Here is a 72,089-nt window from a genome sequence, read left to right as displayed (position 1 = left end):
TCATCTCATCTAAGATTACGTGCAGTATCCTTGATCAGACTCCTGTGATTTTTGGCTCGGTCAAGGAGGGTATTATGGAGCTTCTTGATGAGAGATTGAGTGCTTTTTGCGCTAAGATTGTGTATTTTATTAGGATGCACTCTCTGACCTTCAAGGAGTTTCGAGCTTGTGGAGCGCAAGACTATCATAGGGCTAGTGACCCCATTGCAAGCCGCAGGTAGTTGGCAGATGTTGTCAACGCCTTTCGTACCAGTCATTGTCCTGAGGGGGAAAAGGTCAGACTAGCATCCTGTCTCCTGAAGTACAGGGCTTGTGATTGGTGGGAGGAGGTAGGGCATGCTGTGGGAGGTGATGCTATTGATTCGATGACTTGGAGTGATTTTTTGACCATGTTTCGAGTTGAGTTTGCACCGGTGATCGAGGTGCAACAGGTGGCACGAGAGTTTCAGGATCTCTGTTAGACTATCGAGATAGTGACTGAGATCATCGCTATGTTCAAGGAGAGGGCACCTTTGGTTCCGCAGTATGTGGCAGACGAGGAGATGAAGAAGGCCCAGTACCACTTGATGTTGAGGAGCGATATCCAACCGTTTGTGAGTCGATCCAACTACAAGACGTCGGAAGACATGATAGCAATGGCTAGAGAGAGGGAGATTGATTTAGAGATGGAGAGGAAGAGGAAGCTAGATTCTGGTGTGAGTGTTGAGGATTCGGGCAAGAGGCCCAAGGTATCTGATTCGAGACATAGAGGCCAGCAGGATCACATAATATATATTAACAAAACATCTCTTTCTCTTTCTCTCTCTCTCTCTCTCTCTCTCTTTCTCTCTCTTTTTTTTTCTCTCTCTCTCTCTGTCTCTCTCCTAATTTCATTTCTAGCTATTTCTGGTTATGAGACAACCCAAAAGGACTTTGCTTTTATTTTCAAGTTTATACCAATTTAGTTGTAAGCTTAGACACCTTAATACAACAGGTTCAACCATACAAGGTTAAACTTATTTTTTGTATGTGCACTTATATATATAATCTCTAGAGCTAGCTCTTGACATGTTATTTCTCTTCTGTTATGGATATTTGCTCCTATTGATTTATCAAGAAGACTTGTGGAAGCCGATATGGAAATAGCACTAGAAAAAAGTCAAGGTTTCATCAGAAACAACCTGGTTTCTATTCCACGCCATTTGAAGAGCTTCAAGTAAGAAATTTGTTATATTTTCGGTCAATACCCTTAATGAATCTATATCTTTTTTCTTGGCTTTTGAAAGAAAAATTAGCATTGCTTGAAATAAGCATTATTGACTTACAGAAGCAGTTTCAAGAAAGTTAACTTTTTACATATGATTAAACAAGAAATTCTCTGTCATCTATACCCCTTTATGACATGCAATGCGTGTCATAAATGCACATCTTAAGGTTACGACACGCAAATACACGTCGTAAGGTTACGACCTTCCTTTATGACAATGGCTTTAATGACACGTATTTACGTGTCATTTGTACCCTTTTATGATACGCGACGCGTATCAATAAATGCCAGTTTTCTTGTAGTGTTGTTTGCTTTTCATGCTTATTTGTTAGCAGATTGAGCAACGGTGGCGTGCGATAATGTAAAATGGCATCAAATTTTTTATGGTGTCTAATTTTATCATTTGAAAGAGAGAGAGAGGCATATGGTGTAATCCTCATAAGAATGAGTGAGTTGGGATTTATTCTGTATTTTCGACTTATTAAGTATTTAGTAAATATTAAAGATAATGTTAATGTTAAATGATAAGAGCAAAAGAGTCATTAAATTTTCGACACAAAATCTATCACTTTTTCAAGCTTTTAACCTTGACCATATAACATGACAAACAATATGGACCGTTTTTGCAATTTTATCTAGAAATTAGAGTAAATTAAACAATTCATCCCTGGTGTAAGTGTCAAAATGCGTGTTTGGTCCATATTTTCAAAAATTAACTGAAAGTGTGCCTTATATCGCTAAAAGTTGTACGCTTAATCTCTACCATACGTGAAATGAATAAATTTACCTTTCCTATTTATTTTCCAATTGTTAATTATATTGAGTTTTTTATTGGAAAAGAAATAGAAGTGGGCCCCACCCCCCTTTTTATGTCTTACCTTCTTTAAATTATTTCCTGTAAAAGTGTCAAACGAAAGAAGTGTTGGGTTATTATTCAAAAATTAGTTTCAACAACATAAGATTTAGCATCGGAAGACTTTAAAACTAGAATAAACATAAACCAAGTTTATACCCACCAAGGATCTTCTTGAAAAGTTTGGAAAGAAAACAAGAACCAAAGAGGAAGAAGTGTTTAACAACCTTGAAGAATTTGAATCCCCAATGGGAGGCTTCGAAGTTGATCGAGAGTGTGGAACCTTTGAGACACCAAAAAGTTCTCAACTTGATTTAAGATTCTAGTTTTGTAAGAAAACTCTTAACTCTTAATCTTGAAGTTCATAACCAAAGTATGAACTTCAAGAGATTATAAAAGCAAGAAATATCTTCAAGATGATGAATAAAATGGAGAGAGTATGCATACTTTCTCCAAATCACAGTTTTGTGTCCAAAAGAAGAGCAAGAATGAAAGCCTTAGGAAGCTAGTATTTATAGCATGAAGAAAAAAAATCCATAAGTCCTTAACCATTTAGCACTTTAGACAGGCATGTCTCCCATGCTTGTAAGACTAGCCATGTTTTCATTTCTTTATATTAGACAATCATGAAAGCCATGCTTTTATTTAAATAATCAAAAGGCATGTCTTCTTTTTGCAATACTTTAATCCCATACTTCTAAAGTATGTTCCCTAGATTAAAATAAGCTACAAACCATACCTATCTTTCTTCTTCCTCAATTTCAAAATTAAGAAGTCAAAAGAGGACAAAAACTTTATATTTTATAAACAAAGTTTATAAAATATAAACTTTAACTTTTTGGTAAAATACAAAAGAATTTATCTAATCCAAAATGTTGTGCATGACTTATTAATTCATACCATATGAGTTATGTAATGTTACTTGCTAATGAAAATTATTATTACCTAGAAATAAATAATTTTCAATTTAATTATAAGAGTTTATTGAGTATTTATTAAAATCAGTTTCTAATAAATAATCAATTATATCAAGTTGTTAGTGTGACACATTAGTATCATATGTTAATTATAAATATCACTTTAATATGATTCTTGAGCATACTAGATCTTTCAATCTCCCACTTGAGCAAGATTCATATTAGACTGATATAGACAGTGGTGAACGTCTAGCAACATTTCACTGCCCTTATCAACATACAACTTTGTGCCATTAATCTATCAATACCTAATTCCCAAAAAGCTCCCAGCTATAATTGGTGTATAAGGTAAGTTTATCAGTTATCCCTTTGTCACAAACATCATGTTGAACATGAGATACGGATCGCAATCAATCTCATATGGTGTTCAACTTTTGGTAAGGCACCTTACATGTCTAACTCTCAACACATAAGAGGAACAAATCTCATCTTGACTACATAATCCTCTTTCATAGTTTATACCATACCTGAAAATGGTTTTTATAACTACCCGGTTAAGCATCAACATTTGACCATATCTAAGCACAATACTCCCTGCACTTAAGTCCCACTATGTATCTTGGGTGTTAAGGATATAAAGATAGTACCTTTTAATCAAGTATAATTCACGATAGCGATTCATGAGATGATCTTGATGCAGGTCAGTTTAGTACCAGTTCTCTGACAAGTACCTCTGAAACTTGGTTATAACCCATTGCCTACCTTCATCCAGTGAAAGTCAACCAATCAAATTCATATTAGTCTTATTTCATAATTGCTCTTACAATTATAACCGACTAAGAAATTTTGGAATAATAAGATTATTCGTAGATTAAACATATTAATATATAACACAACAAATATTGATGTTATGATCATATCTGAGTATATCAAAAACATTATATAATAGTTGTTACGACATCGTTATGAAAATTTTGGCGGTCGACATACGATCTTGATGGTGGTCCATATGTATCTTCAAGATGAGAGAGAGAGAGAGAGAGAGAGAGTAATAGAGTGTCTGAGAGAGAAAGAGTGTGTGAGACGTTTACATACCCAATAAATAAGGATTAATTAGTGGTCAATAATTATTCTCATTTGCTCTCAAATTAATAAATGTTCTCATTTGAATATATATATATATATATATATATATATATATATATATATATATATATATATATATGTGTGTGTGTGTGTGTGTGTGTGTGTTCAGGTTCATTTGAGACCATGTTAATTTTGTGAGACCGTGAGACTAAATCTAAAAATAATTTTAAAATGCAAAATAAAAGGAAAAATCCAAAAAAAACTTTTTTAAATTATTATTTTCAGAACTTTATTTAACTAAAAAATAAAAAATAAATAAATAAATTACCGTTTTTTTAAAAATACGTGAAATATTCTAATAGAATATTATACTATACATATTCTAATAGGATGTTTAGAATGTTTAGAATATTCTACTAGATTTTCCAGATATGTAGAATATTCTAAAAATTCTACTAAAAAATGTAAAAAAATACTTTTTTATTATTATTTTTTTATTTATTTTGGTATTTTTTTATTATTTTTTATTTTTTGGAAAATATATATTCCGAAAACAATATTGGAAAAAAAATTTCGAAAATTTTCAATTATTTTGCATTTTAATTTTTTTTTTATCTAATAAATGAATGGTTAGGATTGTGTCTCACAGTCTCACAAAATTAGGTTGTTTCATATAAAACCTCTCTCTCTCTCTCTCTCTCTCTCTCTCTCTCTCTCTCTCTATATATATATATATATATATATATATATATATATATATATATATATATATATATATATATATATATATATATATATATATATATATATATATATATATATAGGTGGAGATTATAGGTGGAGATACATGGAGGCCAGACTATAACAATAAAACATACTATATATTATGCGGATGTGTGCCACCACCAGCTGTGGATCATGTGGCTACTCCACTGAGATTTGTGGGTCTTCAGTCTTCTGCGTAAACAACATTGGTGTTCACTTTTCACCCAAAACCAAACTTGATCTACGGATATTGCCGACCCTAACATGAGACACAATTGAGTTTCCTTATTTTCTTAACTTTTGGAACTTCCATTAATCCACTTTGTTGCCTTAGTTAGTGCAAAACCTAACAAACAAACATGTGAGGAAACTTCCATTCATTAATATCTTTTGGCACTAATATTCGAAATTGGTGATGCTTACACATTCCATGTCAAAATCTTGCTATGTCATTGTTTTTATTTGCCACGTCAACATAGTGTGTGGATTGACTATTCAATTTGCAGGGTCATCTAGTGGCTCTAATAACAAGTAACATTAAACTAAGTTTCATATCTAGCAAAAAAAAATGGTTATCCAAGATTACATTCAAGTAATACTTTTTTGCTATACCAGTGTAAAGTTGCTGTAATATTCTAGAACAATCTGTATGATACTATCTAGGAATTTTTATTTTTCGTTGTTTTCTCATATGATTTGATATAAGGTCTGACAGTTAAGTAAATATCTAAACATTATTTTAATAAAAGCAAAAATAGAATTGCTAATTTCTGGAAATTGAACTGTAAAATAGAATAGTTTTAACAATTTAAAAAATTCTAGATCACAATAATGACGAAAATGAAAAAAAAATGTATAAAATAACATTTATTAAATCTTCTTATCAAAGTCAGAAAACAACATCCATTTCTTTTTTTCTTATGACAGTCATATATCATATATGCAAAAGCTAGTGACTACAGAATATGGTATCTAAAAGGCATCTGTTTTTTAACTACAAAGTTATATCCCCTTTATATAAAAATAATTATATGTGTTAACATATGTGAATAAACGAATGATATTGGATGTTGAATTAATACTTGGACCCATTTTAATCGTTTGACTTGAGTTATAGTGATGAATATATAAGACATAATGTCATTTTCTTTTATGCCGAACTATAGATGGATGCAGCAATATGTAGCAGTAGGTGCACAAAAAAAATCCGTTCAAATATAATAACATAAAAAATTACGAGTGCATCAAATATAACAAATTAGTATAGACAAACAACATTAAAAACAAATTAATCATTTCATGGGTATGTTTTTGGTATCGCAGGAGTTTGTTTGTTGTTGTACAAAGTTTTGAAGATATTATTACCAAATTTTCATTTCCCATGGTGATAAGAAAGTTTTCTATCATTTTTTAAAATTGAAATAAAATGTTATCTAATATCTCCACAAAATGAGTGAATCATCCAGAGAATGTGTGTATGAAAGATTACATGTATAATTATGATTTATATATATATATATATATATATATATATATATATATATATATATATATATATATATATATGGTAAATTAAAAGAAAAACTTAAAAATAAAACAAAAAACTGTTTAGGGCAAGGAATTAAACTCGAGCCCCTTTACAAACAAGAAACTTAACTTGCAAATAAATTTTGAAGTATAATAATAATAATATATTTGTTTTTTTAGGAGCACTCTAATAAAAAATTACATTAATACAAAAAAAAAAATTTAGTAGTTACACTTGCAATCCCGTGCACCACTACAAATCTGCTCATATCTATTGGTGAGGCTACATACATCAAAGGTGGGTCACTCGATCCATCTATTTTTTTTATATTTATAAAGGATTATATAAAAATATAATTGTTGAACTATCTTAAATATTTTAAATGAACCATTTTAATGCTTTTGGCAAAAATAAATATGTATAAATCAAGATTTCAAAGCCTATCTTTGCTTCTTTTTTTTTTCATTTAAATAGTGAACCATATGGTTTTACGTTCTAGATTCGTCCACCGCGACTATGTGATTTATCTTGATAAGTGGTTGCATGACAACGCTCAAATCATGGTTAAAATACATAAGGGGTGTTTGACTTAGTTTTTGAGAGGGCAAAAGACATTTTAGGAAAAGTTGCAAAAAATCAGGTTTACCTGATTTTTTCATAAAATTCATTTTTCTTATATCAAAAAGTAGCTTTTTACAAGATCTATTGCTTTTACCAAACATCTTTTAGTTTTTTTTATCTTTTCCTAAAAACTAAAAAATGTTTTAAAATATAAAACAAACACCCCCTTAGATGCTTTTCTTTAGCATCCGGGTTAAAAGTTAACTTACAAAAAAGTAAGTTAATCGGTGTTGGAGCAAAATTTCACGAAGTATAGGATTTGGCAGGGATGATCGATTGTCGATTCAGTTAGCTTTCTTGTATCTCCGCTTGCCCCATGGCTACAAACATGTCTTGGGTTGATGGTTGAAAGGATGTTTTTGAGTGTTTATTTACAAACCTTTCAAATTGGAAAGTTGGAATTCTTTCACGTATAGGGAGATTGACACTTGTTAAGTCAGTTTTGAAACTTATAAAAACTTACTATATTCCCTTTTTAGAGCTCTAGAAGTGGTAATTGAGACTTTGAAGAGTATCTTATTAGTTGGGTTTTTTTCTAGGGAATGTGAGGTGAAAATAAATTGTTTTTGATTAGTTGAAAAAAAAAGGTAATGTCCGCAAAGAATAAGGTGGAGTTGGAGTTGATAGCTTATTTGTTTTTAATAAAACAATAATTTTCAAATAGTGACAATGATTTTTTAAAAATAGACAAATTTTTAATGGTAGACAACTCTAATGTGAAGACTGTGAGATTCGAATTTGAGTCAAGAAGTCCATTCTTGAGGGTTTTATACCAAATGATCATTAGATCACATTGATAGCGATCTCTTGAAAATGAAGATGTTTTGTAGATTCGGTATCAAATCAATTTATGGAGAAAATTATCATTTTAATCAATCCCTTTCGCAAAGATGAAGTTGGAAGCACATTCTTGCCTATTTTTCTTGTCCAATATTGTTAAGAAATTCACATTTAGTCATAATTTCATGACTTTAAACCACAGTTAGTTTTTTTGTTTTTCAACCTTGGCTCCTAAAATTCACGAGCAAATACCGACAACAAAGTCCATAATATATTAATATGCATTTTGGAAAACATGTCTAATAGTCTTGTCAATAGAATTTGTCTTATTTGATATGATGGCTAAATTATCATATCCTAATGCATTCTCTCAACCTCCATTAAAAAAAAAGTTTAAAAAACCCTTACTCGTGATTCATCACTCTATGTTTTCCCCGATATTTAGTTGTTTTCGTCCATAAAACCCACTAGGAACAAGATTCTTAAGTATTCCCTTTTGAGGAGGGCATCTATTATTATCACCATTAGCCACAAACAATTTAGAAACGTTCGAATCTACAAATTATTAGATCATCTATCACATCACTTTAATCAAGATAAAACTCCAAACTAATGTTATATTCCAAATAAAGCCTACCACAACTGATGCCATTTGTCTTGATGTTGGTTACTGTTTTCAAAATCCGTTTTTTCAGATTGTAAAAGAGTTTTCTTTTATTCACTTAAAAGAAGTTATTTCTAACAAAATGAGTTGTATGGTGATGGTTTTAAGATAAATTTGTTAAAACCTTAACATGAAAACCCTACATATACAACATTTAATATATCAAAATAGGTGTACGATGCCCAAGATGTATGGATTGCAAAATTTTGTATTGAGGACTATGATGTGTCATATAAAATAAGTCTAAAACGTACGATCCTTATATTAGTCTGAAACATCATATGTCATTAACAGAATTTCTTGACATTCCAAAATACAATATTTTGAAAAGAGTGGTAATTTTCGTTAATCCCATAAAGTAGGTTCATCTATTTGTAATTTTGTATTCCTTATCATCATGAATCACGTGATCAATTTTATAAGTTTTTTCATAATTAAATCTGATGTAAAATGATACCATTCGATTTTGCATTAGTATAAATTATTTTTTAATAAATTTTATTAACTTTTAATATCTTATATACCTTTATTAAAATATAAATATATAGCTTATTGAAATGACATAATGTACAATACAGAAAAAGCAATAGCATTAAAAGAGTCGCACAAAGCCAAAATTTATTAATACTTTATCAAGCGCATTAAGAACTTAAGAAATTTTTTAAAATAAGTCAAACCAAATTTCGATTAAAAAGGTAAGGGTATATCAATTTTGACTCTCAAAAGTCAAATTGACATTCTTTCCCACAAGTTAATTTATTTTTATTTATTTAATGTTATCTGATGGACTAAAAAGGTATATGTTGGGTTTATTCGTATTTTAATACGTTATTTATGTGGCTTATTTGTACTCGGATGAAGTGAGTATTTCAACATAGTTTCATTTTAGCTCACGATTTTGTAGAAATTGAGATTGTTGTTTTGTTGCGACTAACCACATATTAATCAGTTGAAATTACTATTAAATGTTTTCTAGAGATCTATTATAGTTTTTAAGCTCATATTTACAAATGACAACCCTAATTATCACAAATAGTTTGATTTTAGGGAAATTGAGTAATCTAATCAATTTTTGGGTTTTTTTTTTTTTTTTTTTTTTTTTTTTTTTTTTTTTTTTTTTTTTTTCAAAATAACCATATATTTTGGATTATTTTTCGGGTGGCCCAACCCATTGCATTGGATATGGAATGTTTATTATGGATCAACGTATATGTTATGTTTCAAATCGGGATTTTGAATTTCAAAATCCATAATATAATTTGAGGTGACGATTTCATTCCGGAAAGGCGTATTCTGATTTCGACGTTCCAACTCGATTATGAGTTTCCGACACGCAACTCCAATCTCCAATACGCATCTCCGATCTCCAACACCCATCTCTGACATGGAAGACGAACACTACGACCCTGTTATTTTACGGGTATGTTCTTTGTTTTCTCTTTACATAGTTTCCTTATTTGTTTAAGGTGCCTATTTTTCTCTTGTTGTTGTCCTGGAATTCGTAGACCACCTCCGGAATGAACTAAAAACGTTCTTGAGTTTAAATTAAAGATGTCATTGTTGTAGAACCAACTGAAAAGTAGGTTAGATGTTTAGATATTGTTGATTTACATCGAAATATCGTGTTATGGATCTTAAAATTTCATTTTGGAAGCCTCCGGAACGCAAGGAACTGTGAACACAATAAACTCGTCCGGAACATAAGGAACATGTTCGGAACTGGTCCAGAATGTTGGTCATTTCCATTTTGGAATGAAGTGATAACACTTTTTTTATTTGTGGAGCACGATATGGTTTTTGATGCATCAATTACACTCTTGTGTAAACCCAAAATCGGCAGGGAAATTCTTGTGGCATTCAGAGACAAACCCGAATGCGAGACTATGTAAACCCAAAACTCCCCTACCCATGAGCCTCGAGAAAAGAAGGCACGGATAGATGATCCATTTCACCTGCCACCACCACCATCATCGGCCGCTGACCTATCAACTCACAAGGACCGAATTATTAGTGACTTGCAAATCGAGGTCTACCAATTGAAAAATGAGGTTTATGGATGTCACGAGCAGTTGAGGTCTCAGGATGAGCGTTTAGCAGAGCATGAAGCAATTTTAGACATGGTTCTACAACTTATCAATAAGACTACTGGAGAAGATGTTGGTACCTCGAAGGGGATGGAGGTACATTTTTTATTATTTCATCGTTTATGGTCGTTATGTTTTTGCATCGTTTACAAGTTTACATTCCTGAACCATACAGGGATACTACAATGACAATGACTTATGGGGACATAATTATGTCTTAAGCACCCCGAACACCCGCTGAATGACGATCCTGAGCAACCGTCTCTGATTATCCAATCGTCGGATGTAAAAGAGATTTTGCGGGATGAATACAAAACACCATCGTCAGCACCTCTTAGGTGTTCTAAGGGCCAAAAAGTTGTGTTCATGTGGTATAAATCGTCATGGATACAAATGAAGAGGTAAGGTGTTACACGGCAAAAACCAGCACCGTTGGACAAGCTTTTAGAGCATAGCGTACACACTGTATATAAAGAACAAGATGGCACTGATACATTTGACTGGAGTGACATAGCTGACGGATCTGTTTACCAAGCTTGGTCAGAGTGTGATATGATATAATTTTTTTGGATTACATTACGTGAGTATTTATATACTAATTTATTATTTCTAACAATTTTTTGTAGTTTTACATCCCAATCAATATAACACATACTCATTGGTTTATGGTTGCTTTGGATTTGAAGATATTCCAAATGATTATATATGATAGTCATTGGAAGGGTGGATAATGTTCGGAAAATGAGCATTGGTTTATAGGTATAAGAGCCCACGTCCACAAACTGCTAGTATGAGTCAATTATTGGGGTATCGAACCAACTGATTTAATCTCACTTGACAACTTCAAGATGACCCTCAAAAAGGCCCGAGACATACCACAACCGGTCCATGGGCTATGGATTATAGAAAACGGCTAGCACAAGTTTTTTAGGGTACAAGGACAAAGATAATTTGAACATAGTATTTGTAATATGACCTAGAGACACATCCTTTATTTAGTTTATGTATTTATTATTTGTTTGTTGATTTTAATTGCATTTTATATTTTATAAAACCAAAAGTTATACATTATATGAAAGAAAAACTTATACTTTATATATATTTTTTATTTATAAAACCAAAACTAAACGAAAAAAAAAAAACTTGTCAAAATATATTATGGAACCATGGTCCGGAATCGTACTCTGAAATTCTAAAGACCTCTTCGGAACAATGTTTTCCGGAGAATGTAGTTACTTCACAAAAAAAATGGTTATTTTTGTCAAAAATATCATTTATAAGGATTAGATTACTCAATTTCCCTTGATTTTATTGATTCAAATGTATAGTTACTAATCTGGTGTTAGTGAGCATTGTGCGGTTATTGGCCAAAACTAAACCACAAATGCAGTTATTACATTTTCAAAATTGAATAGTACGGTTATTTTAGGGTGAAATTTTGAGGTTTTTTTATACCCTTCGGTTTTATGTATTTGCGGTTCGGTTTTTCACAGTATTATTTGGTGCGTTTTTTGTACAGTTATTAGCATGATTTTTTTTTTTTTGTGATTTTAAGAGTTTAAAGACTATTAGTTTTAATAATAGAAAACAATAAGATATAAGATTAACTTAAAACATGAACAAATCATATTTTTAAGAGTTTGAGGCATTTAAAAATACCATTTGTCGATGTAGGAGATGGAAAGTATAAATGATCTTATATACTCAAGAATCATATTAAAGTCATATTATTATTTAACATATTATACTAATAGGTAATAATAACAACAACTTTATATATCTGATTATTTATTAGAAACTGACTTTAATAAATATTCGGTAAACTCTTATAATTAATTGAAAATTATTTATTTCTAAGAAATAATAAATTCATTAGCAAGTAACATAATATATATCATATAGTATGATTTATTAAATTATGTACAACGTTCAAGACTATAAGGACTTTTGTTTTTTACCAAAAAAGTTAAAGTTTATATTTTATAAAGTTTATAAACTTTGTTTCCTATAATTTTCGAAAATAATAGTCAAAAGGAAAAGTATGAAACTTTTGATTATTTAAATAAAAGGTATGGCTTGTCTTAAGAAGCATTAGAGACAATCTAGCTAATAGAAATGTAACATCTCAAAAATCACAACAAATTTTTAACTTTTCTAAAACAACAATTCAATCCATAATGTTTACAAAACCATTGTTTCAAAATTGTTTCTCATAAATCTGAGTGTCCTAAAAATCCAAATGACATAAAACCGAAGGATGTGCATGATCACGCCTTTGTCTTGCCACAATCCTCAGAAGTACCTTAAACAAAACCAAAACTATATGCCAACGCTTAGTGAGTTCCCCCAAACTACCACCACATAACATAACAAACAACAACATACATACAGAACCTTCATCATGACTAAACCGCCTCACCATGTCTTCAGCCTATCTGGACCGCTCTTTAGGCCTTCGTCCTGACTAGACCACCTCGCAAGCCTTCAATCTATCTGTACCACCCTGGGTATCTTGGCCTTCAATATCAGTTGGTTTGCATCAACCCATTAAACCATAACATATCGGTACATAACACTATCGATCAACAACAGTAAACACAAGTAGTCCTACAGATCTACCTGTCTAATCACATAACCAATAACCACATATCTACGAATAACAGCATACAACAAATCAAGATATATAATCCAACGGGCCGGCCTTGGTGCCTTCGACCCATAATTATGGTGAGGAAAATTCACCTCTCAGTCCGAATATAGTCTGAATGAATCTCTGCTCCCATAACCGGCTCTACCAAACTCCTAATAATCAAAACATTTCTCTTTCTTGATTAATAACAATTTCACAAAGTACCCTAGGTCAAACTCGGTCAAAACCAACAAAATCAGTCGAGTCAACCCAACCGGTAGCCAGGTCGACCCAGACCTCGTACGTGGGGCGTACTTCGGATGTACGCGGGGGGTACTCACTGTACGAGGAATCAGGGCTTGAACTACATACGTGTAGCGTACCAAATGCTACACCCAACATACACAACTAGACTTCTTGTTAACGAGTTAAGAGCTTAATACTTAAGCTATTACGACCAAATGGTGCTACTCGGTCATTTGTCTCTCTTGCACTTAGCAAAAGGTTCTCTGAGTCTTCGAGCATGTTGAATTGCCCTCTAGAGGTTGATATTGCGGACGACCGATCAGTTCGAGTCGTGGAGGTTTTCTGGGATTGTGGTTTGAGGTTATTCGAAGAGCACTACTTAGTAGACTTGGTTCCCATACCATTGCGGGGGAACAAGGTTATTATAGGCATGGATTGGTTGAGCCCCAATGGGGTGGTGATCGACTGCACGCAATAGTTGGTCTAGGCCAGGACCCCAAGTGGGGGAGAGATGGTGATTAAGGGTGAGAGGCCACAGCGTGGACCAGCTTTATTCAGCAGCGAGAGCTAGGCGCTACCTCTAGTAGGGGTGTACAGGGTATGTCGCATATGTCTTGGAAACCCAGGAGACGGGTGAGGCGACGGTGAGTGGCGTGTCGATGCTATGAGAGTACACGGATATATTTCCAGAGGAGCTGCCATACCTCCGGAGAGGCAGGTAGAGTTCATGATCGACCTAATCCCTGGTGTGGCTCTGATAGCCAAGGCATCGTATCAGCTGGCTCCTTCAAGATACATGAGTTGTCTACACAGCTACAAGAGCTATTAGACAAGGGATTCATCAGACCGAGCACTTCACCCTGGGGATCCCCGATACTATTTGTGGAAAAGAAGGATGGGTTGCATCGGATGTGTATAGAATACCGGGAGCTGAATAAGGTAACAGTGAAGATCTGTTACCCACTCTCGAGGATTGATGATCTCTTTGACCAGCTTCAGGGAGCATCTTGGTTCTCCAAGATTAATCTGCATTTGGGTTATCATCAGATGAGGGTCAAAGAGGAGAATATGCAGAAGACTGCTTTTCGGACGCGATATGGTCACTATGAGTTCGTGGTGATGCCTTTTGGGCTTACCAATGCTCCTTCCGCATTCATGGATCTCATGAACCGCGTGTGTAGACCGATGTTGGATCGGTTTGTGATAGTTTTCATTGATGACATCTTTTTCTATTCCAAGACACAGGAGCAGCATGAGGAGCACTTGCAGGAGGTATTGGATACTCTTAGGAGGAAGAGCTTGTATGCCAAGTTCTCCAAGTGTGAGTTTTGGTTGTGCGAGGTGCAGTTTCTGGGGCACCCTTGTCAACCAAAATAGGATTTCAGTCGACTCGGCCAAAGTAGAGGCCGTGATGAGATGGGAGGTTCCGTGGTCTCCATTTGAGATTCGGAGCTTCCTGGGACTGGCAGGTTAATATCGTAGATTCATACAGAAGTTCTCCAAGATAGTCGTGACCTTGAACCGATTGACAAGGAAAGTCGTGGTCTATCATTGGGGGCTTGAGCAACAGGCCGCATTTGAGACACTCAGATAAAGATTATGTGAGGCGCCAATCTTAGCCCTGTCGAAGGGCGTGGATGATTTTGTGGTGTATTGTGATGCATCCATATCGGGTTTGGGTGTGGTATTGATGCAGAGGGGGCATGTTATCGCCTACTCTTCGAGGCAACCGAAGTCTCATTAGGCGAACTATCTGACGAATGACTTGGAGTTGGGGGCAGTTGTTTTCGCCCTCAAGATTCGGCGTCATTACCTCTATGGGGTGCGTTGTACTATTTACACTGACCATAAGAGTTTGAGGTACCTCATGGATCAGCCAAATCTGAACGTGAGACAGTGTCGATGGTTAGATGTGGTGAAGGATTACGACTGTGAGATCCTCTACCACTCGGGGAAGGCCAATGTCGTGGCTGATGCGCTTAATCGCAAGGCAGCCCTGATCGGGGATATTTGCTTGAGGATGACCATGGTGACCCCGTTGTTGGAGTGGATCCAAGAGGCCCGGCAGGAAGATATGAAGGAGGAACGTCGTATGAGTGAGCATATTGTGGGTCATGTTTCCTCCTTCGATTATGAAGGTCGTGGATTGTTGACACTAGATCGTAGGGTGTGGGTCCCATATCATGGAGGTGTGTGCCAAGTATTGATGGAAGAGGCGCACAAATACAGGTTTTCCATCCATCCTGAGGCGAAGAAGATGTACAAAGATCTTCTTAATGATTATTGGTGGCCCTACATGAAGCGAGATGTAGCTTTGTACGTTGAGAGATGCCTGACCTGCAGGAAGGTCAAGGCCGAGCATCAAAGGCCTCACGGCGAGACCCAGCCGTTGGATATCCCGATGTGGAAATGGGAAGATATCACTATAGATTTCATCACGAAGCTTCCTAGGACCGTGTGAGGAGTGGATTCGATTTGGGTCATCGTGGATCGGTTGACCAAGAGCGCCCATTTCATTTCGATTCAGGAGAGCATTTTGGCCGAAAAGTTGGCCGATATCTATACTCGGGAGGTGGTGGCTCGTCACGGGGTTCTAGTTTTGGTGGTTTCCGAAAGAGATGTGAGTTTCACTTCCCGATTCTGGAAGAAGTTTCACGATGAGCTGGGTACTCGTCTGCACTTTAGCACTGCTTTTCACCCACAGACGGATAATAAGAGCGAGCGGACCATCCAGACCTTGGAGGATATGTTGTGGGCATGCGTTTTAGAATTCAGAGGTAGTTGGGATACTTAACTTACTTTGGCATAATTTTCCTATAATAACAGCTATCATGTGAGTATCGATTGTCATCCCTTCGAGATGTTGTACAGGAGGAAGTGCAGGACCCCGATATGTTGTGGTGAGGTTGGGCAGAGGGTTATAGGGAGTTGTGTTGTAGTGTTCAAGACTACCGAGAGGTTCATGCAGGTTCGGAGCAGGCTTCAGACTCCTTAGAGTCAGCAGAAAGTAATGTCGGCTAGTTGGGTCCCAGGTATGTTGGACCTTTCAGGGTTGTAGCACGGGTGGGCAAGGTGGCGTATAGGCTAGATCTGCCAGCCAAACTCAGTCAGATTCACAACACTTTTCGTGTCTCCCAGCTGTGGAAGTTTTTGGTATACGATCCGACAGTGGTGCCTTTAGAGGATATTCAGGTGGATGACAGCCTGAACTACATCGAGCGACCAGTAGCTATCCTCGACAGGAAGTCGAGGGATATGAGGAACAAGAGGGTGGAGATGGTGAAGGTGCAATGGCAGCACCGCAAGGGCTTGGAATGGACTTGGGAGCCGGAGTACGAGATGAGGGAGCATTACCCAGAGCATTTTTCGGATTCACAGCAGACTTCGAGGACGAAGTCTAAAATAAGTAGGGGAGATTTGTAACACCCAGTTCCTGGTACGTGTTTAAATTCTAGTAATTTCATGTTTTGCTCTGAGACTCGGTGAGTTGGAGGCCTAACTTGTTGACTAGACTCGACATTACGCGAGAACTTTTGTGATCTACTCGACGAGTCGGGGGACCGACACGACGAGTAGAAGCTGTCTGGATGAAACCCTAATATTTAGGGTTTGCACCCTATTTAAACGACTTATTCTGCCTTAAACTAGCCCCCATCATCCCTCCCAACCCATAGAAACCTAACTCGAAACCCTAAGCCTTTATTGAGTGTTCTTGAGTTTTTTGGTGCCTTTTGTGTGTATTTGAAGTTGGAAAGGGAGAAGGAAGCTTGGTAGATCAGGAGAGAGCAAGTAGATCCAAATTTTTTGGCACATTTCCTACTCATTTGAGGTATAAAGCTGATACCTTGGCTATTCATTACATAGATCTAGAAATCATAGAAATCATAGAACTCGTTAAACGGGGCTTTTGGTCATAGAAATCGTACACAAATTGAGATTCTCCATTCATCCCTATGAGACGAAGATGTACAGAGATCTCCATCTTGATTATTGGCGGCTTTGTATGAAGCGGGATGTAGCTTGGTATGTGGAAAGGTGCTTTAATTGCAGGAAAATCAAGGCCAAACATCAGCGGCCTCATGGAAAGATGAAAACATAGGACATTCCAGTTTGGAAATGGGAAGAGATTACCATGGATTTTGTAACAACCGCAGATCCGGGCTAGTCAATTTAGAGACAATAAGCATCAAAAATGACTTTTTAATAGAAGATTATTTAGAATAAATAATCTTAACCAAGTTATAGTATATGTTACAAGGGTTCTGTACATATAAAGAACACCGAAATCCGAGTTATAACGAAGAAGTTATGACCCGTCGAAGTTTTACGGCAAACCAGCACGACACCGACAATCGTAAAAAGTGAATTTACGATAAAATACTTTCTAGCCTTAGTGATCTAAAATAAAGTCGTAGTATATGTTAAACTGAGAGTGTTCATAGAAAGAACGTCCAAATCTGACTTCGTATGAGGAAGTTATGATTTTTCTAAGATTTAGCATAATAGTAAACAGCTTGGAAATTCGAATTTTAGATCGGTCAATTTTTAGCCAAAATAATCTAAATGAGAAATGAATATATCGTTAATAGGAGTTAAATGATAAAAATACAGTAAAAAACGGAGCTCGTATGCGAAAGATATGGATGAAGTTTAGTCTCTACTCTTCAAGTGCGGCGAATTCGATGCAGATTTGTAAATCTTAGATAAAATAAGAATTGGCCGACGAGGTCTAAATGAAAGTTGTAGTACTCATAAATACCAATACGTGGATATAAAGAACATCGATAATAGAGCTCTTATGAGAAAGATATCGATGAAACTTAGTCTCTACCCCTCAAGCGCGACGAATTCGATACAGTTTTGTAAATCTGAGCTATAATGAGAATTAGCCGACGAGGTATAAATGAAAGTTGTAGTACTTGTAAATACCAATAAGTGTATATAAAGAACATAGAAAACAGAGCTCGTACATGGAAGATACGGATGAAGCTTAGATACTACTCTACGATAAAACCCCTATAAATAAAGGGTGAACCCTTCATATTTCTCACACCTTTCACCCTCTCTTTCTCTCTCTAAGCCCCCTAACCCCCCTAAGCCTAGGTAAACCCCTAGCACCCGAAGGAAGCCACAAGGATCCCGAAGTCCCGAGAAAAAGGGTATTCCGGTTCGGAAACGCTGCTCTAAGCGAAGCCCAGTTTTCGAGAAAACCCGCTGTAAGTGAGCTACGCATACGCTATTTTTAATATAGCTTTTAATTAATTATAGTAAAGTTATTAGGACCCTATGGTAGTTATTTGGGCTATTATTATGGGTTATATATGTGTTGTTGTAATATCTTTTTAACCACTCACGGTACGTGGAATCTGGTTTGGAGGGCTGCTTGGGTTACTAGATTCAGAAGTGCTATATGCCAAAATGATCCTGCCCTTCGGTGTTTCATGTCTGGCCCCTGTCTGCACATAGTGGGTGAAGAGTATTGTTTAACGCTTATATAATAGTAATAATAGCTAGACTATTAATTAGTCTCGGTAAAACATTAGACTAAACTGTAGTGGTAATGGTACTAGGTTTTGTCGAAGGAAGTTGTTTTAAGCTAAACGAAGTGCTGTTCGAGAACCGTGTCACCACCTTATCAGGTGAGTGCATGGTTACTTTCATCTTACACATAGATATGAAGTATTTAATATACATTACATGTTGGGAGTGCATAGCTACTTTCATCTTACACATATATATGAAATATTTAATATAAATTATGTGTTGTGAGTGCATGGTTACTTTCATCTTACACATAGATATGAATATTTAATATAAATTACGTGTTGGGAGTGCATAGTTACTTTCATCTTACACATAGATATGAAGTATTTAATATAAATTATGTGTTGTGAGTGCATGGTTTCTTTCATCTTAAACATAAATTTGAAGTATTTAATATAAATTACATGTTGGGAGTGCATAGTTACTTTCATCTTACACATGGATCCAAAGTATTTTATATAAATTACGTGTTATGTGTGCATATTATCTGAATACTTACTATCTATGTTGGATGAACGATTTTATACATGCTTCAAATGAATTAAACTGTATATGTATTTTATATCTACAAAATATATTGGGTAAAACATGGGTAGATGAAATATGAGTTGGATGATGAGATGAGAGGTGATATAGACCAAGAGATAAGGGTGAGAGGTGAAGAATGAGAGAAGCCTTTTACCCAAATGACGGACCCATCATCTAGCAGACTATGGATGACAACCACAGACTATTCTAGACCGTCCAGTAGAACACTAGCAGGCTCGCAACCTATAGGTGTTGTGAATTATGTGTTCATCGGTGTACTCTAAACCTTAGCGACTATGCAGACTTAGTGCCTAAACCTTTGGCGATCATGCAGACTTGATGGCTAAACCCTGGTGAGTATTGCAAACTTAGTACCTAAACCCTAGAGACTATGCAGACTTAGTGCCTGTTGTATAAACCCTGGCGACTATGCAGACCTAGTGCCTAAACCCGGTGACGATGGACTTCGTGTCAATTCCTTAGGATAATCCTTAGGAATAAATGAACGAGGAAGAGCTAATTTTTAGGGTAGATCCTTAAGAGTAAAGAAGATAATGGGGATGGGTAATTGGGTTGATTAATTGTTTGAAGATTAAACATAATAATTATATTATTGTGGGTTGAAAACCCTATGTACTCACCAGATTTCCCGACCCGACCTACTCAGTTTATTTATATCAAATGTGTTGATATGAAGTCACATTACACTGAGAGATTAAGGAGATATAAATCACTAGTGATAATGAATGTAAGTGTTGTTTATGCTAATGTTTATGTATTGATGATGACATCCCAAATGTTTTAAAATGAATAAAAATACTTTTCTTCGGAAATGCTTTGATAACGTATTTATCATGTTTTACTGGGAACAAATTACGCAACATTTTTATTAAAAGGGGTACTCTAATTTTTATAAAACATAAAAAATCGGTCTTTTCTGGCTGTGAAAATGGGGATGTCACATATATCATTACAAAGTTGCCTCGAACAGCGTTTGGGGTGGATTCGATTTGGTTATCATGGATCGATTGACCAGGATCGTGTATTTTATTCCAATTTAGGAAAGAATCTCTATGGAGAAGTTGGCTAACATTTATATTAGGGAGGTTGTGGCACGGCATGGGGTTCCAATTTCAGACATGGATGGCCGGTTTACTTCCGAGTTTGGAAGAGGTTCCATGAGGAGTTGGGTACTTGTCTGCACTTCATCATGACTTTCCACCCACAGACCAACGGATAGAGTGAGCGGAGTATCCAAACATTAGAGGATATGCTTCGGGCATGTTTATTGGTAGGGGTGTAAACGAGCCGAATCGAGCCCGAGCCTGGCCAGGCTCGGGCTCGGGCTTGTTTAAGTTATATGAGGCTCGAGCTCGAGCTCGGCTCGATTCGAGCTTCCTTGTACCGAGCTCGGCTCGAACTCGTAAAGAATTATACAAGCTCGGCTCGGGCTCGACTTGCTTTTTATCTAACGTGACTAAATGAGCTTAATCTCGGCTCAAGCTCGTTAAGAAGCTCGTTTACTAATACCCTAAATCCATAATTCCCCTAATATGTTTTTATTTTAATATATATAAATAATATTAGATTATATTATATAAGGCTCGTTTAGGCTCGCGAGCCTAATCAAGCTTAATGACATAGGCTTGAGCATGAGCTCGTTTAATAAACGAGCTTAATATTAAGCTCAAGCTCAGCTCGGGCTCGTTTAAAATCGATTTCGAGTCGAGCTTTTAGCGATTCGATCTCGAGTAGCTCGCGAGTAGCTTGGCTCGTTTGCACCCCTATTTATTGGACTTCGGTGGGAGTTGGGATACGTATCTCCCTCTAGCGTAGTCTTCGTATAATGATAGTTATCACGCCAACATCGATTGATCTCCTTTTGTGATGCTTTATGGGAGGAATTACAGGACCCTGATATGTTGGGATGAGGTCTACCAGTAAGTCATGGGGAGTACTGAAGTGGTACTCAAGACTACTGATTTGATTAGGAAGGTTCAGAGTTAACTTCATATAGCTAAGAGTCGGCAGAATAACTATGTCGACAAGCACCGATAAAAACCTAGAGTTTCAGGTTGGGGATATGGTTCTCCTTAAGGGACAACGAGTATCATAGGTATACATTAGGTACGCATGGCATACTCCTTGCATGCATGCATTAGAGTGATCCCTGCGTACGTTGGGCATACTCAAGCCAGGGGTAAACCCTAATTTTTAAGGTCTACACCCTATTTAAGATCATTAAGTCCTTCACGTTCATCACATTTTCATCCCTCATTACATTTTAGTGCTAATATCGAAACCTTAGCCATCTTGAGTGCATTTTTGATCTTACAAAGAGTTTTTAGGTGTTATTTTGTGGTTTTGAAGAAGTTGGAAGCTTGAGGAGAAGCAAAGGATAAGAAGAAGCTTGTAGATCTAGAGTTGGTGCATCATTTCTAGCTCAATGGAGGTATAAATTCAAAAACTTGTTCATTCTAAGCTTAGATCTAGGTTTAGGAAAGAACTTAGCATCATTTTTTTTCCCATAGCTTGGTCTTTTAGAGTATGGGCTACTCCAGACCATTTGAGATATCCTTTTGGGCTCTCAGGGGTGCATGAAGTCATAAAAATCGTATCTTGAAGATTAAAACTCAACCATACATGATTTGGTGACCACTTAAGAGAGATAGAGAGCTAAATTCATGGTTTGAGTCCCATTAAGGCATGGAAGAGCATAAAGTTTGCCACTTTATAACTTAAGACACTTTTATGAGCTTGGATCTAAGTTTTGGATGTTAAAGCTTAATGGATTAAGACATTGGAGATTTTTTGGGCTAATTGACCAGCACGTCAGGCGTACTCTTGGGTACGTTGTGCACACTGGGCCAGTGCCCTGATTCCGGATCAACTATGTATGTCGGGCGTACGAGCCAGGTACGCCACCCGTACGTGGTCTATAGGTTTAAGAGATTTTGGGCTTAAGTTTCATTGGGCTTTTTGCCATGTATAGTTTTGGGCCTCAGGCCTACATGTAGTAATAAGACATTTTTGGGATTTAGGCCATTTTGGGATCTCTTGGGTCATATTAGGCCTAAGTGCCTTGTAGATGGGCTTGGAATGCCTTTTTGGACTAGTTTGGATTTGGGTATTGGTGGGGTGGGCCCAATGAGGCAAGGGTTAAGCAACCCTTTTTGCTTTAATTCAAGAATTAGGTTTTAGACTCTCGAGTTAGATTATTGACCTAAATTCTAATTAGGGTTTGTACTTGTGACTAAGGGAGAGGAATTCGTGGGTCGAAAACACCAATGTCGACCCACTAGTTTATGTTGTAGTATGATCATTGTCTTCGTGACAACTGTCACTTATGTCTGTATTTACTTGATGACTCTATGATTCTTTTGTTATGATATTATGTGGTAGCAATAGGGATAAAATAGACCCGATATCCGGTTAAAATAGACCGAAATGGATTGCAAGCACCCAGATATGCTTGATTGTATCCGGGTGAAATAGACTGGAGGGTATTGCAAGCACCCATATATGCTTGGCTGTATATTTGTATGGCATGTGGTGTTTTTGGGGAACTAACTAAGTTTTATGCTTACGGTTTTTAGTTTATGTTTCAAGTATTTCCAGCTCGAAAGGGGAAGGCCCCGACCCAATCGCACTGCGTCTACCTATGATTTTCCGCATTAAGTGGTTTTGGGAATTTGTACTCTGATAAACTAATTCGATGATACCCTTTCGACTGTTGTGATATGATTATCACATGTTTTGAATGAATTTAAAAACAAATTTTTTATCTGTATTTTTGGGATGTTACATACAACTTGCAAGATGATCCTTGGTGGGTTTAACTTGTTTATGTTATTCAAAATATTAAGTCTTCCATTGCTAAATCTCTTATTCTTTAAACTAGTTTTTGAATATAAACCTAATAATATACATGCCTACTGATGTGGTAACTACCACCTGCTGAAGATGGAAGAGCGAGAGGCTAATACATTGAGTCCTGTCGGGGAGAGTTAGAGCATGAGAGACGAAAATAGAATTGTAGAAGGCAAGGACAAATTAGAATATTTGATTATCTCGCTCAAAGCCTTAAATAAACTGATTTTTTTTAAATAAATATATGATCTACTCCTAATTCCACCTATGACTCTAACGAGACTTGAGCCTTTAACCATAAAGAGGGAGAGGAACACCAGATAACGTTGGGCTATAAGCATTTGGTCTTGAACATACTGATTCAACCCTCTATATTATATTAATAGAATAAATAATAATTGTTATATAATCATTTAAAGTATTTAAAGTGGCACGGGTTGGTTATTATTTGCATGTTTAGTTACCTATTATGAGTGGTTCAATTAGTTTCGGTTTTTATAAAAATAAAAACCGCACCTCACCAAAAATCTTTGAATTTTTGAAAAATAAAAAACCACATCACTTGTTCTCATTTTGGTTTCGAGTTATGAGGCTTTTTGGGTTTTTTAGTTAGGGGAAATGAAATTCTAGCTCTACAAAGTTTCAGGAATTAGTATAATTAGTTCTTATAATAATAATAATAATAATAATAATTATTATTATTATTATTATTATTATAATAATAATAATAATAATTATTATTATTATTATTATTATTATTATTGGGGCATAAAAGAAAGGGTAATGTCATTGTAATCCTACAAATTAAGTTTTACCTTTTGGTTTAAATGGTCCCTTTCGGGTTCCTTTTTTCCATTTAAGGGGTACGAAGTGTAGTTTTACCTATTCTTAAAGCCATTTTGTAGAAAGTGAAGGGGTCAGTCAGTTAACCTCGTTCAAGTCACCAGGTTACAAGTGACACATCATTTAAAATTTTAACACCTAGATCCTTTTGTTGCCACATACCATATCAATAATCGACCTTGACCTACATAACCCTTTTGTAAAGGACATATTCACTTGTCGCTATTTTCTTCCCCTTCTTTCTTCTACTGTTTCTCTCTAAAATTGCTGCTATGGTCGTGTATATGAAGAATGATCTTCATTTTGCTGGCATTTTTACGAGGTACCCCGTAATTAGTTACTCAGATGGAGCGGAGCAAAGGTTTAAAGATTTTGATTTTGTTGGAGTGGACAAGAAGGACTTTCTACTGTTCATTCAAAGATTCGCAAATAAGGAATGTATTAATGTGAACTTTTGCATGCCCGATATTAAGTTTCCTGATAGATTAATGATAATAGCCAATGATAAAAACTACCATGAGTTTATCGAAGTAGGGTACGACAACGCTTGTGTAATTCCTGTGTAAATGGATCATCTTGGGGTCAATGTCCATCAGTAGATAATGGATGACCAAGTTGAAGTATATAGTTTTAAAGACAAACAATCGGGTGTAGGGGGAATAATCAAGACTTGCCTGGTATGGGAGCTTTTCAGAACGACATTGATGAATTGAAAGGTAATGTACATGATAACCTTGAACATGTTGATTGCATTCCTATGAATAAGATCATAAATGATGTTTTTTAGCAAGCTATGCCCCAAGGTGTAGTCAATCCCATCAAGTCCACCTCATGAAGATACATATGTTCAGATGGATGATAATAACTCAATTCTTGAGGAAGTAGCAACTTATAATCAAATTGTTCACTGAAAAAAGAAAATTTGTAAGGTATGAGACTTGAAATTCCAAAACAGTTAAAAACATATGTTATGCAATTATGTTGCTAATAGCTATTAGTTGCGCTACAAGAATGGTAGTAGGAGACTTTTAGTTAAATGTTGTTTTGGTCAGTGTAAGTCTTGACTTTAGGCCTCATGGATAAGTAAAGAACATTCTTTCCAGATTAAATCGCTCATAAATGATCATAATTATGCAAGAAAATTCAAATTGGTATCAATTGTTGGGCATGCTTGGATTGGCATCCATTGTACAACTGAGTTCTTACATAAGCAAAAAATGAGTGTTAGGCTACGTAGGTATGAGGTCAAATAGAATTTTGGAATAAATGTAAGTATGGTTCAGTGTAGGAGAGCAAAGAAACATATCATTCAGCTAATTGAAGGCACACTTGTTAAGCACTATGCAAAGCTTTGGTCTTATGATGAGGAGATAAGAAGATCGAACCCTGGATTAATTGTGACGATGGATGTCAACAGTATGCATAATAGGAAGGCTTATTTTAGTAAGTTTTATGTATGTTTTTAGTGACTAAAACAAGGATGGAGAGGTAGTTGCACAAGAGTAATAAAGTTGGATGGGTGTTTCTTGAAGGGCTTATGTACTGGAGAGTTAATATGTACAGTTGGAATGGATGCTAATAATCATGTTTTTCCAATTGAATGGGCAATTCTTTATGTGGAACACAAGGAGAATTGGAAATGGTTTTTGGAGAATTTAAAGGATAATCTAGGAATGGTGAATGGTTTTTGTTTTACTTTGATGTCGGATCAACATAAGGTATATAAACTGATATATCCTTTCATTTTAACTTAAATGTAGTTATTTTGTTTTAATAATTTCCCTTTATTGTGTTGGGGTTGTGAAAGAGATTTGGCTTACTGCTGAACGCATGCAGTGTGCAAGGCATATTATAGCCAACTTTATGAAAAGATTCATAGGAATACATTATGAGAGGACGTTTTGGAAGGTAAGCAAAGCATCCACAGAGCCTTTATTCAATGTAGAAATGAAGGAAATCCAATTTCTTAACCATGTAACCTTTGAATATCTTATGGAGAAGAACCCAAAATCAAGGTGCAGAGCTTTCTTTCAGGAGGGCGGGATGTGTGATGTAGTAGAAAATAGATTATATGAAAGCTTTAACAATGTCATAAGAGATGCAAGGAAAAAACCAATCATCAATATGTTAGAAGAAATTAGATTGTATATTATGGAAAGCCAGTTTAATTTGAGCATCAAAGGTAGTTCATGGCCTGAATTTTAACTATGTCCAACAATTATAACCTTACTTAATCAGTTACAAAAAGCTCAAATGTAAAAATGTTTTAGGTTGGTTAATTTAATTACTATTAACATATACTAACTCCATACCAATGTTTTTAGATTTTGGTAGGTTCTACAAACTGGTTTAAACCAATTTGAGACAAGAAACTTTGTAGTCTTATGTGGTGGATTTAGAGAAGACATGTTTGTGTAAAGTGTGGCAACTGAATGGCTATGGGTGTGTGCATTCATTTGCAACTATTTTCTTTCTTAATAGGGATGTTGGAAATTATGTGAATCTAATGTACTATGGAGCATTTTACAGGAACACGTACAAGTTTCCAATGCATGGGATGAATGGCAATAATATGTGGCCATGTACTGACTTTAAACCACCACTACCACATTTGAGGAGAAAAATGTTATGCATACCAAGAGGGAATAGAAAAAATGACCCAAGTGAAAAGACTACAAGGCAGATGGTGTCAAAGGTTGGGAAGAAAATTTTATGCAATGTATGTAAACAAGTAGTACATAACAAAGTTACATTTCCTCAAGTTATAAAATCCAAAAAACTTAAGGTCAAGAGGAGAAAGAAAGCAGTTAGTGAAGATGGTAATGGTAGGGAAGGAGGTAGTGGAACAAAAGCAAATGGAGGTGGTAATGGATGGGAAGGAGGTAGTGGAACAAAACTAAAAGGAAAAGAGAATACAAGCAAAAGGAAACATTCTAAAAGGATTATAAAAAATGGCTAAAGGGTTGAAGGAAAAAATAGAAAAGGCAATATAGGTGCTAATCCACTAGAGATTGAATAAGGAAAAAATGTTATTTGCTATATAAGTTGTTAGATTGTTGGATTTACATGTGACATCCCTAATTTCATGGCTAGAAAAGACCAATTTGTTTATGCTTTATTTAAAATCAGAGTATCCTTTTTAAGAATAATATTTCAAAATTTGCTCCAAAAATATGATAAGTAGATTATCAAAGCATTTACAAAGAAATGTATTTTCATTATATTAAAGACGTTGGGATGTCATTGTCAATACAATGCATAAGCATAAACAAAAATAGTATAGGCCTTACAAACATCTATTATTCTAATGGCCTATAATCCATAGATATCTCATCTGATCATCACACATGTGCTCTTTTGCCACTACCTGTAATACAAGAAACTGGGTGGGTCTGGCTTGGGAGCCTGGTGAGCACATAGGGTTTCCAACCCACAATAATTAAATTCTTTATCTTCATCAAATCATTCAGCCCAATTACCCGTTCCCGTTATCCTCAATTTCTTTCCATAAAGCATCTAATTCAAGGGACCTAGCCTAAGGATTATCATTGAGAATACAATACTGCTTTGGGGATTTCTCAGCAATATATGTTAGTAACGAAACCATGAGGGGGATGGAGTACACCTGGTGAACACATAGTTCAAAAACACTGAAACATCCCAAAAATCAGGGGTAAAAATTTCATTTTTATTATCATCAAAACATTATTGTAACTTTGTCCAAACATTGAATAAACATTTCAAATAAAACAATTATTAGATCTCAGTCCCAAATATCACATATTGCGGAAAACACGGGTGTATGGATTGCGATCATCCCAAGATCTTTCATTTGAAAACTAGAGTACCTGAAACATAAAATGAAAATCTTAAGCACAAATCTTAGTGAGTTCCCCAAATACAACATACCACACATAACAATCAAACATTAAATAACATTCATATCAATGAGCCATACTTAGCATACATATATCATAATCAGAAAAGGTGTTATGTGCCATCCATAGTCTTGCCATTATTCCACGAGCCACCTCATGGTCTTCCTTGCTAGTCTGGGGGACACAACCCTACGTCTTACAGACGTGTCAGGAGCCACCTCATGGTCTTCCATGTAAGCATCACAAAGACAACCAACATACAATCCTACCATTAACAACCAGTTAACTACCAGAGTTCAGACTTTGGCCTTGCCTACATATTTTCAAGGGCCACCACTTGGTCTTACAACAATACTTAAACCAAATAGGCCGACATTGGTGCCTTCGACCCATAGAACAGTGAGGAGACTCACCTAGAATGTAGAAGCTCACTTAAGGAAATCCTTAGCTATTGCCCTATCGGCTTCCCAGGCTATCAATACCATCAACACACCTAATTAACAATTGGGTCCCAAGCTATAATCCATAATACTTACTTGGGTCTTATCCTAAGCCTATAATTCCCTTAATTATAATTCATATTACCTCAAGTAACCCTTGGGACAAACTTGATCAAATACATAAATCGAAAGGACAAGATCCAAAACCCATATCGACCCAACTTGCCGAGTTGTCTACTCAACTCGTCGAGTTCTACATCAACTTAGAAATGGGAAAAACTAAAACAACTCGTCGAGTTCTCCCGAGACCAAACAGCTTAATGCATTAAGTTGCCTTCATCGAATCCAAGAGCTCCAAAGCTCAGGTCTTGACCAAAATGAGATCTAGAAGGGTAAAGTTTCCAACTTTACCCATAGGAACCACCTAAATGGGTGCAAACCCAAACCCCCAGCTTGAAAGAGCGAGGGATTAACCATTAAGCACTTAATCATCAAAGACAATACTTCAAAATGCAGATTTGACCCCATAAGGCTAGATGGCCACGTAAAGTTTCCATCTTTACGCTTAAGCATGAATAGAAGGAGCTCAAAAGACAAAAGGGCTAAATGAAAGACTTAATTAATGCATGAAGCCATTAAACCCATAAAGTTGGCACCTTTATGCCAAAAGAGCTCATGAAGATCATAGATATGGAAGAATAAACACTTGGGACTTCTACTTCCCCAACAACCACCCATCCATGGCTAAAAGTATATAACCTATCCCAAGAAGAGATCTAAGCAAATATTAAGCAAAGTTTAGAACTTTATACCCGAAATGTGCTGGAAATGGAGTAAAGAACCAAGATCTGAAAGATCATACTTGAACCACCACCTTGCACCAAGCTTTTCTTCCTTCAGTGAGCTTCAAACACACCGAAACACACCCACAATGAGCTCACAAGACTCAAGGAGGCTCTTGGGTTTCGATATTAGGGTTAAGGGCTATAGAGTTTGGGAATGAGGCCAACACATGGGAATTAAGGTGTTTAAATAGGGTACAAAACCCTAAAATTAGGGTTTCCAATCGGTGTCCAACTCATCGAGTTCCCTTCAGCAACTCGTCGGGTTTTCTCATAAAAACCCGAGACCCAAAAGCCTACAACACGTTGAGTTTCCCACCATCAGATCGACGAGTTGGTCCTTAGAAAAGGGGATTTATTCCATAATTAATCTTCTAGATTCTGGGTGTTACACACACCTACAGGTTGCGAGCCTGCTAGGGTTCCACTGGACTATCTAGAATAGTCCATGGTCATCATCCATACTCTGTTATATGACTTGTGTTTGTAGTCTCAACTTCGTCTACCCAACAAAGTTGCAATCAACGATCCCTTCATACTGTAAATTCCAACAAGAGAAGGACAAGCAAGGAAAACAAGGTAAAAAATGATCATAGATCTGTCTTAGTAGTATTTACTCGAGGCTAGGGTTAGTGCTATTAAAAATGTTTATTTAAATTTTAAACTAATATTTAGCTTAGCAATTACAACGTTTGACATTAAACATATCCTAATTAACAAAGGTCATCATTTCCATTACATTAAACACGGTTACATAGTCATTTATACAAAATTGTCTGTGTTGTCTTCAACATCCACTTCACAACACTTGGACCAAAAAGACGATAACAGGTAGTAGGCAACAAACCACATAAACGCTAATAGTCAACACAACAAACAACATTAACCCTAACAACTACATTAACCCTAACACAAACATACATATAACCTAACACAACCACATCGATAACAAATACCACTAGATTCACTACTAGATTAGATAGTGCATTTTCTCTATGAGAATACCAAACATCACCACCACGAGTCGTGGCACACCCCCAAACCGGAACGACAGAAACGTTCGGGGGCGGAGGACGTCATGTACAATATCATAACAATGAATAATAGTAATCAAAACAACAACAACCATTATATTAATAATAAAGTGTTTACATTGTATTTGAATCACAACTTGATTGATTCCAAAAGTAAATAGCAAAACAAAGACTTGAAGATACTATGCTCCATCTTCTCGGACCCTGTATGTGTGCCTGCCTAATATTTTCCAGAGAATACAAGTAATTTTGAAAAAGTGTCAACATTTAAGTTGGTGAGTTTTATAAGCCTTTGGTATGTAAAAATATGTTCTTTGTTCTTTAAAAATGTAAGTGAGTTTATCCAGAAAATCCTATATTTTTTATAAAACTGAACGGTGAACTGTAAATTGAACCGTGAACTGTTTGCTTGTAAAATGATTATGTTTATCCGAGAAAATCCTATATTTTCCATAAAACTGAATTGTAAAGTGTAAACTGAACTGTGAACTGTTTGCTTGTAAAATGATTATGTTTATCTTGAAAAATCCTATATTTTCCATAAAATTGAATTGTAAATTGTAAACTGAACTGTAAATTATAACTGAACTGTGAACTGTAAACTGAACTGTGAACTGTTTACTTGTAAAATTATTATGTTTATCCTGAAAAATCCTATACTTTCTGTAAAGCTGAATTGTAAACTGTAAACTAAACTGTGAACTGTAAACTGTTATTGAACTGTGAACTGTAAACTAAACTGTAGTCTTATATGAACCAAAACCGAAAAGTGTAAGTAAATTATCATACTTAATTTAATGAAATGTAGTTTTATTTGTTTATAAAACCGTTTGAAGAGTTGTGTTTTCGCGTAAAAATAAGTGTATTGTTAATTTCACTTAAAATAACGTATTGTCGCTTATCATGTGAGATCTCATAACCGTGCTAACTAATGATTTGCCTGCCGCGACATTCTTCAGGCGTCGTTATGTTTGATATTTGTCACTCATAACCTGCCAGTCGTGTTGTAGCTAACAACCAAGGTGCGGGGTCATCAATCCCGTATAGATCTATACATAATTATCAAGCTCTCTGGTATTTCTACGTAAAAGATACTTAACCGTAATAAAACATAAAACGAAGATTTGTATATTAACACAAGTTTCTTGTGTTTTACTTGTATTCCTCCTTAAAAACATGGAAAAGGTTATTGAAAAGTGTAGTAGTATGAACTCACATCGAGTGTGATAACGGGAAAGAAATGGTGACCTTCGACTAGATTACGGGAAGGATATCATAATCCTAATGGTTTTAAACACATAAGAATGTGTGATTAAGATGATACAAGTATATAAGTGTTGCCTAACACAAGTTTTATGAATAAAACTTACCCAAAATACTAAGGAGTATTATTTATCAAAAGTCTGCTGGGAATATGCTTGTGAAGTACTTGAGTTGAGAGCAAAAGATGTTTGAGATTTGAGAGAGTTTATGGAGATTTCATTCAATGGAACTTTGAAATGGAAATGTCCTCTATGAAGTATCTTAAGTATGAAGGAAAGATAGACGGTTGCATTGGTAAATGAATCAAATCACTTTGGGAGGCCAAATTAGGATAATATGTAAGATATTTAGGAGTGTTTTTGGATGAAACAATATATATTAAAGGGGGTTTTCGGATTTAATAGCTCCTAGTAATGAGTTTTCGTTCCTAAAGTCAAAGAGAAAGGAGTTTTCGGATCTTTAATGGGCCTCAAATGTGTTTTCGGTCCTACCCTTTAGGTTTTCGCCCTAAATGGGCCTTGGGGTTGTGTTTTCGGATCTAGGCAAACCAAAAACACCCTTTTGGTGTCATTTCTAATCCGTAAACCCCTTTGATTTTGATTCTAAATCCGAAACCATATTTGAATTGATTAAATTTGGCGAAAACACGTATATGAGGGTTATTTATGGTTTAAACCCTTAGTCTTTTAACTTATGTTCATTCATACTACTCTAATTTAGCTTAGGTTTCAATCCATACTTCTTTGTTAGCTCTATTCACAAGCCCTAAGGCTATAGATGATACAATGCAACAAGGATTGCAATGTAGTATCACTTGTGTTCGGTTAGGGTTTAGGCTTCACTGGGTCTAAAATTTTGAGTTGTGACAATTCGTACCACCAAAAAAGTCAGAGCATGTACCTTCTTCTTGTTATGGTCTAATCGGCGCTGCATAGAGAGCATATTGACCCTTGATATCGCAAAATCACGCTCCATTTCCTCCTTAATGCGATCTCCCTCCACCTATTATTTGACTATTTTCTCCTGACAATCGTAGAATATTATGTGTAAGTCACTGAAGTTGATTATGTCTCGAGAATTTATCGAAATCGATTCTGGTGAGGATGGTGGGGTAGACATCTCGTGAATCTCGTAAAAACGTTTGTTGTCTCCTTGTCAGTAAATGTTTGGCCGAAAAAGGTGTAAAGTTTTAGGATTTGATGTATTAAATCATCCCTTTTATAAACATTGGGTCCTAAGTAACCCTTAGGGGCCAAGCAAATGATTCAACTCAACTCGGTGACGTGTATGGCAAGTTGACTCCGAGTTAACACTTTAGATGACTTAGGTGTTGTTTGTTTTTTCTGAAGCAAAATGTTTGTAGTCTGCGGACCACATCTGTAGACCTCTGCAGCAGAAGAGGTGAATCAAACGTCTACAGTTTGAAAAAATAAGACTGTTTGTTTTTTTAACATCTGCATGCTACTAAAATAAACTAAAATCTAAATAAATTGATTTTTTTAAACTACAAAATGATTTTTTTTTAAAATATTTTTATGACCTTGTTATAAATAAGTAACAAATCTATATCAACTTTTATTTATTATTGTATAAAAGTGAAACTAAAAATAGTACAAATTACTATATATATATTTGATAAAAACCAACATTTTTTGTCGTAAAGTTATACCTAAACATTATAATTAGGAATCAAAAAATTTGATACATAAATGGATGGAAATAAACCTCGATTTTTTTAATTAAATCAATTAAAAATGTGCCATAAATATTTTTCTAAGAAATTGACGATACTGTATTAAATAATGTTTTATAAAATTTGACACAAAAAATATATGAATATATTATGATTTTTTTTCATATTTATATAAACAACTTCGACGACCATTATTGTAATAAATTTTTATTTATAAATTTATCAAAATTATCATGTTTGTGTCGTCAAATTTTTTTTAAGTATTGTAATTTTTTTTTCAAATTGTTTATCACTAATAAAGTTGGAATAAATATAAATTCAAAAAAACTAATATATATATATATATATATATATATATATATATATATATATATATGTTAGAAGATGTTTGAAGATGTTAGAAGACTTCGGTCCACATTTGCGCCAAAAAGAGGGCGCACAGACATTTTTAGGTTTTCAATTTTCAAAAAAACAAACAGTCTGTGGAGGTTAATGTTTGCGCGTGGTCTGCACCGCGTAGACAGTAGAGGCCAAAAACATCTGCAAACAAAAAAACAAACACTATCTTAGACCATGACTTGACTTCGAAACCACTTAAAACAAATCAATGGATCATTTTAGCCGGTAAAACTACGTTTCGTACCCCTTAAATGCAAAAAAGATAAATCAAAAATAAAATAAAATAGATCACTTAAACCAAAAGACCAAAAGTGAAACTCCATAATAAGACTTAAGTGACATTTAGATGAACATCTAACTTTATTTCCCATTAAAAAAAACCGATTTGACAAACTTCTAAAATTTCATAGGGGTAGAATGTCATTTCCCATTATAGTGAGAGCTTCGGTTTTTGTAGGCATAAACTATGGGTTCATGTGGGCATAGGTTGAAGGGTTTGGTGGTGACAGCTACTAGGTTCCAATTATGAGCACGGGGATGTACCCGAAAACAGGCATGGTTTAGATTGTGGCCCCGTCAAATCAATCGGAATTTGAAATTTGAATGCAAATGGCAGCAGGTGCCATTGAGCTCCATTGCTCGGGGTAGGGAATCCTAATTTTTAACAAAAACAAACAAAAAAACCAATTATGAACCTCAAGACTTTACCTACACCTGAGCTGCCTTCGTTATATAATAGATATAGTGGCAAGCAACAAAAGCGATTTACAGATTTAGAAAGAGATTCAGCAAAAAGATTTCAGATTTCGCCACGCAAAAGTCCACATACTTTCTGTGATCATTATGCCTCTTCTCCACCCACGATTTCAGGTTGGTGCTCCATTCAGATTACCGTCAGATATTTTCTAGCTAAAACTTTAAATAAACACCCAATTTTCGCAAGTTCATGTTATTTAAAGATCGTAACAAACGACAATGATGGTAGTTAGTTAGTTAGTTAGTTAGAATTCACAGTTAATATCCATAAATTATCATAAAGGGACGAACAGAACATTGGTACCAAAATTTGCAGGTTCTTGATTAAAAGATTGTCACAAATGTCAATGATGACAAGTCAGAAAGTTCGAATTCACATTCAAGATAATGGGTACCCATAAACCATCATGAATCGCATAAATAAATGATTGAAGAAGAGAAAAGAGAGCCAAATAGGATGTCGCTTGTCATTTTTCAGTAATATTCTTTTTTCAAGGGTTTATATGGAGTCTGCTTTATAATTTTTTATGTCCACTGCACCACCAAGCATAGATTCTCTCTATCGGAATGTGGTAATTAGAGCCCTTAAATTTCGATATGAAGTGGGGTTTCTTGATTTTGTGCTCTATCTATGTGTTTTAATTTCTTCATTTGATTCTCTTTCTCTCTCTTCATGTCATGGATGCTCTTGTTTCTTATTGGGTTTTAGGCACAATGTGCAGCTGGTGCACATTTGAATCTTGACATGTTTTATTCTCTTTGTAACCACCCAAGCTCCCTATAAATTAAGCCCACACCACCAAGGGTGTCTGTGTCTCCTCAACACATAACACCTTCTACTGCTTCTTGCATTTCCTTTACAAATGAGTAGTTATACAAATGCTTCCATTGGTTCCGGTTAGTTACTTCAAACTCTTTTAAATCTTTAAAATCCTTTTTTTATATGGTTGTTTCTAATCTTGTAAATTGGTGCCAAAATGTACAACTTTTTCAGGTAGTAGAACACCTAGGAGAACCGTTGAGTTTGGTAGGACTTATGTGGTGAGGCCAAAAGGGAAGCACCAAGCAACGGTTGTTTGGTTGCATGGTCTTGGTGATAATGGCTCAAGGTAGAAATAATAATCATCATTTCTTGCTATTCATATATATATATATATATATATATATATATATATATATATATATATATATATATATATATATATATATATATATATATTAACCTTTTTGTATTCATATTTAATCTTTTTAATACCATGTGAAGATTACTAACTTATTATGCTAAAAGCTTTGGAAAACTTTTTCACTTCAATGGTAAAAACTCTTTACAAGACTTTTCTAGATAATAATAAGCTTTGGAAAATCTAAATTTCAATACTCTTGATTAAACATCTATGCATGGGTTCTTGTTTGTTGTTTTCCTTCGAGTTTCAAGTTATTGATGTCACTTTCAGTGTGAAGTCTCTTGTCCATGGACGGAAAAGAATATACTTTTTTTTTCAATAAAAAATATCAAGAATGAGAATTAGGGTATGAAAACATCGATTGATTCTTATTCTGATTGACATGATGGGGGACAACCGCAGTGCCGTGTATTTGTGTATGCTTTAAATTAACTTCTATAACTGAGAGACGTAAAGTATTACTATTTTGTGATGTGAAATGATTTAAATATAAATCTCTTTTGTTTTTGATACTTGATTGTGCTATCTTGATTCAATCCAATTCACAAAAAGGTAAAAGGGGAATTTTATTTTATTTGAATAACAAAAAGTAGTTTATTATAAAGATTTATGAATCATGATATATGCTTAAATAGGGACAAGGGCCACTAGCTAAAAAGTTTGATCTTTAAGACATTTTAGCAATGTTAAATAACTTTCCTAAGAGTGCATGAGACTTGTTAAGTTTAGATACATTTGAAAGGACTATTGTTAACATACTATGATTAAGGCCTTGTTTCTTTTTTTAACCTCATTAAGTTTTGTATCGATAAATGATCTTTAAAAGAAATGAAAGGATAACACAAATGAGGGAAAATCTATTAAGTTGTTTTTTCTGCATTAATTAAAATGACCATTTTACCCTTTTGTCTAGAAGTGATGTTAAATAATAACACTAGAACAAAAAAAAAGAGTTTGCTTAAAGGGCAGTAGTGTAAAAATGAGGTCTTAATGGATAAAGACACCCGCTTCCCACTTAACCCATTAAGCTCATATGGTTATACTTTATATTAAGTCAAAAAGAACAAAATCCCACTTAAGAAGCATACTTTCTCATCTAGTTTCATGTTTCTCATTGCAGTTGGTCTCAACTCTTGGATAACCTTCCTCTTCCAAATGTAAGCATATGCACTCAATTAACACCACTTTCCCTTAAAAACTTTAAAATTATAATGTAAAATATTAATATTTGCAGATTAAGTGGATATGCCCAACTGCTCCTACTCGCCCTGTGACTGTTCTTGGTGGATTTCCTTGCACTGCATGTAAGATATCAAGATTTAAAGATTAAACCATAAATAATCTAATTTAAAAATATTATTTTAATGATAATTTTTGTTCCATAACAGGGTTTGATGAGGGAGAGCTCTCAGAAGATGGTCCAAATGATGTTGAAGGTTTAGATGCTTCAGTATCACACATAGCAAACTTGTTATCAACGGAGCCCACTGATGGTATAAAGTTTCTAACTTTTTTGTTTCCCTGATATTGATTACATATATTGTGAATACCCTTTTCGTTTCGTTTCATTTTTGTTGTATTTTATTCAATCTTTATGCAAATATAGTTCTATTATGGGCAAATTACAAAAACACCGTGATGTTTTCCTTTTCCAATCAAACTATAAAAGTTTCAGATATTATTCCAAATTAACCAACCATTTTGACATGTTATATCAGGTTTCACCTGTGATAATTTTCCAGATTAACCATTTGACCAAGTCAAAATGGCTGAAACTATTGGAAAACATTAAGTTTAAGTGGTTAAACCGCAAAGTTGCCCAAAAAACAATGCTTTTTAGTTTTTATATAATTTTACCTTCTGTTATTGATCTTAGTATCTCCTTGTAGTATATTGTTTGATAGGTCAATTTCTAGCTTAACTTTATTGTAAACATAATTTTGTTATCTTTTTAACAGTTAAACTTGGTATTGGAGGATTTAGTATGGGTGCTGCATGTGCACTTTACTCTGCAACTTGTTTCGCCCAGGGTAAATATGGAAATGGCAGCCCTTATCCAGTTAACTTAAAGGCTATTGTAGGATTGAGTGGCTGGCTTCCTGGTGGAAGGTATGATTTTACCAAATTCTCCTTCAAACATTTCCCTTTTTATAAAAATTCCAAAGTTTATGATTATCAGTTACAAGATACTGATGATATTGATTTGTTCCACAAGATTTTCCCTTTTGTCGAGATTGAGGTTTATCTTGAATGTTTGACTAATAATCAAACATATTTGTTTCTTTATCTGGACATTTAACATTAAGATTTAATTGAGATTTTTTCAGGAGTTTGAGAAGCATGATTGAAGGATCACATGATGGTGCTAGACGTGCTGCTTCATTGCCCATTTTGCTATGTCATGGACGTGGTAAGTTTATTAAACAAGATTTGTACACTATGCATAATTACATAATATATCATTTAATGAGAAATAACTATAAAAAGACGCTATTAAACTAACTAAATCATATTGTTTGTTTGCAGGTGATGAGGTTGTTCCATACAAATTCGGAGAGAGGTCTTCTCAGATCTTGAGTTCAGCTGGATTTAGATATGTTGCATTCAAAACATATGAAGGGTATTAAATAAAATAACCCCATTTGCCTTACAACATTGAAAAGAATGACTTTCTCTATTAAGTCTTTCTTAACATAAGCACTCATATATAAGCTTTACCGAATTAAATCTTGTCCTAACAAGCCCATTAAGAGAAAACAACATCTTACTAGTTTATTGACATGATTTGGTTTGATTTGTAGGCTTGGACATTACACTGTCCCTAAAGAAATGGAAGAGGTGTGCCAATGGCTAAATGCAAGGCTTGTAGCTTAAGTGAATGCCATGGCATTAGTAGTGTTTTCTTGCAGCTAGTTTGATGAACAATTGGTCGATGGTAACCGAAGAAGAGAGGGGAAACATACACATTTTGAGATGGGATAAAATTATTAGGCTTTAATGGAGAATATGTTGGTATTGTATTTGAGTTTCTTGGTGTAAAATAAAGATTTGAAAAGAGTTTGTTCTTGTGATCTTTGTGGTAGGGGCTGTAGATGGAATTTATTGTGAATCTTGAGTTTTGGAGGGGTTGTTGATGTTGCAATAATTATTTAATTACTTGTATTTGTTTTTTTTTTTTTTTGGTGGTAAACAAACAATCCTTTCCGTAAAGGGAAAAAACAAGCATTATATTCTGTAATAATTAAGTTTTTTGGGATGGATATCACCAACTATTAGAAAGATCATAAACCTTGAATCGCCAGGAAATGGCCTTGTAGTGGGAGATGTAAAAGGAAGTTAATCTCACTTTGTTCATTATATAGCAAATATTTATGAAGTTTGAGAGAGAGAGAGAGAGAGAGAGAGAGAGAGAGAGAGAGAGAGATATGAGAATTGCATTTTGGCATCAACACAATCTTTGATTTTAGTTTGTAAATATATTCTAACTCAAATTATTTGAAAATTTGTTGTTTTTGGTGGTTTAGTTGTCTTAAGTTGCTAAATCAATGATTTTTGACATTTGGTGTGAGTTATGATGGTGATTTTAGTGTCACTGACAATTTAGTAGTGTTCTAAAAATCCCGACTAGGTATCGATTAATCTCCGAATATGATTATTCTCTAGGCGCTACCGATTAAAAGACGTCTAACGATTAATCCATGCCTACAGAATAAGTAAGGCAGTAGCAAACAATAAAATTTAACTGTCTAAAGAAGTTATATTTCAATAAAAACTATTTAAGTAATGATTAGTTTGTATTAATCATATTAACATATTTTTTTATAATATTAGTTATATATATATATATATATATATATATATATATATATATATATATATATATATATATATTTTAAATCAAAGAATTAGCAATTTAGGGTCTCCGATTGATTCCCTTATTAATCCTCACATAGCTGATTAATTCCTTAACCCCATTTTACCAACTAGCTAATGTCGAATGTTTTTTACAACCTTACAATTTAGTATAATTATAATTAGCATTAATATCGATATGGATTTAAAATATGATATAATATGTAACACCCTCATTCTCGAAAGATATAAATTCTACTAAATAGGTGAACATTGTCCCATGGATCTAAAAACTTTTAGTAAAATACCAAAGTACGCTTTATTGAAAGCATAATACATTAGGTTAAACTAGACTAAAACACGAACATTACTTTATTTCAACAAAATACTGTCTTTCGATAAGCATTATCCTTGCAAAAGTTTAAGTCTAGCCTAGTGCATCTTATCCTTACCCTTGTTAGTCCCCACAAAAGTTGTTGAAACTTGCTACGTGGATATACGTTGTTTTTAAAATAAACGATAGACCTGACAATGAGGCGGGTTTGGAGCGAATCGACCTTGATCTGAACCCTTTTAACAAATTTCAAATCCGATATAAACTTGCTCTGTAACCCGCATGGTTTTGAATAATCTAACCCATACTCTTATCCACCAAATCAACTGTAACATCTGGTTTCGAATCACTTCTTTATTTGGGGTTGTGGCCCGATCATCAGTTATCATAAGGCTTAGGGCCTTGGGGAAGAAATGATTTGACCCTTTTTAGGTGTGGGCACTGTAGTTTAAGTGATCCAAGTGTTCGATGGTGTTTTAGAGCCCAATGGTATAATTGTACTTTTTTAGTTTGGGCCTTTATGAATTTTGGGTTCTTTTTCGGAAAGTTTTAAGGCAATGATGAGTTGTTAGAAGCATAGGGCTTATAGTCACCTTTTCGTAGATATAAATTTCGTCAGAAACGGACTTAGATCGAGGAAGTTATGGCCTTTAGAGTATTTAGCGTTTTAGAGGGAACCCTAGTATGTGGGGCGTACAAAGGGAGTACGCGGGGTATATTACTGCGGAGGTCAGTACGCTTGGCGTAAAGTGACGTATGCAGGGCGTACTGCGAAGGATGGTACGGGGGTGTGAGGCCTCATACGTTGGGCATACGAGGGTTAGATAGAAAACCCTAAATTTTGTGTTGTGCCTATATAAGCTTTATGATAGTCCCTTTTGATCATTTTTAAGACATCCTCCATGCTCTAAAAACCCTAATTTGACACCCCCCTAGCCCACGTTTGGTGATCTTGAAGCTCTTGTGAAATTTGTGGAGTGTTTTGTGGATCTAGAAGAAGAAAGAGAAACTTGAAGACTTGTTCTTTGACGGAAAACTTTGAGATCCAACATTTTCATATCCTTTTAGTAGTTTGGGAGGTATTGTGACATCCTTATTTTTCACGGCCAGAAAAGACCGATTTTGTTTATGCTTGTTTAAAAATCAGAGTAACATTTTACATAAAAGTGTTGTGAAATTTGTTCCCAAAATAAAAATATGATAAAGATTTATCAAATCATTTCCGTAGAAATGTATTTCATTAAAAAGACTCGGGATGTCATGTTCGATACAGATCAAAAGCATAAACAGTACAATATAAGTCTTACTACATTATTTCAGATCTAAAGGCCTATATCCGTAATCCCTCATCAAAAACATCACATCTATGCTCGAGCGCCACTACCTGTAATACATGAAACCGAGTGGGTCAGACTTGAGAGCCTGGCGAGCACATAGGGTTTTCAACCCACAATAATTAAGTTTATTAATTTCATCAACCAACAATAACCCGATTACCCTATCATAAGAGACCTAGACTAAGGATTAACATCAGGATGGACACTATTGCCAAGGGGGTTTCTCAGCAATAAATGTCCTAAAGGCAACCAGGGGGGATGGAGTACACCGGTGAACACATCGTTCACAAACACCTACAGGTTACGAGCCTATTAGCGTTCCACTGAACTGTCTAGAAAAGTCCGTGGTCATCATCCATACTCTGCTAGATGACAGAATCAACAACAACAACATCGAGGCCTCTCATTATTTTATCACACATCGTCTTAGTACATCTACCCATGTTTTACCCCCAGCATTTTTGTAGATATAAAATACTTATACAGTTTAAATCATTTAAAACATGTATAAAATCGTTCATCCAGCATAGACAATAAGTATTCAAATAATATGCATACTTAGCATGTAATTTATATATAATATTTCATATCTATGTGTAAGATGAAAGTAACTATGCACTCACCTGAAAAGGTGGTGATTCCGAACTCAGACAACGCTTCGTTTCTTAAAAAATATTTCATTTGATGAAACCTAGTATTATTACCACTACAGTTTAGTCTATTATTCGCTGAGACTAATTAATAGTTTAGCTATCATTACTGTTATATAAGTGTTAAACAATACTTATATAACACATAATAATAGCCCAAGTACTTATTATAAGTTCCTAATAACGTTACTATAATTAAATAAAAGCTATATTAAAATTAGCGTAGGCGTAGTTCACTTACAACGAGTTTTATAGAAAATCGGGATTTGCTTGGAGCAGCGTTCCCAAGCCGAAAATTTCTTCTTCTCGGAGCTGTCGAGCACTCCGGGGATTCCGCCTCGTGCTAGGGAGGTTCCCTAGGCTTTTCCGGGGGGGGGGGGTATGGGGCTAACGAGAGGTTCTAGAGAGATAGATAGAGAGAGAGAGAGTAAAGATAAGAAAGAATGGGAAAGTTGTAAAGAAAATGAGGGTGGGAGAGGTAGTATTTATAGGGTGAAATATGGTTGAACTTGGTGCCACATGTCACCATCTGGTGGCAAGCCTTGGGGAGAAAGCAATGGTCAAGATTGTGTCACGTCACCCATTTTCGCACATCACACTTTTGACTTCTAAAATCCGTAACTTTCACATACAAGCTCCGTTTTTTATGTTCTTTATATCCACGTGTAGGTTGAAATAAGATCTACAACTTTCATTTTGACTCCGTTGGCTAATTCTCGACCGATCTTAAATTTAACAGTACGAGAAGATTATACTGTTAAATGTTCGTGTAAAATTCATAACTTCTAAATACGAACTCTGATTTAGTCTGTCTTTTTACCGTTGAGTTCCTATTAATGAGATATTCAATTCTCATTTAGGTCGCGTAGGCCAAAAACCGCTCGAAATAAAATTCGAGTTTCGGGCTGTGCACTGCTAGCCAAATCTTAGAAAATTTTTAACTTCATCATACGAAGTCAGATTTGGGCGTTCTTTTTTTGTATGTTCTCGGTTTAACGTATACTAAAACTTTTGTTTAGATCACTAAGGCAAAAAAGTCTTTCATCGTAAATTCACTATTTACGCTTCCCGGTGTCGTGTCGGTTTTGCCGTAAAATTTCAACGGGTCATAACTTCTGCGTTATAACTCGGATTTCGGCGTTCTTTATATATCCGGAATCCTTGTTTCTATCACTATAACTTTATGTAAAGATATTGGGTTTATCTCACACTTTAATTTTGACTCTTATTTTATCCTTTATTTATTTTACCTTTATAATTAAGTATAAAGCACATAATTTCACCTAATTCACATAATACTCAAATAATTCATCTTTATTATTTCAAAAAGAGTTACAATAGTTGAACTAGACTATTACATCATCTAATTAATGCTTAGCCCCAAAACACGGGCGTTACAGATATAAAGTTCAAACCTTGTATTTTCATTTCATGGATCTTCTTCTTGGTGCATTTTTGGTCATTTTGACCCCTTTTAGTTAAGAAGTGGGAGTTAAAATCGTTTTTGAAGCTTGAAATTGAAAATTTGGATATATCATGAGTTCCCTAGGTATAAAGCTGCAACCTTTATGGTGGTTTTGGTTCCATGCATGTATTAAATCGAGTGTTAAAGCTCTTTTGAGCCCTAAAGTCCCATTTAGACATGCATGCACATAAAGTTGGCAACTTTATGTGATTAACCGCATTGGAGAAGTTAGATATAAGCTTGGATCCAAGTCTTAATGGATTAAGTGATAAATTTGGAAAGAAGGTCATGGTTGGTGAGTACGCTGGACGTACAAGTATGTATGCTGCTCATACAAGCCTCCCATCATGTACGTTGAGCGCACTGGTTGAGTGCGCCCTACATACTCGACAAACTTGGGTATTTTTGTGAATTGGGCTTGGTTGTGTTGGGCCATTTGAAAATTTATAGTTGGGCTGTTGTGATTTGTTGGGCCTTCTTAGGTAAAGGCATATGAAAGGAACTGGATCAATTTTGGAAAATTGGGCCATATTTGGGCCTTAGATGTTACAACGGGTAACATGGGGCAAAATGTATATTTTTTCTCGTTCAATCAGTTAGATATGTTATTTTGGTGGAGCGAATCAGTTATTTTGTGGACCGAATCAAAAGTGTGGGATATATCATATGCATATCAAATACCCCTGATCGAACCGAGTCAAACAAAAACATCTAGACCCGGTCAATACCAACTCAAACAACTGGGAAACAAACCAACTCTTTTTTTTTTTTTTTACACATTTATGAAAATGATTGTCATTACGGCTGGGATAAAAAATGTGAAAATAATTTAAGGGGCATATCGTGCAAGTTAGGGTTTAGTTTAGGGATTACATGCATAATTCGTTATTTAGTTTGTTGACGTCACCAATATTTGACGACTAGGGTTTAAGAACAGAGCACCATTACTTTGGTGAAGCGCCGGGAAACTTTTCGTAGTCTTCAAGCTCGGGAAACTTTTCGTAGTCTTCAAGCTCCCGAAGCTTTACCATGAACTACAGGTTTCAGAACCTCCTCGGAGCTCCATACAGGGGCGGGAATGCCATTGTCGTCAACAACACACTTCTTATATCACCAGTTGGCAATCGTATCTCTGTAACAGACCTCGTGAAATCAGAAACTATAACTCTTCCTTGTCAAGCCTCCTCAAACATATCCAGAATTGCCGCCTCTCCTGACGGCGTATTCCTTCTCGCCGTTGATGACAACTCCCGCTGCCTCTTCATCAACCTACGTCGCCGTGCTGTACTTCATCGCATCGCCTTTAAGAATCCCGTGGCATCCGCGAAGTTTAGCCCGGATGGCTCCTTCATCGCTGTCGCCTCCGGGAAGTTAGTTCAAATATGGAGGTCCCCAGGGTTCAAGAAGGAGTTTTTCCCGTTCGAGTTGGTAAAAACTTTCGCTAATTGTAATGATAAAGTTACTGCACTTGATTGGAGTCCTGATTCAGACTATGTGTTGGCTGGTTCGAAGGATTTGACGGTTAGGCTTTTTTGTCTGAAGAAATTAAGTGGTTCAAACAAACCTTTTCTCTTTTTAGGTCATAGAGATATTATCGTAGGTGCATTTTTTGGTATTGAGAAGAAAACGAAACAAGTTTCTAGGGTTTACACTGTATCACGCGATGGCGCAATTTTTAGCTGGACTTATACGGCGAAAGATGAAACACCAGATGAAATACCTTCACCTGGCACTCCTGAACAAACCATGGAAGTCGAGCAAACTAGTAATGCGAAGAAAAGAAAGAATTCCGACGCCATTATTGATGAAGAAACTTCCACTTTGTTGCATACAGCAAAGTGGGAATTGTCTAAGAAGAGTTTCTTTATGCAAACCCCAGCAAAACTAACATCCTGCGATTATCACAGAGGTTTGGAGATCGTGGTGGTTGGATTCTCAAATGGTGTTTTTGGCTTATATCAGATGCCTGATTTTGTTTGTATACACTTGTTATCTATATCCAGAGAGAAGATCACAACTGCTACTTTTAATGATCTTGGAAACTGGTTAACATTTGGCTGTGCAAGACTTGGACAATTACTCGTTTGGGAGTGGAAGTCTGAAAGCTATATATTGAAGCAACAAGGACATTACTTTGATGTCAACACTCTTGCATATTCCCCCGATTCACAGCTCTTAGCCACTGGTGCAGATGACAATAAAATCAAGGTAAGTTACTTTCAATATACAATCTCTTACACATTACAACAACATGTATGTTTACAGATCTCTGTTTTCTTGTTACAGGTCTGGACTGTGTCATCAGGCTTCTGTTTTGTGACTTTTTCTGAGCATACAAATGCAGTTACTGCACTTCATTTCATGGCTAGCAACCACTGTTTACTAAGTGCATCCCTTGATGGAACTGTTCGTGCTTGGGATCTATTCCGGTATCGTAATTTTAGAACATTCACTACCCCTTCTTCTAGACAGTTTGTTTCTTTAGCATCAGACCAAAGTGGTGAAGTGATTTGTGCAGGAACCCTCGATTCATTTGAGGTAATAAAATTAAAATTGATGTTTAAAAACTATTTAAGAAACTCTAACACATCATTTTTCTGTTTCTCTTAGATCTTTGTTTGGTCAATGAAGACTGGGCGACTGTTGGATGTTCTAAGTGGACATGAAGGTCCAGTTCATGGATTAATGTTTTCTCCAACAAATGTAAGTATTTATATCTCATATTTCTATGGTTTACTCTATAGACTTTATTATTTACGTAATTATGTTTTTAATATCCTACAGGCGATTCTTGCATCATCATCATGGGACAGATCTGTTCGATTATGGGATGTTTTTGATGGAAAAGGTTCAGTAGAAACATTCACTCACACTCACGATGTTCTTACAGTTGTTTATCGTCCAGATGGCAAGCAATTAGCTTGCAGCACATTAGATGGACAAATTCATTTCTGGGATCCGATTGATGGCTTGCTAATGTACACCATTGAGGGGCGAAAAGACATTGCTGGAGGACGCCTAATGTCTGATCGTAGGTCAGCAGCCAATTCCACTTCAGGAAAATGCTTCACAACATTATCTTATTCAGCTGATGGAAATTACATTTTAGCTGGAGGAAGCAGCAAATACATCTGTATGTATGATGTTGCTGACCAGGTTAGTTTTCTCTTTTTGAAAAAATTATAATAGTCAAATTTTTATTATTAATAGTAAAAGTGCAAAATGTTATAATTGTTTACAGGTATTGCTGCGGAGATTCCAAATAACTTTAAATCTTTCTTTGGATGGAGTTCTTGATGTTTTAAATTCAAAGAACATGACGGATGCTGGTGCTTTGAATTTAATCGATGATGATAACAGCGATGTTGATGATGGTGTTGAGAAACAAACACGGGTCAAGTCGGGTTATGACCTGCCCGGATCTATGCCTAATCGCGGGCGGCCTATTGTCCGAACAAAATGCCTACGGATCGCGCCCACGGGTCGTAGCTGGGCAGCTGCAACAACCGAAGGGGTTTTAGTTTACTCCATGGATGATAATTTCATATTTGACCCCACAGATCTTGACATAGACGTTACACCAGAGGTAACAATAACAGTCTTTTGTTCAGATTCAGACAGTTCATTCAGTACTAAAAAGAAGCAATATTTTATCCAAACAGTACACTTTATTCCTTATTTGACAGGCAGTTGAAGCGGCACTTAAGGAAGATCAGCCAAGTAGAGCTTTGATTCTGAGTTTAAGATTAAATGAAGATGAATTGATTAAAAAGTGTATTATTAGTATTGCTCCTGCGGATATAAGAGTGGTGGTTGCATCGGTGCCGTTTAAATATTTAAATAGATTGATCATGGCTTTCGCGGAGCTTCTAGAAAATTGCCCTCATCTGGAGTTTATTCTTCGATGGTGTCAGGTATAATGTTCTGTTGACATCGGTTTTAGTTCAATACATGTCAAATGCAGTCTGTTGTTATGTTTTGTCCTGTGTGATGTGATTTTTGTTGTTTGGTTTTGTAGGAGCTTTCTAAATGTCACGGACACTCGATTCAGCAAAACTCGAGGAATTTGCTGCCTGCTTTGAAGTCGTTGCAGAAGGCGATTACGAGGTTACATCAAGATTTAGGAGACACGTGTGCTTCTAATGAGTATTTGCTTCGATATTTATGCTCTACAAGCTCTAAGCCATGAGCTTATTAAGAGTTGCTGAAATGGCGATTTTGTTATAAAAGCCTTTTAGGGTACGGATGCTGTTGTAATTTTATTAAGGTGGAATTTTGCTTTTTTTTTTTTTTTTTTTTTTTTTTTGGTTATGTTTTATAGATGCTTATAAAATATTGTTTGGTATTGGTGTTGATTTTGATACACAAGGAATGACAATCTCAAAAGCTAATAGATGTCAAATGTAAAAGCTCAATTTTAAAATTTTGCATTATGAGAAAGATTGTTTTATTACGGTCAAACCCTAAAATTTGACCAACTTAATTGAGAAATATCACTGCAAGAAGAGTCGATTACTCAATTACATAACCGAAGTATTTGCATGTATTTGGTGTATGTTTTAAACATCAAAATTTATATTTGTTCAATTTAATTTTTGAATAACATATTTGTTTTTGATAAACTTTTAAAATATTTGATTTGTCTAAATCCTTACTTTTTAACATTTTATAATAATTTAAAATATTTATTTTTATCAATTAACTTTTTTATAAATATAAGTTAAAAATTTTCTTTTTATCCTTTGTACACTTCATTCTATTTACTCAAATTATTATTTTGATCAAATTTGGTTTTTAAATTATTATTTTATAGTTTTAGTTTTTTTAATGTGTAACTTATTATATCTGATTAAAATACTATATTTTTCTAAATTAATATATTATATTAATTCATAAAACATTTATGAATAATTTAGTCTCTATTCTCGAAACTTTTGCTATAAAATTTTAAACACTGTTATTTTTAGTCTATCATTAACTTTTTCAAAGTTTTGTCATAAAAATTTCAATATTTTGTTACTTTTTGTTGCTCTTCAATTTTTTACCACATAAGTTTGTGGAATTAACTCTTTTGGTTTCCCACTTTTGATATTCTCTATTGCTAGCCTAAAAGGTTTCAATAGATTGCTATTTTTGGTCTTTGACATTTATCAAATGTAACACTTCAAGTTTTTGCTACATTTGTTTGTGGATTTGGCCACATTTGTTTGTAGATTTGGCGCTTTTGATTTCGCCACCATTGATATTCTACTATACGATCCTAATTTCCTCAAAACATTATACACATACAAAATAGAAACAACAGATAAGAAAAAAAACCAAAGAAATACCTAAATATGTAAACATGAAAAAAAAAATCGGACTACTGTGAAACCCGGATGATATTCTATTTATATCAACAAGTGTTAATTTGAAGATGTGTACTTTAGTTTTCACCAACTACTATATGACTAATTTTGATGCTACTGGATAAAAGTTGGAAAAGTTTTTTATTTTTTATTTTTATAGATGATATTCGATAAGGAAATTACTTCATCTTCAAGATGAGAAACCTTTAACTGTGATGAAGAAAATGACAAAAACTGCCTAATAAGAAAAACTGTCTAGTGGTTCATCCTGGACACACAATCTAGTTATTATTAGATAATAATTTAGGTAAATATAATCTTTAAACTTAGATTTATAAAAAAAAGTTGTATAAGTCGACTGATAAAAATAAGGAATTTAAATGTTTATAAAATGATTAAAATAAGGATTTGAGTAAATATGATATTTTGAAAGTTTATAAAAGTAAATATGATATGTAGAACTAGACTAATATGATACTTTGATGTTTATTTTATTTTATTATTTATTTATTAATTTATTTTTAGATTTTCTAATTGTTTGAGATTCAATAGTTCCAAGTAAAAAATCACAAATATTTTTTTTCCAACCCATCTATAACCAATATGGATTTAAGTACACAACTAGAAATAAATTTGCAGTACTTGTTGTAAAAAACAAAATGAACTGATCAATCTATACACTAGGAAAATTAGATTTTTTGGACAGGTTATTTGGCCTTATTTTAATTTGTTATGAAATGAATACGAATTTGTGGATATATAAATAAGCAAGAAATTCGTTTAGTTGTATAAAATGATAAAACGAAATTTATTTGTTCCATAATTTTATAAGAACATAAAAAGATGTTGTAAAGATAGTATAGCTAATTTATTTAAACTTTATTTTTTATTTTATTTTATTTTATTATTATTATTATTTTTTTTTGAGTTTCAGGAAAATTAAGGTTTTTTTTTTTTTTTTTTTTTTTTTTTATTTTAAAAATAGCCAACATCCGCCTCCAACGATTCTCCTTCATAACATCAGTGAACACATATCGGGCTGCGACGTCTTTCACTCTCTTTTGTCTCGTTTTTTCTGCGTGCGACTCGCCAAAAGAGACTTTCGTGTTCGGCCCAAACAAGGTTCATATTGTGGGAATGTGTATTCCGAATCCGGCCCATTAATTAAACCCCTAAGCCAAAACCCTTCCTTTTCTTTTCTTGCAACAGGAGTTCTAGGGTTCTTCTCTGTTTACTGGTAATGGTGAAAGAGAGAGTAGAAGTTTCGATGTCTTCTTTCACTTCTAAAGGTGAAGTTTTCGCTGCTATACTCCCCGATGGATTCGTCAAAGTAAGTTCCCTCTCTGTTTTTCTCTCTCTATGTGCAGGTCTTAAACCATTTTTCTATGCTATATATGCATAAACCTATTGGAGTTGAACTAAACTTGCTTGATATCCAATTCGGGATATGGTTATGTTTTTGAAGGAATTTTGCTTGTATTTGAACAACAGGATGTTCTATCTATGTATAACATTATTATCAAATGACAAAACCATTGGTGCTTGCTTCATTGTTCTAAATTTGCTGTTAACCTATCCTCAAAAGCTAGATTCGTTACAAAGCTTTGTACCAAGCTAATAAACACCATTTCATGCTTGAAGGTTTGGAACACGAGTGATGGGAGTCAATTAGCAGAATGGAAGCAGTCAGATGGAGATTCTGTTGCTCAGTTTTCTTGTATTGCATGTAGCTTTGTGGGAAAGAAGGTAACACAGTGCATTGGAAACCTCAATTCTAACACTCCATTTTTGCCTTACTAGTTTCATATCCGACTCCATAATCTCTTATCTCCTCTTCTCCCTCTTAATTCTCAGCGCAGAAAAGAAAACAGTACTTGTTTGGTGGCACTGGGAACAGATGATGGTGAAATCTTCACCATTAATGCCTCTTCTGCAGAGTTAAAATGGAAATCTTCTGGACATCATCATAGGTATGCTATGAAGAATAATAAGATGATCATGATCATAAATTTTCTGATTATTGATGGTTAAATAAATCAAATTTGGAATAATACCTGAATTACTGAACTTTTCTGTATGCAGTAGAATAGCTGCTATCTCTTTTGCAAACAAAGGGCGTAAACTTTGTGCTATAAGTACAGATGGAACAACATGCGAAATGAACTCTGAAACTGGTGAACTGTTAAAAGAAATGAAAATCTCAAAGAAACAAATCTCTTCATCTGTATATTTTTCTGGTGAGTCTTCCCAACAAGTTGTCCTTAAAATTATCTCAACCTTTTTATTCTAACATGCGTTTCTTGTAATGATAGATGATAAAATATTAGCTGCATCAAATACAAAGATCAGAGTCCTCACCTTGGAAGATGGAGAAGAACTACTTAAATTTTCCACAGATGCTGTATGTTACTACTACCTTTTGTATGTACATTTTTAAAGTTATTACTGCAGTTCTGATGAATATATATTTTTTTGTCTTTTCTTTAGGGTCCTGTGAATCATATGTCTATGTTGGATGATACAAACACCATAATTACATCTGTATTTAGTGACAAGAATCTGCACGTGTGGAAAAATGGATCAAGTGGACCTGTTCTATCAATGAGACACCCTCCTTTAGCTATTGAATGCAAGAATGGCTGCAATGAAGATGATTTAGTGGTACTTTCTGTTTCAGAGTCGGGTATTGCTTATATCTGGAACTTGAAGATTTCATCTACAGAAAACGTAGTTCCAACCAAAATCAAAGTTGAAGGTAGTAAATCTGAAACTGACTCAAATGCTAGTGGAAAAAAGAAGAAAAACAAGGCTTCCATATTGGCTGCAAGGTTGAACTCCATTGATGGTGATGATCGAGTTACAGTTCTTGTTGTTTATGGCTCAATAAACTCTCCTCAGTTCTCTTTACTTGATGTTACTAGTCCAGAGGAGGATATTGTCATTGATGATATTCAAGAAAATCGTTTGATTGATGGAAAAGGTACATAAAATACCAATCTGATTTTCTATAGAGTATAGACCCTTTTTTATTGGTTAATTACACAAATAACCAAAAATGGCTAAAACAATCTTTATTCTTTGCAGACCAAAAAGATGCAAGGGGAAAGAAACGGGCTGCATCTGATGTAGAAGACTCTGTAAAACCGGATAAATGTAAGCAAAAAGATATTTTTTTTATTGTGTTTTTTTGGGTTTATGGAAAGATGAAATTTTGTTTGAATGTTGATGTAGCTCATGGTGATCCTATGGATGGGGTTCAAATTGATGATGACATTAATGAACCAACCATGGGAGAGAAATTGGCTAGCTTAAATATAAAGAATGATGACGTGGCACCCAAAGAGAAAACAGATACAAAGCCTCCTAGTGCAGATTCTGTCCATGTGCTTCTTAAACAAGCACTTCATGCAGACGATCGGTCCCTTCTTCTTGACTGTTTATTTAGACAAGATGAAAAGGTTAATATTTTAATATTTGATAGGAAAGTTTTCAGATGTTAGTTGAATTTTACAAGATTTTTTTACATGATTGTTTTTGTTTATCTTTTCAGATTATTTCAAACTCGGTTGCTTTCTTGAATCCTTCAGATGTTTTCAAGCTTCTAGAATCTCTCATATCTATGATCCAATCCAGGTGCAATCCACTGTTCCCTTTTAAGAAAGTTGAAAATTTGACATGATTACACTATTCTGTTCATTTCCTTTTTGAAATTGTTGAAAATTAGACATGGTCCCTTTTCGACCCATAGTACAAACTATTTTGCAATGGGTCAATTGCATATTTACTTTTTTATTGATTAAAAGCTGAAAATAATCTACGAAATTACATCATCATTTCGCAATAAGTGATTTGCTAAATGTTAAATCATATATATATATATGTTGGTGATTTTTTTTGAGTATTCTTAAAATAAGCAGTTTTATTAAATGGGTCTGAATTTAACAAATAATTGATCGTGTGAGAACAGGGGTACAGTAGTAGCATGTGCCCTGCCATGGCTTAAAAGTTTACTTCTTCAACATGCAAGCAGCATCATGTCTCAAGAATCATCTCTAATTGCTCTCAACTCATTATATCAGGTATAACAACTTCACTTATTTTTCTATTTTATCTCAATTTAGTAATTTTCTCAAAAATGGTTGTTATTTACTTATTTATAGCTTATAGAGTCTCGAATTTCAACTTTCGATCCTGTGGTGCAACTGTCGAGTTCCCTAGACTTGCTTTACACAAAGGTAAGTTTTATTTATTTATTTATTTATTTTGGATGAATGATGAGTGTTATGCATTGTGTTGAATTTTTATGTTGTTTTTATGCAGACGGTTGATGGAGTGGATGAAGAAGAACGGCCAATGGAACCTATTACATTTGAAGACACGAGTGATGAAGAAGAAGAAGAAAATGGTGAAGAAGCCATGGAAACTGATGATGATGAAGAAGAAGACAATGAAGAACTTGAAGCAATGAGTAATGTTAGTGATCTTGAAGGGAGTGATGATGGCATGCTTGACTACTGAGTTATAGAAATTCAGATTCGCTATGTTCAATGGGTTTAATGGTTCCTCCCATAAATACACAAACAGACTCAGAATTGAACTATTCCTTTATGATTTACGAGCTGAAGTCATCTTTAAAAAAATTGGTCATAAAGTGAAGCTCATCAAACGAAGATTGTATTTTTTGAGACAGACTTTTTAAATTTTTTGTTTTGGGGCTTGAATTTGTATAATCAATTTTGTAGGATTTGTTGGTATAGTATGCAATTTTGGTTACCTTTATTATTTAGATCACATATTGAATTCTTGCTTGTTTATTAGGATTTCAATTCGATCGTAATTCCATGTAACAATGATTGAGTATGGCGTATCAATTCCTGGTGCCCTCCTGCACCTTCCATAAAGAAGACGAACGTATAAGTGTATTTTAGTTATGATGATCTTTAAACGAAAATGAAAAATCCTTAACACAGGAAATAAAGGGGTCATACATGCAACATTAAGGATTAAACCATATTTTATAGTTAAAGGGTAATTAAGCAACAACGAACTAGAAGACGTGAACATTTCAAAGATCAGCCCAAAAATAACTTATATGGACATAATCCTGAAAAAGCTTTGATTTTTTTTATAAGATCATGTATAGAATATTTATAATTTTTTATTAATTTTTAGAAAAAAATATTGTCTTGTAGGTGCACTTGGTTTGTTATTCAGCAAATAAAAACATTGTTTGTTTGAAAAAAAAAAAAGATGACTTTAATAGAAAAAAAAAGTTTAATGCTTAATTTGGACTAGTTTTTATGTAACGAGTTCTGTATTGATAATCCGACAATTGTTTTTGACATTTAAGCCAAACTAATGAATTATCCCATATGATACGGACACTTTTTTATTATTTCACAACGAACCATAAAAAATTGCAATTTTGAAAACGCAGAAATACCAAATTTCAAAATTCATAATTGGAGACAACACATTAAACAAATTGAACCACCATTAATGTTTGCAATTGATATTTTGTAACAAAGTGCTAGAGGGAATTACAGAGGTTGTTTAATAAAGGAGAACAAATCCAACACCACCAATCTAACAAAGCCAAGTTTGATCTATGCTTAATCCAATTGAAACATGTATGTTAAATATCATCCATCATTTTCAAAGGAGCCACTGTATAGTTCTTGAAACGATGAATTAAGGCTGTGAACCACAATAAAATCCAGCTCCAAATCACCTTCATGTACTCACAACCAAAGAAAAGGTCCTCCACATAATCCTCAATCTTGTTACAGAAGCAACGGACTACTCGAAACCCCTCTGTTAATCAGATTCACAGTAGTCAGAATTCGATCCACATGAAACAATTAAATTTGAGGGATGCCCAATTAACCTACTTGAAGCTCGTGTCACCTGCCCACCAATCCAAATCCTAAGGTTGCATTTAATTGGCAGGAAATGAATGGAATTCGAGGGAAAAAGATTCTAATTCCCTCGAATTCATGCGTTTGGTTGGACTTAGATGAGGGAAGAAGATTCCTAAATAAAATGAGCTTTCCACTATACGAAGGAAAGTGAATTTCTTCCAAAGTTGGATGAAAAACATTCCATTCTCATTAAGGAAAGTGACAGATTACAAAAATACCCCTTGTACTTATCAGTAAACCCACCACTATCACTGACCACCACCACCACTACTGCTACCACCGCCACCACTGCCACCATCACCACCACCGCTGCCGCCCCACCGACCACCACCAACACCCTACTAACACCGTTGCCGCCACAACCACTACCACCGCAGCCGTTGCCGCTACTGCCACCGACAACCGCTACCACCGCCATGACCACCACCCACCACTGCCGCCATCACCACCCATTGCCACTGCCCGCGACGACACCACCGACTACCATCATCGTCGTTACCACTATTGTCGTCGCCACCGATCACCACCACCCACCACCACCGCTACCATTGCCGCCAACACCACCACGACCATTACCCACCACCACTACCAATGCCATCACCCACCACCACTAATAACACCACCACCACCATCACTACCAACGCTACCACCACCACCGCCACTACTATCACCGACACCATCATCGCCGTCGTTGTCTCCCGCCACCAACTGACACTGCTGCTATCTCCACCACTTTCGTCACCACAATCAATGCCATTACCACCATCACCACCACCGTCGCAACCACTATCACTGCTACCCACCATTGTCGCCGCCACCACCACCACTGCCACCACCATCGAAATTCTATTGTTTTTATAATTTTCATAATGTATTTGTACATATAAGTTAGAAAACAAGATAAAATTAAGCAAAACAGACAAATATGATAATTATGTCATTTTACATGAATTCCAACTCCATTTCATACGAACCAAACATATTTTCGAATTAAGTTCAATTGCATTTCCTACCAACCAAATAACATATGGAATTGGATTCAAATTTATGATAGATTTATTTTCCAATTCCAATTCAAATTCCTTCAGCAACATTCTACGAACCAAACAACACCTAAATGATTGTCCTAAAGGACTTGACTTTGCACACTTCAGAACAATCCCACCACCTCTAGCAAATCAGCAATCCTTGTAAACCGAAAACTAACCAGCAAAACATATATCTCCTCCAACTGGCTGGTTTCTATGCCTCTCCTTGAGTTTCTGCACCATTCCCACATAAGTTGAAAATCTGCATCAATCATTAACCTAATCCTATTTGAGACAAAACAATTTTTATTGGATTCCTTCACATAAATATTAAGTAATGTTTTAACAACCGCTTTGAACCGTTTGATCGAACTGTTTGGACCGCAAATCGGGAAAGAAAACGGTAACCAGCACTAGTTTTATGTTATATTTATGGATCCAAGACCGTTTTTACGAAAAAAAAACGGTTAAAAGTAAACCGTTAAAAGTATATTGAACCGGTTAAATTGAATAAAATAAGAATAAACTTTGATAAACTATGATGGTCTTTTCCATATAAATTTAGATATCGTTGTGGATATCTTTTGTTTGGTTATCATTTACAATTTTTTTTGCTATATTAGAGAGTGAATATATGAACCTGTTGAATATGCCACAATACGGTAATATTTAACTTGATTTTTAATTTCTATAGCCCTCAAAATGGCAATAACTTATTTATGTTTAATCTTTGATAAGTTTTTATCGTAATTGATGTGATTTTGTTACAAAAATGAAAAATGATAAATATTATAATACTTTTTAATATGTTTGTATTCATTTAAAACTATATTTTTTTTATATATATCTTATATTTTTTTTATGTATTTGAATTGATGTAATATATATATATATATATATATATATATATATATATATATATATATATATATATATATATATATATATATAAAGTTATATTTTTTTATATTATATTTTATATTTTTTTATGAATTTAAATTGATGTAATATATGCAAATATATGTATGTAATTATATATTTTATGTTTTTTTATGTATTTGAATATATATATATATATATATATATATATATATATATATATATATATATATATATATATATATATATATATATATATATATATATCAAGAACATATATTTCTAAAAACCAAAAACCAGTTAAACTAGGATGATTGTTAACTAAACAAGTGGCTTTTAGAACATTAACTAGGATTTTATTCGCTACGCATTCGCGTTGCAGCGACAATAATGATTTAGTATAATAACAATCTTAGTAGCAATATAAGTTCAGAAGAACTTAAGTCGTTAAACAACAAAAGTCGGGTACCAAAGCCATGTATAGAAACTTAGGAGGAGTTAAGTTGCCAAAGCACAAAAACTAGAAACCACAACCATGCCAAATACATTGAAACATATAATAGAAAATCAAAATCAAATTACATTTAGATCGGATTACAGATAGACCATTGAAACATATAATACATGGATAGGAAAATCAAAATCAGATTACATATATACCATAGGGAAATCTCTTTTAACTAGGAATTTCAAAAGTTTTTTTGTACGACAAACAAATAAGTTCTGAAATATTGGAATAATCGGAATAGATTTGACTCACAAATTTGGCTCAATACTTTTTTAATATGAAATTAACAATGGTAGATTTGACTCACAAATTTGGCTCAATACTTTTTTAATATGAAATTAACAATTGACTGTCTCTATTCTAATAATAAGAAATAGACCAGGTTTCCATCTTATAAGATGTCTAAAAAAGAATTCGTTCTGTGTTCTGAATTCTAAAAAAAAAGAATAAAGAATTTATAGTATATTTTCACTAATATTTATATTTTTCTGGTGATATTTTCCTGACCTTTACAAACAATTTTTCTCAAAAATTATATTTTTTTGTGGTAACTATAAAAAACATATGGGAGTTTATAAAAATGGAAGTTTTATAAAAAAAACATACGGGAGTTTATAAAAATGGAAGTTTAACAATGAAAGGGCTGGAAATGATAATTTAGAAAGTTTTTCAAAGTTAAAGGGGGTAACAGTGTAATATTTAAAAGTAGAGGGTATAAAGTGTCCTTTTACAAACTAAAGGAAAAAAGTGAAAGAAAAAAACTGCAAGGACTAAATAGTAAAAAACAAACTTTAATTGTCCCCCAAGCCAACCACTCTTTCGAAAAAAGTATCAAGATAGATCCCAAGCTTTTCAAAATCGAAATTAACATTCAAGATATTAAGCCAAACCTTCATAATCGTTTTTGGCAATAGGCTTCCCATCCACAAGGGAAATCCTATGAATGGCCCTCGTGCATTCGAACCAAAGAAATGAAGAACATTGCCATCCGCCTTCAGCCTCCCTCACCATTTAGCAAGACCATTTCAGCCCTATTTTTGTATGACGATATCATAAGAAACGCAAAATTACTTTGAACACATGTTCTGAACTACTCTACAGTTTTATGGGTGCAATGCCAAGACAAAAACATAATAAATTACTATATGAAGAAAATTTTATAGAAAATCAAAAGCCATTTATAGAAAATCCTCACTTTATTTGCGATGTGAAGTATCGAGAACTATGAGGATACCAAGGTGGTAAGACATACGTATATGATCACACCAGTATTCTCTATACATACACCCACCAACCTAACATTAAAAAAAAAACAAAAAAACAAACGAAAGGGAACAATAAAAACCATCCCTCGAAACAACTAAAAACGCAATATAATATCACACCACCATTCAACGTCTAGTAGTTGGTCCTCCGGGTGGTGGTGGTGGTAGTATCAAGGCCACCGGTGGTGCCAGTGGTGTGCTTATCACCACCTTCATCCTCCCCGAATCCAAGAGTACTCTTCACAGCATCCGCAGCACCTTGAGCCATACTCTTCACCTGCTCTCCAGTCCTCTGCATCACCCCTCCGGTCTTCTCTTTTCCACTCTCTGCAGTTTCTTTAGTCCACTGTGCTGTATCCGAGGCTTTGTCCTTGGTCGCTTGACCAATCTGCGACGCCTTGTCTTTGGTGGCTTGACCCATTTCCGATGCCTTGTCCTTCGCAGCACCGGCCTTATCTGACACGTAGCTTCCGGTCTGGTCTGTGGACTCTTTGGTCCGGTTCCAGGCGGCTCCTGCCGTGTCGGACGTCTTGTCTTTCCCTTGCTGCGCCTTGTCCCTCATTGTCCCCATCATCTGACTGGTCTTCTCCTCGGTTCGGCCTTTGACTTCGCCGGCTCTGTACTGCTGATCGTGAGACGACATTCTTGAAGTGAGTTTTCGGTTGATCGGAAAACTTTTGTGTGTGTGTTTTTTTTTCTGTGAGAATTTGTGTAATTCAAAGATGATTTAGTAAGCAGGAGAACAGTCGGTTTATATAGAGATGCATGTGAGTTGACTGCGTGACACGTGTATTTAGCATTCGACGCGTGTCATGGTTACGTGCCCTCTTAAATATTTTTTATTTTTTTAACGGTTAGGCCTCCTCGATGTCTCATCTTTTCTCGCAATTAATAAAAAAGTTAAATATTCTTTTGTATAGAATCTTCAGTACGTTTTTTTTTTTTTTTTTTTTTCTTACTCTAACTATATATGTGAATAAAGTGATATTAAATGCCTAATAATGTTTACGCAGTAACTTTTAAAACTACAAAAAAAAATCGTTTTTATTAGGATGAATTTATTTTGGCAAAGTTTGATTAAACATACATAATTCAAAATATATTTTTAGATAATTGACATATACTTTATAAGATATCATTTTTATAGGAAATCTATCCGGTAGATTTTTTTTATGGGAATCACTTTTATTTTTTAACGGTTAGGCCTCGTCGATGTCCCATCTTTTTGCAATTTCCGGTGGGACCCTGAGCAACAGAGGGCATTCGAGACCCTTAGACAACGATTTTGTGAGGCTCCAATCTTGACTGTCCGGAGGGGGTTGAGGATTTTGTAATGTTTTGTGATGCATCCATCAGGCGGGCTAGGAACGGTCCTCATGCAGAGAGGATGTTGATAGCCCATGCGTCGCGACAGTTGAAGCCGCACGAAACGAGATACCCTACACATGATCTGGAGTTGGGAGCAGTGTTATTCATTCTCAAGATTTGGAGACACTATCTCTATGGAATCCGTTGTACCATATACATGGACCACAAGAGCCTGTGACACATCATGAATCAGCTGAACCTGAACATGAGACAACACAGGTGGCTGGATGTAGTCAAAGACTACGACTGTGAGATCATTTACCACCCGTGTAAAGCGAACGTGGTTGCGGACGCTCTGAGCCACAAGTAAGCTGGATCTTCTACTCCGGTGATATGTATGAGGATATTAGTGGATTCTCCAATAGTGAGTTTGATCAGGGAAGCTCAAGCTGAGGGTATACGACATGAGAATTGGAAGCTTGAGCGGATTATCGGTGAGAACACTCGGTTTATGCAGGATAGTCGGGGATTATTGACCTGTTGTGGTCGAGTCTGGGTCCTGATGTATGGTGGGGTCAGACAGATAGTTCTGGAGGAGGCTCATAAGTCTTGCTTCTCTAATCACCCGGGGGCCACCAACATGTACTGGGATTTACGATCGAGTTATTTGTGGTCGTGCATGAAGCGAGAAATCGCTTGGTACATGGAGAGGTGTTTGACCTACAGAATGGTCAAGGCCGAGCACCAGAGGCCCCATGGCCAACTACATCCCCTGGAGATTCCCATGTGGAAGTGGGAACATATCACGATGGATTTCATCACCAAGCTGCCGAGGACGGCGAAGGGATTCGACGCTATTTGGGTCATCGTGGATCGATTGACCAAGAGCACATACTTCTTAGCTATATGGGAGAGTTCATCGGCCGAGAAGCTGGACGGCTTGTATATCCACGAGATCGTTGCTCGCCATAGGGTGCCGATCTCTATTGTCTCAGACCGCGATGTTCGGTTCAACTCCCATTTCTAGCAGAAGTTCCATGAGGAACTGGGCGCGCAACTGCACTTCAGTACAACCTATCATCTACAGAAAAATGGCTAGAGTGAGCGGACCATACAAACTCTCGAGGATGTGCTGAGAGCTTGTGTCATTGACTTCGGTAGGAGTTAGGACTCCTACTCACCCCTTGCACAGTTCTCCTACAACAACAAATTTCATTCCAGTATTGGTGCCTCACTATTGAACTGTTGTATGGACGGAGATGTCGCACCCCGATTTGTTACGACGAGGTCGGTCACAGGGTGATGGGTCGGAACGAGGTAGTTCTTCAGACTACCGAGATGATTCAACAGATCAGACAACGGTTGCAAACCGCATAGAGTCGACAAAAGAGTTATGGTGACCGACGCCGATCTGAGTTGGAATTTCAGGTCGGTGATATGGTACTCCTTAAGGTCTGACCTTGGATAGGTGTGATTCGCTTCAGGAAGAGGGGGAAGCTAGGTCCCCCGATACATCAGACCGTTCAGGATCATTTCCAGGGTCAGCAAGGTGGCATACATGCTAGATCTCCCGGAGGAGCATAGTCAGGTGCACAAAACTTTTCATGTATCACAATTGCGAAAGTGCATAGCAAATGAGGGGAAGTGGTATCATTAGACGATATACAGGTCGACGAGCATCTGAATTACGTAGAGAGGCCAATGGCCGTTCTAGAGAGGAAGGTGAAGGTTCTACGGAATAAGGATGTACCTTTGGTAAAGGTACAGTGGGAGCGTAGGAGGGGATCCGAGTTGACATGGGAGCCAGAGGCTAAGATGCGGGAGCACTACCTAGACTTGTTCGCCGTAACAGACTTTGAGGACGATGTCTAGTTCAAGCCGGGGAGAATTGTAACGCCCCGACTCTCAGGTATAAGTTTTAAAACATTATGTGCACGTTTATGGCCATAATCGACGAGTTGGTTGCCCCAACTCGTCGTGTGGATGCGGGTTAGCTCGCGTGGATTATTGGACCTACTCGGCGAGTCGGCAGACCCAGACTTAACAAGTAGGAGCTAGAAGATGAAACCCTAACTTTTAGGGTGTGCACCCTATTTAAAGGACCTTAAGTCCTTACCTCCAGTCCCTGACAAGATCAGAGTTCATCTACAAGGTCAGAGTTCGACGGAAGCTTTTGAGAGCTACGATTGCCAGTTGGTTCCTGAAGTCATACGCAATAAATAGTTTTAGACTTATCCAAGTGGGAGACTGTTGGATTAATGTCTAAGTCCATAACTATAATTGGTAAGACTTGACCCGACCCGGCATGGTCCATTTGGGTTGCATACCATCATGCACTTGGATAGACTATAATGAGAGAAATAAGACACTTATGGTTATTAATATATATTATAAGTTCTAGTATAGTAATAATAAGAATAATAAGATTATTTAATTAGTATTGATCAAGAATTAATCTAGGATTAATTAAGTGATCAAAAGAAGACTAATTAAATATATGGGTTGATTGTGTAAATCATCCATACTTATATAGTGGGCTAATGCTCCATGGATAATCAAGTTGAGCTAAAACCCATAGGATGGTCCATGGATGCTCCATGGTGTATTTGAACCCATGGATCCAAGGAAATGGAAAGCCATGACAATTAAGGATTTACCCTAATTGTAACACTATATAAAGATCTTATTCTTGACAAAATCGGCCACTAGTATTATTCTAAAAAGGGCTAGCCGATTTCATGAAGTGTAGAACTCTCTCAAGTTATTCTAAGTGTTTTGATGATTGTGATTCCATTTGAGGCTTCCACACTATTGGGGCTAGGCACTCAAGCTTCATGAAGACTTTCTACATCAAAGAGGTATGTATTCTATCTTGTTACACTCCTTGTTTTGTATGCTAGATTAGGATAATACCTTGAATGTTCTTATTTGCATGTATAATAGAGAAAACATAGATCCAAGGTATTTAGGGTTGCATGTACACTTAGGAGTGTTAGAATGCTCAAAACCCAACAGTGGTATCAGAGCCTAGGCTTGTTTTCTTGTTATACCTGCAAAACTGCTTAAAAAATCGAAAGTGTTGCTGTTTGATCATCAGACTCGGCGAGTCCATGCCTAAAAATTGATCAAAACAATCCAACTCGCCGAGTCGGTTCATGCACTTGACGAGTTGGACCCCCAGACAGCATATTTTCGAGGTTTTTGGCTAGAAATGGACTAGGAACATTACCCTAAGTTGTTTTTGAACTTATAAACTTGTTTTTTAATGTGATAATGTTCATGCTAATCCATTTTCAAAGATAATTGTCAATAGATTCATGTTTTGTATTAGTTTAAGGTTTAGACTAATTACATGAAGAAGTTTGATATGAATTATCTTGTTCTTATGAGTTGCTTAGATTAATAGAAAAGTTAATTGAAATAGTTGTTTTCAATCCATTTTAATCTAAGAGTTGAGTATAAAATGTGTTTGTGTAACTTGTCCTCAAGTTACATGAAGAGTCACATTAAAGACTCATAAAACTCATAAATGTTGGTAATGGTTACAAAATGAAGAGTCTTGTGTCGTTGAATTTTTTTTTTATGACTCCATAACTTGTCCTCAAGTTATGGAAGTTCAAGAGTCACTTCATTAATAAATAAAGTGTAACCTTAATTAATTCCATAAGTTATAAAAAAATAAAGAAAAGTTAATTCTTTTATTAGTTTAAAGTCTTCCATAAGTTATGGAACTTGAAGAGTTTTTTGGATTAAAACTACTTTAAGCACATAAGTTATGGAATTAATTAGTTTTGAATAGTTTCAAAACTTGCCCTCAAGTTTTGGAATTTGAAAAGTTTTCTCTTATGAATACTTTAATTCCAAGTTAGCCCTTAGAATTCTAAAGAGTTAAAATTCAACACTTATACTATTTATAACATTAATGGTTAATTATATATATATATATGTATAAGAACAAGTCGTTTTACCGTTAGTAGGCCTCATTCACGAAGTCGGTCTATAAGGTGGGTATAAGGTTGTTGCCTATAAAATGGCGACTTAATGGGTGTATACTCTCACCCACCGCTTGCTTGACTGGTGGAGGGTCGTTAGGCGAACGGGTAGGACAATGACTTTAAATTCTCCCTTCATTAAAAGTATTAATGATAAATACTAAAGTAACTAAAATCTTAATAATTCCCAATCTTAGTTACTTTAGGAAAAATGTGAATTTGGTGCTAGCCCATGGAATTCACACTTTGTACCTTACCAAGTCGTTGGTGGAGCGTGTGTGGTTAACCGGCACACTAACTTGGACTAGTAAAGACCACGAAAGGTGACTTAATGTTTGTCATAGATCAATGGAGCGTGTGTGGTTAACCGGCACATTGATTAGGTGATAATATTAAGGGTACCAAGTGAATTGGTATGGTTATTCACACCTTGTTTTGTGATCCTCGGCATCCCAATCACAAAATTTGAGAGGGCACACTCGAGATTGAAACATGCCATTGAAAAGTTCAATGAATCTCAAAAGATCTAGGAATTTCAAATCCAATTAAAACCTAATAAATTATTTCGTTTTTCATGGTGGAAATTGGTGAATCGTCATTCGCCTACCTTCAAATATTTTATAGCTTGGATTACGGCATACCTCTTCTAAGTTATAAAATAGTTTGTTGGGTCCTAGCCTTAATATTTCATATTGGGTGTCATATTAAGGACTTTAAATCAACTATCTTGAATATCTCCCAAAACATGTCTGGTTTAGACATTTATGATCTTCCCAAATCTCTTGAAGATGATGTTCCTCAACATCATGCTTCACTTCCTCGATCTCCACCAATTATTCTCCCTCACCCACAAGTTCTTGAAAAGTTTAAAGTCACTCGATCCCTATTGGCAAGTAAAGGTCTTGGTGTGGTCACATCTTGGAGATGTAGTCACATATTGACAAGCCGGGAGAGTTGGGTGTCAAAGTCTTGAGAAAGTTGGTGGTTCAATCACTTTCTAAGTCACATAGTGAGTTCTTTTGGAACACCTATGAAAAAGACTATGACAAGACCCTTAATGATTTTATCTATTTGTTAAGATCAACTTCCTCAAAACTTGATGGACATTGACAATAGTGACACAGGAAATCCAGAAAAGCATTCTCTTCCCAATGGAAAGGGACAGGCCATAGTCAACTCGGTTGACCAAATGGTAAAGAGAAAAACTAAGTCTGTGATAGTCCCGTGTACCATTATCAAAGGGTCCATATGTTTATATTGCCAAAGAAAGGGGCATTGGTTGCAAAGCTGCCATAATTTACCTAAGGATGTTAAAGTCGATAAGTTTGACTCTACTTCAGGTAAAGTCCACTATCTAACTCTGCTAAGTTTCTATTCTGAGATTCTTGATACATGATGTGACTGGGTCACATGGTGATGTTTTAAGAATCAAAGAAAAGGTAAAGAAACTTAAAGAAAGAATATGTTGAATCTGATCGCGTAGATGGATTTCTATCGCGTAGTTTGAAGATCGGATTCTTGAGCTACTTCTTAGGAGTTATAATATATTGCTTATGAATAGATAACAACAAGGTTTTCATATGGATTGTAAGGATAATTTTTTCCGCAAAGTTTTAAAAAAAAAAGAAAAAAAAGGTTTTAATTTTATTTATTTTAAAAATATCCTTACAATGACATCTGTGGAAAATTGTTGCTTATATGTTTCCAGTAAGAGCAATATTGGAAAGTGGATTTGATTCTTTCATTTGCGGTAGTGTCTGAATTTACCAAATGAAGAAAGTTTTTCATCACCCAAGTTTCAATTGGACAGAAAATTGGAATCATACAAGTTGTATTGTATGATGAATGAGAAATTTTCATCTTAGAAAATTAAGACTAATTCTTTGATCACATGTATATGTGAGTCAATTGAAGGACGAAGGAATTAGGTACACTGGGTGTGCACTGGTCAAGGTCCACCACAAAGATTGATTTGTCATGATTTACTAAAGATTAGTAAATATGATTATACTTATAAGGTTAAGTATAATTCTGTAACATTGAAAAGGTTCCAATGTATGGCAGAGCGAATAAGAAGAATCAAATTAGGCAGAAAGATAAAAGTTTCTCAAATCTGAAAAGATGGGAGAGTACTTTAGTATCATATTTCATGATCATCTTAATGATTTAGAAACCATATCACAAATTCATACTCTAAGGACGTCTTAGTGCATTATTATGGCTAAGAAGAGAGGTCATGAATTGTTGGATTGGTTAAGATCAAGGAGATGAGTCATACTTCGTTCCAAAACAATTCTTAGAGTCATACTCCAAGATTGTAACATTGAGTGACATAAAGTAAGGTTTAAAACACTTATCAAATGTAGTGTGAAATGTTTCTACTCTTGTACATTTGAGATTGGTAAGTTGTGATGTCTTGGATGAGATAAAGACCAACTAAGACCAATTGTGTGAAGTGTTAGTCTTGATAAGAATCCGCACTATTCCTTGAATATTTGTTTTGTCAAGGAATGGTTCTTGACTAGGAAAACTTATATGTCAAGGGGACAGTGGGAGCCTTAAAGATCCTGAAAGAGTTTTAAGATTTAATCAAGAGTAAAACCTGTAATTTATCACTGGCACACGACTTAAGGTTTGCAACCTATCGTGTTGACATACTTCTTATTTCTGTACCTACTTCAAATAAGTTGAATTTGCATGTGAGTTATCAGAGTTCAACTTGGAAGCATTGGTGGGACATGTGCTACCAAGGTGACAAGAAACTAAGATTGAACAAGTTTAATCCATGTAAGGCTGAATTTCTCACTAACCTTATCTTGTGATTATGGTTTTGACAAATTCGCATGGATAGGAACTCATACACTTTAAAATCTAAGTGTCATAAGGTTTCTCTCCGATTCATGAAAATGATGGTGAGGAAACACTTTCACTAAGTAGATTTTACGTAGATATCAATTGTATTATTTGCATTTTCAAAAGTCGTTAGTGGAGCGCGTGTGGTTAACCGGCACACTAACATGGACTTGTGAGAAATGGAAAATGCCTAAGCAATTGAGACTATGATTACGGCATCCCTTTTCATAGTTCTTGAAATTGCTTAGACACACAGCTGAGCTATCTACGGAAAGGTGTATGAATCTAAATTTCAGAAGACCAGCAGATTTCTGGAAATATGTCAGAGTTAGTGGGAGCATAAGTGTTATGCTAATAATCATCATGTTAGTGGGAGCATGATTATTATGATTAGTATTGCAAGCTAGCAATGTTAATTATAGAAAACAAAGTTTCAATCCGTGAAGTTGCAAGGGTTGAAAAGTTGTTTTGCTATAATTAAGGGAGAGGAAATTATACTTCATTTCAATTCTAAAGCTTAGATTGAGATTTTAATCATCTTTAGTCAAGAATATATATGAATTTTGTGTTGGAATGGTTCAACTTGAAGAAATTCATATATATATATATATATATATATATATATATATATATATATATATATATATATATTGCGTTTTCAAATTCAATTATGACTATGGCATCCCTCTTCATAGTTAAATTTTGAAAACATGGAAAATAAAAAATATTGTAGCAAAAGACCGGTCTAGTATCATGTCTTTATGTGAGACATCATGAATCGTGTCCCATATGCTTCAGATATAGGATCGATTTCATGTGCTATAATATTCATCATTTCTAAATTTTCCAAATGCTTAAGGCATTTAGAAGGGAAAAGTCTAGAACTGAATATGACTAAAGTGATTAAGCAATTGTCGAGGACAATCTGAGGTTTGCCAAAGATTGGTTGCTCAGGGACATTTGGAAGTATAGTGTTAATTTTGGCAGGACCGTATTGACATATTCTGAAAAAAAGTAACTCTTGTTCAGAAGTGATAGTCAAAATGGGACTATGGAAATGTCTCCATAGGTGGAAGTTATTCAATCTGTGTGAGATTAGAAAACTTAATGCAAGAAGGATATTCAAAGCAATGTACTTTGAATATGAGACTTCGTTTCCATAGAGTTGATCTTCTTTGGAATACTCTGTAATGGCTGGTGACAAGGTTTTGGTGACTTTGTGAATAATCATTACAAGAGGAACATTGCATAAAAGTTTAAAATCTAACAGTTTTTTTTTGGTAAATGATAGGAATCGGAAATTCTTACTTTTACAATAAGGATTTGGGATTGTGAAATGAGTATCATTGGAATCATGTTCAATTGATCTACATCACAATGTAAGGATCATAGACAAACATAGTGTGCATACTTGGGGTATGACATAACTATTGTTTAGAAAAACAAAGTGTACATGCTAGGAGCATGGGACGACTGTTGTTTTTATTCAAGTCTTAAGTTGATTATTTGAAACATTGAATAATGTGTAATCAATATGGTGATAAATAAAAAGTGGTTTTATTTATATTCAAAAGGGTTCTGAGACCATATTAGATTCGATTATTATTGTGTTTCACTTTGCATGTTTTGACTTCCAAAATAGCTAGGTTGTTCTTTCTGAATGACTAAGTTATTTAAACACTCCACAATCGTTCATATGTTGGAAGTAGGTATGAATCAAGACTGTCATGAATCGGGTTTGTAGATGGCTAAATGGGTTTAGTCATGGCAATGGTTGCTACAACATTCATGAGTGCTCATAAGTTATGAGTATTGGAATAAACCCACGCTCACTTGTATCACTTCATGGAATTTATCTCGAGTGATCGTGAGACGGTAATATCATATAAATCTTCAAACCTAGAGATATGAGTTGTTACCTATGAGTTGGTTGTGCATTGATTGCACGTAAACGCATTAGTAACTTGATGTTATAAAACGTTCCTTTGTGTACAATTCAACAAGTAGTAGAACAAGTATATGAGTCGAAGTTTATCTGTTCCTTCTAGAAATACAAGCGATATCTGGGCCCCTCGATGATTTTGTTGTGACCTATGAACCGGCCGGTCAGAACAGAATTGATGTGTTCGATTAAGTTCTTTGTCAAACAAATAAAAAATCGGGAAACAAACTGCTGGACAATAAGTATGATGTTGTTCCATGTATTTGTCCGGCTGATATCATGAGAACAGAGGATTATATGATCCCTTATCTAATGGACAAGTCATTGACAAGATCAGAGTTCATCTACAAGGTCAGAGTTCGACGGAAGCTTTTGAGAGCTACGATTGCCAGTTGGTTCCTGAAGTCATACGCAATAAATAGTTTTAGACTTATCCAAGTGGGAGACTGTTGGATTAATGTCTAAGTCCATAACTATAATTGGTAAGACTTGACCCGACCCGGCATGATCCATTTGGGTTGCATACCATCATGCACTTGGATAGACTATAATGAGAGAAATAAGACACTTATGGTTATTAATATATATTATAAGTTCTAGTATAGTAATAATAAGAATAATAAGATTATTTAATTAGTATTGATCAAGAATTAATCTAGGATTAATTAAGTGATCAAAACAAGACTAATTAAATATATGGGTTGATTGTGTAAATCATCCATACTTATATAGTGGGCTAATGCTCCATGGATAATCAAGTTGGGCTAAAACCCATAGGATGGTCCATGGATGCTCCATGGTGTATTTGAACCCATGGATCCAAGGAAATGGAAAGCCATGACAATTAAGGATTTACCCTAATTGTAACACTATATAAAGATCTTATTCTTGACAAAATCGGCCACTAGTATTATTCTAAAAAGGGCTAGCCGATTTCATGAAGTGTAGAACTCTCTCAAGTTATTCTAAGTGTTTTGATGATTGTGATTCCATTTGAGGCTTCCACACTATTGGGGCTAGGCACTCAAGCTTCATGAAGACTTTCTACATCAAAGAGGTATGTATTCTATCTTGTTACACTCCTTGTTTTGTATGCTATATTAGGATAATACCTTGAATGTTCTTATTTGCATGTATAATAGAGAAAACATAGATCCAAGGTATTTAGGGTTGCATGTACACTAAGTGACCTAAGCGAAAGTCATAATATTCATTAACCGAGAGCGTGCATATATAGAACGTACAAATCTAACTTCGTGAGAGGAAGTTATGATTTTTTGAAGTTTAAGCGCAACAGTGCGAACATATTAATCGACATTCTAATCGGTTGATTGTTAGTTGAAACAATATAAATGAGAATTGAAGATCTTGTGAATATGAACCTAGGTCAGGTTAGAAGAGAAGCTAAGGTACCAAGGCAAAGTTCTGCCTTCCGAATCATCCACTTTTATCAAGTGAGCATATAGTTAGTTTTATCTTACATATAGATATTAAGTGTTTAATTTGCTTAGATGCCATATGTGTTTATTATCTGAGTTGCTGATAATTGTGCAAAATGAAATAATGTATTTTAATCACAAAAGTATATATGTATTTTATTATACTTATATTGTATCGGGTAAAAAGGGTAAAGAGAAAAAAGAAATAATATAATGGTGAGAGGCCATGCTAGTAATAGAATAGTGGTGAGAGACCATACCAAAGAAAATAATGGTGAGACACCATGTTAAATATAAAATAGTGGTAAGATACTAAATTAGAGGTAATTGTGAGAGACCATGCCCAACTAAGAGCAGTCATCAAGCAAAGTATTGATGAGAATCATGGACTCTTGTAGACAGTCCAATGGAACACTAATAGACTCGCAATCTGTATGTGTTAATGAATCATACTATTCGAGAGTATGGATTGTGTGTTCATTCAAGTACTCTATCCCCCTCATGGTTTCCTTACTGACATGTATTGCTAAGGAATCCTCGAGGCAATACAGTCTACTCGTTGTTACAAAGATCTTCTAGGATAGGTCCCTTGAGATTATCATTTAGGATCGTAGAGTGAGAATAATGGAAATGGATAATCATGATTAATCTGTTTGGTGTGTAATACATACTTAAAACAATATAATCATAATAATAATATGGGATGGAAATCCTTTGTGCTCACCAGACTCCCAAGCCTGACCCACTCAGTTTCTTTGTATCACATGTATCGGTATGAAGGTACAACCCACTGAGAGATTCAAGGAGTATAGGCTATTAGTGTAATGAGTTATTGTAAGGCGTGTAATAATTATGTTTATGATAATGTTATCCCAAAGTTTATAATAATCAATGAAAAATATTTATTCAAAAATACTTTATATGGGACAAATTCCTCATTTACAATAAACCCTATTTTTAAAATAAGCATAAATACAACGATATTTTTCGGCCGAGAAAATTGGGGATGTCACATATAAAAAGTCATGGACACTCATCATTATTTTCATCTCTCTTTACCCTTCACTATCCCATATATTATAAGTATGAAAATACATATATGATTAAATAAAATCATCTCATATACTTTCATCTAGCACAAAATATCTTAATTACAGATAATAAGCACATATAACATTTAATTATCTAAATACTTCATATCTATATGTCAGATGAAAGTAATGATGCACTCACCTTCTAAATGTGGATGCCATGAAATTTGGGAACACTTCACCTTAACACTTAGCTTTTCATTTGATATGACCTAGGTATAATTATCACTAAGTCTTAGCTTTATATTACTCGCCACTAATGATAGTCTAGATTCTTCAATAATCCCAATGTCTACTGATCTATAGCGGATAAGGATTAACCATGTAAGATCATATCAGAGGTAAGGTCCGTTTGGTATACAAAGTATGTTGTTTGGAAATTCCATTTTAAACATCTCACTAAATCTAGCCTAGATATCACCCCTATGTAGATCAATCAGTATAACAGCATGAAATCACTGATAAATCTTATTTATAGCTTCATAATAATGATTATGAATATAAATATAAGTTAAAATTGAAATAAAATAAGTGGAGCTTAACTTATAGAGATTTCCTAGCGAAAAGTCAAAAATTGCACTAGCAAAACTCTGACCCCGAGAACTTTAATTTTCGAGCTCTCCGATACTCTAGAGCTTCGCTAAAAACTTAAAATCTAAAGAAATTTTTGGCCAAAGTGAAGAGAATTTACAGAGAAGGATTGGAAAAGGCATGAGGATGAATAAGGCTTGACAAAGATATTTATTGGGAATTTTCAGTCTAGGAACGTCGTGCTACCTACCAGGCACGCCATGCCTTTTGGTAGGTGGCTTGGGCAGTGTCGACTAGTGCCACGTGTCAACATGTGGTTCGTCTGTGTCGCCTTATAGCATGTAAAATCCCAGATCTTCTAAAAATTGTATCTCTCTCATACGAGCTTTTTTTGACGTTCTTTATATCTATGTGTAGCTATTGACGAGTACTACAACTTTTATTTAGACTCTATCAGATAATTCTAGCTCCATCTTAAATTTAGCAGTATGTGAAGATTACACTGCAAAAGACCATGTAAAATTCATGACTTGTTCATATGATCTCCATTCTCAGCTGTATTTATATCGACAGGTTAGTATTCACAAGATCTTCAGGTCTCATTTAGATTGTTTTGCCTAACAATCGACCGATCAAAATTTCGGTTTCCTGTG

The 72,089-nt window shown here is 35.0% G+C and overlaps 5 protein-coding genes across 8 annotated transcripts; 4 read left to right on the top strand and 1 right to left on the bottom strand.

Moving 5' to 3' along the window:
• Positions 1-25,478: 25,478 nt before the first annotated feature.
• LOC145004082 (uncharacterized) lies at positions 25,479-27,163 on the top strand. The gene is made up of 5 exons (XM_078962983.1): positions 25,479-25,647; positions 25,768-25,846; positions 25,965-26,112; positions 26,539-26,612; positions 26,734-27,163. The coding sequence occupies exons 1-5, from the start codon at positions 25,479-25,481 to the stop codon at positions 27,161-27,163; spliced, it is 900 nt and encodes a 299-aa protein (XP_078819109.1).
• A 7,121-nt stretch (positions 27,164-34,284) lies between these two features.
• Positions 34,285-38,855, top strand: LOC145029992 (uncharacterized). 3 transcript variants are annotated; one of them, XM_078978445.1, is made up of 10 exons: positions 34,285-34,623; positions 35,284-35,406; positions 35,504-35,618; positions 36,814-36,850; positions 36,928-36,997; positions 37,082-37,186; positions 37,652-37,802; positions 38,021-38,103; positions 38,220-38,313; positions 38,495-38,855. In XM_078978445.1, exons 2-10 carry the CDS (start codon positions 35,373-35,375, stop codon positions 38,565-38,567), a joined length of 762 nt encoding a protein of 253 aa, XP_078834571.1. In that variant the 5' UTR covers positions 34,285-34,623; positions 35,284-35,372; the 3' UTR covers positions 38,568-38,855. The 3 variants fall into 3 exon arrangements, with proteins under 3 accessions (XP_078834571.1, XP_078834566.1, XP_078834563.1); XM_078978440.1 differs by having other exon boundaries at positions 34,286-34,623; positions 35,219-35,406; XM_078978437.1 differs by lacking the exon at positions 34,285-34,623 and having other exon boundaries at positions 35,011-35,406.
• Positions 38,856-44,274: 5,419 nt separating this feature from the next.
• PWP2 (periodic tryptophan protein 2) lies at positions 44,275-47,686 on the top strand. The gene is made up of 7 exons (XM_078978430.1): positions 44,275-45,539; positions 45,618-45,869; positions 45,942-46,034; positions 46,116-46,487; positions 46,573-46,917; positions 47,018-47,245; positions 47,350-47,686. Exons 1-7 carry the CDS (start codon positions 44,361-44,363, stop codon positions 47,518-47,520), a joined length of 2,640 nt encoding a protein of 879 aa, XP_078834556.1. The 5' UTR covers positions 44,275-44,360; the 3' UTR covers positions 47,521-47,686.
• Positions 47,687-49,866: 2,180 nt separating this feature from the next.
• On the top strand, positions 49,867-53,465 carry LOC145029975 (WD repeat protein). 2 transcript variants are annotated; one of them, XM_078978422.1, is made up of 12 exons: positions 49,867-50,009; positions 50,321-50,425; positions 50,534-50,649; positions 50,765-50,916; positions 50,992-51,080; positions 51,167-51,659; positions 51,764-51,832; positions 51,911-52,137; positions 52,230-52,312; positions 52,647-52,758; positions 52,840-52,914; positions 53,000-53,465. In XM_078978422.1, the coding sequence occupies exons 1-12, from the start codon at positions 49,920-49,922 to the stop codon at positions 53,195-53,197; spliced, it is 1,809 nt and encodes a 602-aa protein (XP_078834548.1). In that variant the 5' UTR covers positions 49,867-49,919; the 3' UTR covers positions 53,198-53,465. The 2 variants fall into 2 exon arrangements, with proteins under 2 accessions (XP_078834548.1, XP_078834546.1); XM_078978420.1 differs by having other exon boundaries at positions 50,762-50,916.
• A 4,745-nt stretch (positions 53,466-58,210) lies between these two features.
• LEA7 (Late embryogenesis abundant protein (LEA) family protein) lies at positions 58,211-58,986 on the bottom strand. Its single transcript, XM_078997498.1, has one exon. It carries the CDS (start codon positions 58,921-58,923, stop codon positions 58,414-58,416), a length of 510 nt encoding a protein of 169 aa, XP_078853624.1. The 5' UTR covers positions 58,924-58,986; the 3' UTR covers positions 58,211-58,413.
• Positions 58,987-72,089: the final 13,103 nt, after the last annotated feature.

The sequence above is a fragment of the Lactuca saligna genome, chromosome 1 (assembly GCF_052625555.1).
Source record: "Lactuca saligna cultivar CGN05327 chromosome 1, ASM5262555v1, whole genome shotgun sequence".
In the NCBI taxonomy this organism is placed as follows: Eukaryota; Viridiplantae; Streptophyta; class Magnoliopsida; order Asterales; family Asteraceae; genus Lactuca; species Lactuca saligna.
Note: the sequence above shows the minus strand (reverse complement) of the source record. Positions and strands in the feature narration are given on the sequence as shown.

What these genes read in the sequence shown, in the direction of transcription:
- LOC145004082 (XM_078962983.1), top strand. Translation starts at nt 25,479, where the DNA reads ATGGTTCAGTGTAGGAGAGCAAAGAAACATATCATTCAGCTAATTGAA. An exon ending in TAATAGGAAGGCTTATTTTA is followed by an intron (nt 25,648 to 25,767) that starts GTAAGTTTTATG and finishes TAATATGTACAG; the next exon opens with TTGGAATGGATGCTAATAAT. An exon ending in GGTGGATTTAGAGAAGACAT is followed by an intron (nt 26,613 to 26,733) that starts GTTTGTGTAAAG and finishes AGCATTTTACAG; the next exon opens with GAACACGTACAAGTTTCCAA.
- LOC145029992 (XM_078978445.1), top strand. Translation starts at nt 35,373, where the DNA reads ATGAGTAGTTATACAAATGCTTCCATTGGTTCCG. An exon ending in ATAACCTTCCTCTTCCAAAT is followed by an intron (nt 36,851 to 36,927) that starts GTAAGCATATGC and finishes TAATATTTGCAG; the next exon opens with ATTAAGTGGATATGCCCAAC. An exon ending in GCATTCAAAACATATGAAGG is followed by an intron (nt 38,314 to 38,494) that starts GTATTAAATAAA and finishes TTTGATTTGTAG; the next exon opens with GCTTGGACATTACACTGTCC.
- PWP2 (XM_078978430.1), top strand. Translation starts at nt 44,361, where the DNA reads ATGAACTACAGGTTTCAGAACCTCCTCGGAGCTCCATACAGGGGCGGG. An exon ending in TAATGTTTTCTCCAACAAAT is followed by an intron (nt 46,035 to 46,115) that starts GTAAGTATTTAT and finishes AATATCCTACAG; the next exon opens with GCGATTCTTGCATCATCATC. An exon ending in TTATTCTTCGATGGTGTCAG is followed by an intron (nt 47,246 to 47,349) that starts GTATAATGTTCT and finishes TTGGTTTTGTAG; the next exon opens with GAGCTTTCTAAATGTCACGG.
- LOC145029975 (XM_078978420.1), top strand. Translation starts at nt 49,920, where the DNA reads ATGGTGAAAGAGAGAGTAGAAGTTTCGATGTCTTCTTTCACTTCTAAA. An exon ending in TCCCCGATGGATTCGTCAAA is followed by an intron (nt 50,010 to 50,320) that starts GTAAGTTCCCTC and finishes TCATGCTTGAAG; the next exon opens with GTTTGGAACACGAGTGATGG. An exon ending in TAGACTTGCTTTACACAAAG is followed by an intron (nt 52,915 to 52,999) that starts GTAAGTTTTATT and finishes GTTTTTATGCAG; the next exon opens with ACGGTTGATGGAGTGGATGA.
- LEA7 (XM_078997498.1), bottom strand. Translation starts at nt 58,923, where the DNA reads ATGTCGTCTCACGATCAGCAGTACAGAGCCGGCGAAGTCAAAGGCCGA.